General features: G+C 42.2%; 2 protein-coding genes across 3 annotated transcripts; both read right to left on the bottom strand.

Moving 5' to 3' along the window:
• Positions 1-11,461: 11,461 nt before the first annotated feature.
• cacng1b (calcium channel, voltage-dependent, gamma subunit 1b) lies at positions 11,462-30,026 on the bottom strand. The gene is made up of 4 exons (XM_074656842.1): positions 29,256-30,026; positions 18,518-18,592; positions 15,971-16,108; positions 11,462-14,330 (listed from the first exon to the last, which is right to left on the bottom strand). The coding sequence occupies exons 1-4, from the start codon at positions 29,494-29,496 to the stop codon at positions 14,098-14,100; spliced, it is 687 nt and encodes a 228-aa protein (XP_074512943.1). The 5' UTR covers positions 29,497-30,026; the 3' UTR covers positions 11,462-14,097.
• A 6,363-nt stretch (positions 30,027-36,389) lies between these two features.
• LOC141781238 (voltage-dependent calcium channel gamma-4 subunit-like) lies at positions 36,390-57,818 on the bottom strand. Of its 2 annotated transcripts, XR_012596805.1 has the most exons (5): positions 57,211-57,818; positions 40,253-40,336; positions 38,209-38,349; positions 36,514-37,834; positions 36,393-36,481 (listed from the first exon to the last, which is right to left on the bottom strand). XR_012596805.1 is itself a non-coding variant. In XM_074656835.1 (4 exons), the coding sequence occupies exons 1-4, from the start codon at positions 57,425-57,427 to the stop codon at positions 37,308-37,310; spliced, it is 969 nt and encodes a 322-aa protein (XP_074512936.1). In that variant the 5' UTR covers positions 57,428-57,818; the 3' UTR covers positions 36,390-37,307. The 2 variants fall into 2 exon arrangements, 1 of the variants encoding a protein (XP_074512936.1); XM_074656835.1 differs by having other exon boundaries at positions 36,390-37,834.
• Between the last annotated feature and the right edge of the window lie 3,130 nt (positions 57,819-60,948).

Here is a 60,948-nt window from a genome sequence, read left to right as displayed (position 1 = left end):
CTGAATGCTCTAGATCTCTAGTTTGTGGCTGTAAAGTTTCATGAGGCTGTGATTATCCTAGAGGTCACCACAGGTCATTTTATACAGAGAGGTCAACAACTTGAAAGGTAACTACAGCAGTGACATACTGTAAATGTAGTGGAGTAAAACATACAATATTTACCCCTGAAATGTAGTGGAGTAGAAGTAGCACACATTTACTTTCCATCACTGTATACCTTTGTTTAAATGTCAAAACTCTGTAAATAGAAAGAACATTTTATTACCACAGTTTTAAATAACTTTGACAGGCAACATTTTAAATCACAAAATGTCATCGCTGTATCTTTTCAAGGTTATTGAGCTGTAGAAGAATGAGAGTGCGTGGACAAAAAGCAGATCGACAACCTAAAAAAACACCTTAAAGAGGCAGACAGATGGAATTAAATACATGAAGCTGAACACATATATAGCTGTGACGCACAAACTTGATGCAAATCAGGACAAAGTAAAAATAAAAACCAGTGCCAGAACAGGACTGATCATACGTGGGTGGACAACCTCGCAGGATAGATAGTGAGCCGGCTTTTATCCCATTCACATTTCCTTTATTGGGTAGAACATGCATCTAACAACTCGTGTCAACCCTGAGACAACTACGCATGTCATGGACGGAAATGCCCTTTAGCCACGGTTGCCATGGCGGCCCAGTCACGGAACCAGAGGAGGCTGTGGGACGGCTGACGGACGTGCACGTCGAGCTGAATCAGTGCGGAGCGTCGAGAGACCGGCGGTGTCGGCTCCAGTAACACACGGCTCTGATCAGCTGGAGGCTCAGAGAAACTGCTGGCTTTGTGTTTGACCCTGAAGAGAGTTTAGTTCTGTGAGGTGAATATCTGTGTGTGGGGAAGCATCTCTCCTACTCTCTCCTTCTGTTCATTGGCACTGAAAAATGCAAAAGAATGATGATGCTCAATATTTTTACTTCCCACGGGCGATTAACAACTCTAACAAGTCAAACCTCTTGAGGGAAACTGAAGCCACCCAACACAACAGTGTGATCTCTCTCTCTCTCTTCTTCCTTATTTCTCTTTCTCTTTCCGTCATTCTGTCTTTCCCTTCTCGCACGGTCACCATGGTGACTACGAAGCTCATATTATAAAAAGCAAGTGTATACTGTGATAATGAGAAAAAGTCAAATTAAGATTGAGAAAACTTTTGGCTGTACTTACGTGCTCTCCTCCCACGTCGCCCATGAGTGAGTCACAGGCCGGCGTGATGGAGACGAGAGTGAGAGAAATGGTCTTTCTGCCAGCGTCATTCAAAGGTTCAGTTAACACATGAGCAGCGAGGCACTGCACTTTTTTTTCTTTTTTGCAATCTAACCTGAAAAGGATGAAATGAATGTAATGTGATTTCCTTTTTTGGAAATGTTGGATATGTCTCATTCTTGCCTTTGTGACAAAATCTAAGAGTACAAATGGCACAAGAGCTGAGCCCCCGTCGACAATCAAAACTAAATGAAACTTGGCAGCTGATGAAGCAGCTCAGGGATTCATTGCATGACACCTTAACCCTCATCCTACCAACCTATTCAACACACAAGGACGACCGACTGGGGTTCCTGGGGACACAACACTAAACTCCTGTGAGATACAACCAGAATGTTAACTAATAATGTTAAGTAATTAATGTCATCTGAAGAAAAAAATAACATTATTATTTTAGGAAAGTTACAGCTAATTTGCATATTGTGTAAAACGCAATGCAATTGAGTGCTTTTGACTGGGGTCCCCCAGGATATTGGTCTACATTGGTGTTTTTATGAAGCACTAATTAAAACTGAAACAGAAAACAATGATATGAAGTCATCAGGAACAAATTGATTGACAAAGTCATGAAAAATTTCAATAATAGAATAAAGCACTATCTAGTCACTCGCTCACTAGACCCAGACTGTCGCTATTCTTGACCCAGTTGGTCGCTATACTCGACCCAGTCGGTCGCTCGCTTTATCCAGTTGGTCTCTTACTCCACCCAGTCAGTCGCGGTACTCGACCCAGTTGGACGCTATTCTTGTCCCAGTTGGTTGCTATACTCGACCCAGTTGGACGCTATTGTTGTCCCAGTCGGTCGCTGTACTCGACCCAGTTGGACGCTATTCTTGTCCCAGTCGGTCGCTGTACTCGACCCAGTTGGACGCTATTCTTGTCCCAGTCGGTCGCTATACTCGACCCAGTTGGACGCTATTGTTGTCCCAGTCGGTCGCTATACTCAACCCAGTTGGACGCTATTCTTGTCCCAGTCGGTCGCTATACTCGAACCAGTCGCTCGCTATACTCTAACCAGTCGGTCGCTATACTCTAACCAGTCGCTCGCTATACTCGAACCAGTCGCTCGCTATACTCTAACCAGTCACTCGCTATACTCTAACCAGTTGGTCGTTATTCTCGACTCAGTCGGTTGCCCGCAATCAGGTCAGTCAGGTTAAGTTCCGATTTCTGTCTTTCTTTGTACAGGTGGACTTAATTCCCACATACTAATTCTGGCTTATTCGCATGAGTTTCGTCATGGAAATGCTCTTACAGTACTACATTTTTTCTCTTCCAGCATCATCTACTGAAACAGAAGTTAGATAACTTGAGTGAAGTAAATAGTAAACTCCAAATTCAAAAACAAAATGAGACAGGACAGTTTTTGTTTTTCTCTGATGATGTAATTCATCTAAACCCCGTGTTTGCTCAGTCACAACTTGTATCAGCAAACTAATATCAGGCTCCTGTTATTGTCAACTTTTTTTTAACTGATATTGCTTCAGAAGAAAGTAAATGACAACAGGTACAACAACAAAATTAAAGACAAAGAGACAAAGTCACACTATTGCTGTTTGCTCCCAACAAACACTTTTCCGAAATAGCTTGTCGTCTCCGTGATTACCCGTTGCCGGCTTTGTCAGTGTGAGTACTATTCATTTCTTCTCTTCCTGTCTCCGCTCTTCTCTTACATAATGGAAAAACATGCGGCGGGGCTCAAATCTATTATTCCACGAGGGCCGGGCTGAATAACGCCTCCATGCTCATCATTCTTAACAATTGTTTCCTGTGCGTGTGTGTGTCTCTGTGTGTTTTGGGCAATTATTGCCTGACCTTTTCTTCCACCTCCCTATTGATTATGAAAACAGACTTGGATTAATAATTCACAAAAAAAACACAGTGGGAGTTTTGACTACTCTTGTTGCCCATGGCAGCAGGACCAGAGCGTGTGTGTGTGTGTGTGTGTGTGCATATCCATCTGCTTGTGTGTGTTGTGGTGAGGGTTAGTGTGTACCTGCACACCTTCTTGTGTTTGAAATGGAAATTTGACACCAACTCAGACCCTCTGAACTCTAATAAGGCGACTGACATCACCACTTCCATCGCTGTTTGTGATGCTGTGAGAGGAGCGGTGTAATGTGGGTCAGTGTGAGTGTCGTCATCGCCACCTGTTGCCTAGATCTGTAGATCCTCTCTCCGTAATTATGTGCCATTAAAAGAATAGTTGGACATTTTGGGCTGCAGTATAGCTCATAAAGCCCGCCTCCTCCATGTTAGTGGATGGAACTAAAAAGTCAAAGTACACGTCAAATACATTTTTCCCAAAGATGGTTTCTGTCATTTTAGGTAGTTCTTATCACGCCGATGTATGTTCAAGTGTTCATTTTTCTTATAAGTTTGGTTTTAATTAGTTATTTGATGCTATAAAAAGGTGGTGAGACGCCATGATTGACAGCTGCTCTGAGTGAAGTAGTCGCCAACCCGTTCTCATTCCCAGGATGTTAAATATCGAGGCTTTGTCACGGCTGTCGGCGTGTGTTACTGCCGCACAAGGCACCCTTTAGCACCCGTATTTAATGCATCGGGCGTTCCGTTAACTACAATATAAACCCATCCGCAGCAACAGTAAATGCTCCGAGAAAGTGCGCCAGGAGCGTGGTGAGGGGAGGTGGAATGGTCCAACAAACACAAGGCTTTCATCCAGGAGACCGCTGTTCGTGTCCCGCGCATCACGTTGCAATCAGCTGTTCGTTTGTGTCCCGTGTTCACAACGTTCAGTGACAAGTAGTAGTTTTAAACACAACCATGTTGTTCTTTCCTAAACCTAACTATAGTGGTTTTGTTGCCTAAACCTAAAGTGACGCCAAGGGTAACTGTAGTGGTTTTGATGCCGAAAGTAAAGTGACACCAATTGGCGTGACAAAGCGGCGGTATATAACAAGAACAAGAACGTGTTGTAAGAGAGTAACTTTATCTTTCCATAACCGTCACGAGTCCGTGTAATAGAACAGAGAATAGAACATGTAGTTATAGAGATATAACGGTTAGTTGTTGTGTCTTTCTAGCCAAACAGCTACCGTGGTGCTAACGTAGCAGCTATAGGTGGTACACACTTGCAAGCTGCGACAGTGCTCGGCTCGTGATTGGCTCGGGCCGAATGCATGGGCGGGACCTCGATACCGCGGCTCCAGCCTCCTGATCACTACTGCGCAGATAGTTTGACTTCACTTTGGTGCAGTGGGAGGAAGTGGAGACGCGTCGTCCATCTATTTATATTCAGTCTATAATTCCCAGTAGGGTTCAGTTGATTTTAAATCTGACACACTTGCGTAATCCACCCTAAACCAGACTGGAGAAGTTCATTAATGAAATGTGTTGCTGCAAGATTTGGATAGAATTAAAACCTGCACATGGACCTTAAATCCATATAGCTGGAGACTACGGTCCAAGCTCACTAACATATTTTATATCCAATGAAACACTTCTTTATCTCCTTATGTTCCCCTCTTCAGAGTATTCATTTGTTGAAATACAATCCCCCCATTCCTTGCTAATATCACACCACTTGTCCTCCGCTTTTCTTCCCAGTAAACGGGTGTGATTTAGTCAAGCTCTCTCAACCCAGAAGACATTTCATCTCCATGCTCCGTCAGCTCCTCTGCCTCCGGGCCAAGGAGTGCAGTAGGCAGCGTACAGTATGTACAGATGAAGCACTGGTAGCGCGTTGCACTTCGGCGCTGGGTTGGATTGCCTTATTACAGGTCTATCTCCTCTCAACAGTCACTACCGATCCAAGTCATTAGACAGCAAAGTGGCTGCTTGAGAGAGCACTGGAGCAGAAAGATAGAGAGGGGGGGAGGGAGGGAGGGGAAATGGAAAGGGGTGAGAAAAAGCTGATAAAAAAGAAGGCGGAGAAGAAATCACTGTCGCTGCCGGCAGAGGAAAGCGTCAAAGAAGGGGGGAATACAAAACAGAGGAAAATGAGAGGAGGAGAAAAGAGGAGGTGATAGAAGCAGACTCAACAAAGAAACAGGGTGAATAATGAAGGAAAGAAGGAGGAGAAAAAGGGGGGAGCATCATCTGCTGCCAAGCAATAAAGAGATAAAAGATGAAGAACGTCGATAAAAAAGATCAGAAAACAAAAGATGTGACTAAGAAAGAAAAGGGCAGAAATGTGGTTGAAGAGAGAGAACTGGGGATGCAAAGTGAAGAGTGTGGGCAGCAGAGAGAGAGATACAGGAACAGACTGAGTGACATGATGACGAGGAAACTGGCAGAGTATCAGCGGGAAAGAGAAGCAGGTATGACTGAAGGAGAGAGAAATACAGTCATACAGACGCAGAGAGGAGAAACAAGTACTTCAGGTTAACGTAAAGCTGCAGGAGAGAAAACTAGACTTCTGCACCTCCTCATGGCTCTGTTTTCAGGCTTTAAAAAACAACCCTGTGACGGGATACTTTGACCAATCACAGGTCATTTCAGAGAGAGAGAGTTCCTATTGGCTGTGCTTCGGCTGGTGGGCGGTGCTTGGTGCTGGGTCACAATTGTTCTGATTGAATAAAAAAGTAAACTCTTTTTATTCAGATTTTCTGCAATATGGTTCTTCAGTTCTTCTAAAATTCGATTTTAAAAAATCGCAACATCGCCTTGCTTACAGTATCGCAATATATTGTATCGTAACCTCTGTGTCATGATACCATGGATGTATTAAGAGAACTGGATCCAGCGTTGGAGGCGGGGCCCCGTTCATTCTTATGAAAGTTGCTCAGTGGCGCATGAAGCCTAAATGAAGGCTCGACTTCCGCCTGGAAAAGTACCCAGATCTTGGGCACATGGAACATGCGCAGTAGCGTCTGCTCGGTCACATGACTCGGTCACAGGGTCCCAACGTCAACACCGTCGTCACGGCTTGGCGCTCCAGCCTCGGTCTGGGTCTCATTCACATGAACAGTGGACTGGAAATAACTCTGGATTCAGCTATTAGTGCGTTTTACAACTTTAAAAACGTAATGATTTAAATAAGGACTATTAGATTGTTCATACTGGGAAGTTGATTCCCAATGTAAGTCTATGGGAAAAGTCTTTTTGGGCCCAATGGCATCACGTGACGGACACAGAAGTTGCAGTACCGCCGTTTGGCCACTACGAAAGTTGGGATCAAAGACCGGCGCTCTTCCTGGGGGCTTGCATGATACATATCGCCACAATTCTTGCCAATACACAGCTCTACTTGCAAGTACTGCAAATGTGGGTATTGGGATGGACCCATAAAGGAAACAGTCGCATTCAGAGCAATCTTAGCTGTAATTTTGTGAAGTTTGTGCCTTAATTCATTAAAATATTGAGCACTTTGTCTGACAGTGTTGTTTAGTGTCTCAGTGCTTTCCTGTTCATTGTTTCCATCACCACAAGGGTTGAGTCCATCTGGGTCTCTCTGCTGCCGTCATCACACCAGGCCCTTCATTTCACTTTAATTTCATGTTCTTTTTCCTCTCCGTCCGTCAGACTCGCGAGAAATTGAACCCAGTGATTTGAAACCTCTTTGCGCCAGCTCGTGCTCTCTGTGAGGGACGCGGCTGAATGGAGAATGCTTGTGTGTCCTGCTGTGTGTAGAGAATAGTAACGGCTTTGACAGCTCTCAGTCAGAGGTCAGGAACAGGGACTGACGGCTTTCATAGCAGCATAGTGACTCAAAGGACTGGACGACTGTAAGTCAGCTTCAGCTTCTTCTTCTTCTTCTTCTTCTTCTTCTTCTTCTTCTTCTTCTTCTTCTTCTTCTTCTTCTTCTTCTTCTTCTTCTCTTCCCTTGACCTCTGACCTCAAGATATGTGAATGAAAATGGGTTCTATGGGTACCCACGAGTCTCCCCTTTACAGACATGCCCACTTTATGATAATCACATGCAGTTTTACAAAACAACATGCAGTTTTTTGCATGCAGTTAGATCTTTAAAAAATCACAATATATCGCAATTTATTACACGGCTTTCTTGAATACTTGATTCTGATTGGTCAATTACGGTGTTCTACAGTCTGTTATTTCTTTATAGCAGACCATTGCTATGTATAACAGACTGTTGCTATGTATAACAGACTGTTGCTATGTATAACAGACCATTGCTATGTATGACAGACCGTTACTATGTATAACAGACCGTTGCTATGTATGACAGACCGTTGCTATGTATGACAGACTGTTGCTATGTATAATAGACCGTTGCTATGTATAACAGACCGTTGCTATGTATGACAGACCGTTGCTATGTATGACAGACCGTTGCTATGTATAACAGGCCGTTGCTATGTTGCTATGTATAACAGACTGTTGCTATGTATAACAGATCGTTGCTATGTATAGCAGATCGTTGCTATGTATAGCAGACTGTTGCTATGTATAACAGACCGCTGCTATGCATAACCGTCCGTTGCTATAGACGCAGCTCTGAGGTCGGACTCTGGAGGACCGTTTTTGTGTCAAATTATTGATTTCTTCAGTAAGTAGCCGTGTAATAAGCGGGATAATGTACAGCTAGCGGGTCATTGTCATGAAATAAAACCAGTCAGGGCGATGCGGCACCCTGACTCAGAGCGGGTTTATGTCGGGGTTTATTTCATAACAATGACCGGCTAAATTGAACCGTAAGCCCTGTATCATGATATGCATCATTACACCAGATCATTGCCAACACACAGCCCTAATGCTTAGACTAGCTAATGAAAATAAGGGACATTATTATTCTACACAAAGCCTACTCATTATACTCACATAGTGTATTTCCCTGCAGAGATCATTACGTGATGTGTAATGCAATCTATTGTTATCTAATATGATATATTATACATCACACATATTTCATTCTGTTTTATTATTTTGTTGTGTGAATAAGAAATGAGTGTGAGGGTGTAACACACATGGCTGCGGGGTTGTGTTTTCTCCATAATCTCTCACCAATTCCATATTTTCCTTCACCTTTTTCCACAAGAAAAACAATTACAGATCTAACAGCATTAAGTTTGATTTACGGATTCACAAAGATTAAATCTGGGCTCTCCGGGTTAAGCGTGTTTACAGTCAACCGTCACTCAAAATCACCTGCAAGCTTCCAGCTTTAATAAATGCATCCACTGCAAGACTTCATATATTCTACCAACTAATTTGTGCTGCAACCTTCGACTTTGCACGCGTTATTAACAAATGTGTGCTCCATAAGCACAACATTTTTGTGTGCTATTTTAATTGGCATAATATTTCTTTTCTCACATGTATGGAAACAGGGATTGTGTCGGAGCAAACGCTATAAAACAAAACCACGAGGGAGTTCCAGGGATCAAAACCGATGTAGACGGCAGACAGTAAATAGTGTGTGTACGCTCTGCCCCCCCGCTGCTCTCATTACTCTATAAGGTAAAAAGTCTCATGAATCATTCAGGGAGCTTTGTGCATCAATTACAGATCCGGAAAAGAACCTGACCTGCAGTGTTTAAGGTCTCTGGAGCATTTCCAATGTCTCTCAGTTCAACCACATTTTCTGGTTGAGAGGTTCCTCCTAGACCAGGGGTCAGCTACCTGCGGCTCTTCAGCTCCACTCCAGTGGCTCCCTGTGGAGTTTTAAAAATGGAAATGAATAACTGTTTTTTGTTTACATTTTCATTTTTATTTTTCATTGTTGTAGGTCTATGGTACGACGGTACGATGAGGTATCAGGGCCACATTGAGGAAAAAAAAAAAATCTGAGATTTCAAGAATAAAGTCGTGATATTATAAAGTAGTAATTTTACGTATTATTTTCTTTTTTTCTTGTAAAGTTATGACTTTATTCTCATAATATTAAGATTTTTTTTCTCATTAAGTTATGACTTTATTCCCGTAATACTACGACTTTTTTTCTCGTAATATTATGACTTTATTCTGGAAATCTCAGATGTTTTTTCCCTCAATGTGGCCCTAATACTCTGTAGTACATTGTCTCTTTGACCCTCACTGCATTAGACTTATATACTATATACTTAGACTATAAACTGTGTTACCTTCATTACAATGATCACATGTTTTGCGGCTCAAGACAGATTTTTTTTTTGCCTAAAATGGCTCTTTTGATAGTGAAGGTTGCTGACCCCTGCTCTAGATGAAGAAGTGACTCTGTGAGGGCAACGACACAAGGATGGTTGAATCTCAGTAAAGAAAAACACATTTTTATTTCCTGAATAAATGTACATCCATTGATTCTCTATTTATAGGTACACATATAAAAAAACATAAGGAGGAAAGAATGCTTTATTCTATATATGTTAAAAAAGGAGAGGAACTAACATGATTATGCATCAATACACATCAAACAGCATTATTGACCTTTTTTATATTAGTTCATTAGAAGAAGAAAAAAAAGACAATCGTGGACATATCAGAACATTTATATTTTATAATAAATACAAATCAAGTGTATTGTTTGCAAGAAAAACTCCGACAGATTTGTTTTATATACTATACATCTGTCAACAGCTGCTTCCTGTTCGGGCTGCAACTAATGATTAGTTTCTGTATCTGTTGATTATTTTCTCGATTAATTGATGAGTTTTTTGGTCTATAAATTGTCAGAAAATTGTGAAAAATGACGTCCTCAAATGTCTTGTTTTGTCCACAACTCAAAGATATTCAGTTTACTTTCACAGAGGAGTAAAGAAACCAGAAAATATTCACATTTCTTAAAAAATTACTCAAACGGATTAATTTAATAGTTGACAATTAATCGATTGATTAATTGTTGCAGCTCTACACGTCCAGCTGAATGTGATGATTCATGTTATTTATGTGTAGAATATATAAAATAGTCAATAAAATGGAAAAAAAAACATAGATATATTTAGTTTTCTAAAAAAACAAACCTGCACAACGACCTCTAACGTTTGTGATTGCAGTAAGAAAAATGGAAATGTTCCTCATAGAAGGACCTCAGGGCTAAATGTAATCATTCCTTCTTGTGTTCCCCTGGTTGTGAAACAGCGTCGTTCAGGGAACTTTAATTTCACTGCACCTGCTCCGGCTGAATGACTTCGGGGGCGTATAGGTGGCTGTTTAGCTAACAATGTACGACCCTTTTCCAGCAGGAAATAGAGCCAAATAAAAATGACTGCTGTCAGGTGAAAATCTGATTTGTTTGTTTTTGTTGATTGTAGAATCACAAAAAGGTCATCTGTGATTTTGAACATATCAAAACGCTGTGCATCTGACAGCAATAAGAAAAATCTTCAAGCTTTAAGGTACCATTTTACAATCATAGGCTTAAATGGAAAAGCCATCTGTGTCACACTTATCCTAAATATTGTAGGCATATATTGCCCCCCCCCTAACCCCAACAAAAAAAAAACCATAATGTAATACCAATAGTAATATATATATAATAAATATAAGTGCCACAAACATCTATATTCTCTAAGGATGTTTATGATATATTTTTATGTAGTCTATGCTTCACAACCCACAGTTATGGCTAACCACTAAAAGTGGCACAGTTTCAATTGACGATGTGCTAAGCCACGCCCTCCTTAGTTACTGTTGCTATGCCTGTCAAGCTGTCCATACGGAGGTTTACAATTAAAAGAATTTTATTGGATTTACGTCAAAATTCGAGTAATTTTTGCAACAATGGTTGATTTCAGACAAAAGCCAATTGATGCTGATTTTAACATCTTGTATTTGGCTATTTAATTAAACTAACGTTAGCGTCGTCAGCTGACTTAAAGGGACCAGTGTTTTAGTGACATCTGGCGGTGAGGATGCAGATTGCACTATTTGCGTCACTTTTAAAGGGACTGTTTGTACCTTTACTTTTTAAGCGTATAAATGTACTGGTGTCTCCCCTGTTCACTCCGGCTGCGGGCGGAGACGACAATGTTACTCGCTGCGGAGCCCCGCTGCCTCAGCCTGCGCTGAAGCAGGAAAAGCCAACACTAGGATCAGCATTGATTCATGGAGAGACCTTCGTCTGGTCAGCTAACATTACTGCCAAGCAGCTGAACTATAGAGTGATATTGTGGTTTTAGCTGACGTGTGTCGCCTCACTGTTTTGAACGATGCTCGTTCATGTCTATTTAGAGCGAGCAAGCGCGAGCCTGACGCTGACTTTAGTTGACTTAACGGCCACAGGTGTTGCTGTTAACAAGCATTTCTGAAAGAAAAAAATAAACCTGTAACGCCACAAAATCATGACATGGCTGGCTTTGTTAGTAACACTGGGTTAGGTTAGTGTTACTGTATTTAACTGGACACATGCGCTATATTAGAGCGGATAAATACACTGTTAAATAAATTTCTCTTAGCCTACTTTTGTGCTTGTATTGGTTTTGGAGAGGAGACACCACTTGCAAGTTATGATTGGACAAAGGCTGTTCAGGGTAAGGGTTCAGCGAGCGGTCAATTATTACACTACACTAAAAGCAGAGTACATTTATCAAGCACAACTCCGACGTTCAGCAAATAAGGACTAATAATATGGATTGGAGGTCGTGGACTTAAGTCACCAGGGGTCTTGGACATCGACCTGAAATAAATGACTGATGTCAACGAGGGAGTATCAGGCATACGGCTTCTCTCCAGACAATCAATGTCATGGATTGACTGTAGAAAGTCCTCGGAGAAAAGAAGAGGCTGCTGCAGTGACAGTAGCCCATTATAACAGCTCACTACTTCACTTTAAACAAAGCGTTAAAGTGCAATGGGTCACCATCTTTATCTGGTTTAGTGGTACATTTTTAGTCCAGCTTTTTTTCTTTTATCTTGCCATCTAATGTGATTTATTTAGTCTCAAGGTTTGATCATGTCTGGTGCTTGTCTAGTCCAGTATAAAACAGCATCTGAAAATGACTTTCATTAGAGTGGCAGACATAGAAGGATTACCTGCAGATGTTGTCAGATTAGACACTGATGACCATAAACAATCTTACATTATATCTTTGAACATGATTGTCGAATACTATGGCATTCTTTGTATCGTAAAATGTGTCAAAACCCTTAAATGTGGCACTTTATAGTCAAATACCCTGATGAAGGTCTAAAGGTACGTGTTCACAGGGGCGTTTTTTATCGCAAGGGAACACGACGCTTCCCAGCATTGGCACTTGGTGTGCTGTCCCTAGAAACAAGGCACACGCCTCCTGATTGGATGAACGCTTTCCCGCCGTTGGCTGCTGCTCCCAGTTTTCAAACCGGAACCAGTCTGGAGGCTCGTTTGGAAACTTTCTTCTCTTATTTCACGTAAATAGTTCACTGAAATGTGTTTCTGAAAACATTTGAGGCGAGAAATAATCCATGCAGTTGATGAATCTGTCTTTATTTTGGATCGACAACGTTTATTTTAAAAGATCCTCGGGAGTTTCGAGACGCGGCGAGTCGCGTCGGACGCCCATGATTTGCATAAAGTACACAAGCCCTCAACTTTATGTAAATGAGGAGCGGGCGTCGTGACGCCTAGTCTCTCAAATCGCGAGCGCCACGCTACCAGAATGCATTGCGCGGCTGCTTACATAGACAATGAATGGGGGGCGTGGAAAGCACGGAGGCTGTGGACACGTAGCATAAGCCTTAAAGAGCGATACAGGTGCATGTTTTACCTCATTTACTGCAAACTCTTTCCAAAGTATACGTCTCTAGATCCTTTCTTCCATCCGACTGGTTGCAGCTGATTTTAGAACAGTATGAAAATCAATTAGCAAAAAATTTCGATACTGTTTGCTTCAAACAGTATCGACATTTAGTTGGCTTGTTTTTCATTCGTTTTTTTGTCACGAGGTGATGCAGTTACAAGCAGAGCCCACTTGATGTGTGGGTGTGTTTAGGAGCTTCAACATCCTAAAACCGCTGCTGAAGAGCATTGATTTTATGAGATATGTTATTCCTCAAAAACAATTAATGACCTTGTAAAAAAAAAAACATAACGTGAGTTTGGTAAATTCTTGCTTTAAAAAAAAGGTGCTGCTCGGCAGATGACTCTTAAGTCTCGGCTGTTACTTAATTATTCTTCAGCTCTTAAAAGGTACCAGTGTGTAGGATCTGATGGTATCTAGTGGTGTGGTTGCAGATTGCAACCAGCTGAGTACCCCTCCGCTCACTCCTCCCTTTCCAAGACTTCGGTAACGTGAGCCGCCGTGTGCAAAACCGTGGTAACGCCGTTCACCTCACTCAGAGGTCATCCTTACCAAGACCACTTTAGGAGCAACGGAAGTCAGACGGCTGCTGGCGATACCACGGTTTTGCACTCTGCAGCTCACGTTACGGTGGCCTTCAGGGAACGTAAAAACGTGAAACGCTCTCTAGAGTCATTGTTCGGTTTGTCCGGTAGAAACATGGTGGAGCAACATGGCGGATGTTGATAGATATAAACGGCTCATTCTAAGGTAACAAAAACACAACAATTCTTAGTTTCAGGTGATTATACACTAAAGAAAACACAGTTATGAATATTATATTCCATTTCTGCTAATAGATCCTCCAAAATGTTACTCACTGTTCCTTTTAACACACCAACAAGGAAGAGTTTTCAAAACATTCTTGCTTCAATTGCTTTACCCTGTGAAGATAACGTGAAATCCATTGTTTTTGCTGTGGCTGTTTAACTATCACAAGTTAATATTTTACCAACATTATCTGAAATCAATGGCCACGGAAAGTGGGAAACACTTTGGGAAATAGCTTGCAGTAATGATAAATATGTGGGATAAGATATGTCGTTAAAGGGCTAAAATATGCCAAACCACTTTTATTTTTTGTTTTGTTATTTTAAGCGGGCTTTCAGACGTTGCATCACCTGTGGCTACTCTAAGGTGTCGGGCTCAGCGTCCATGCAGGTCTCCCAGGGGTTACGAGGCATGTGGGGCATGGAGATGAGGAGCAGGGCGCCTCCGCTGAGGATAAGCAGGGTGAAGGCGGCACAGGCGCAGGTGAAGGACCAGGAGTAGTAGTATTCGATCCAGATGGTCTCATCGCTGTCGATCATACGCTTGACGGACTGGCGCATGACCTCGACGGAGATGATGATGCAGAGCCCTGTGCACCAAAACAGAAAGAATGGGCTGCTGTTAAAAGCAGATTGTGTTGTATGGCAAGCCGTTTTAACATTGAATAGCGAAGCTTGACGGTTCTTTCTAATTGTAGTAACAAGCTACAACCTCAATTTAATCACAACGAGCCTTTAGTCCTTCGAGCTGGACACATAACATCGGTCTCTTTGAGCAGCCGGCTGTGAGACGGGTGGTTCAGGGACCGCTGTGGATCAGATAGATAGAAAATTACATGAAATAGAAAGAGCTTTTATCGAGGGATCTGTGGAGAACAAGAGCTTTGTTCACTAGAGAGTTGTGGTAGAAATTGACAACGTGTTGTAGATTTATTGTCTCCAGACACACTTTATAAACCAATTCGCCTGCAGCAATGCGTCATAGTATGTTTGAATAGCTTCCGCCCATGGATGTATAAAGAGAACTGGATACAGCGTTGGCCTCGTTCAGTCCTATGAAACTTGCTCAGTGGCGCATGAAGACAAAAAGGCTCGACTTCCGCCTGGAAAAGTACCCGGATCTTGGGCACATGGAACATGCGCAGTAGCGTCTGCTCAGTCACATGACTCGGTCACGGGGTCCCAACGACACGCCGTCATCACGGCTTGGCGCTCCAGCCTCGGTCTGGGTCTCATTCACATGAACGGAGGAAGAGAAATAATTCTGGATTCAGCTATTAGTGCGTTTTACAACTTTAAGGACCTAATAATTTAAATAGTGCTATTAGAGTGTTCCTACTGGAAGTTACCTAAACAAATCATCAGCTGAGTTACAGACGTCTCTTTCTCAATGTAAGTCTATGGGAAAAAGTATTTTTGGGCCCAATGACATCACGTGACGGACACAGAAATTGCAGTACCGCCGTTTGGCCACTACAAAAGTTGGCATCAACAAGCGGTGCTCTTCCTGGGGGCTTGCTTCGGCCTCCCACTTGTCGTAGCTGCTGACGTTATTACAGATATCTGCAACGTCATTTCGCCTAGTCAAAACTCTAATTCAGGATATCCGTAATTACATTTTGACTATCCCTAACTCCAGTTAGAGATATCTACAACATCTTTCTGACTAGTCAAAGTTTTATTTTAGATATCTAAAAATGACAATGTAAATATCTACAATAGAGGAGAATTAAAGATATCTTGAACTGGAATTCTGACTAGTCAGAATTAAATTGTAGATATCAACAATTCCTTTGCGGATATTAGTAAATACTAGTCCAAACGGATATCTAAAATTCAAGTTTTGCCCAGTCAAAATTACGTTGCAGATATCTCTAATGAATATCCTGTCTAGCTTTTAAATGTTAAAACGGTTTGCCATATGTTTAATCCAAAAGATTGTCAGTTTTAGTTGAATTTTGAAACAATAAATTTGATGCTAGATGGGAGTTTGCACCCATCAAAGTTAATTCAACACTCAACTCACCACCTCCAAAAAAAATGTGATGAAAAAATGAGCCGTGTCAGTTCGGTTTAATGAGCTGCATAAGTAATATTCATCACCAAAAGAAAAAGGTGTGCACGACGATGACACCGACACACCTCGCTTCGAGTTGAGCTGCATAACACGAGAGAGACGAGACGAGAGTATACCAGACGAGAGCCTGATCTGTGATTCACATCATCTGACCTGCGAAGGCGAAGAACATCCCAGCGGGCCGGAGCAGGTAGTCCCGTCCCTTCCCGAAAGAGAAGATGACACAGAGGGTGCCCAGGGTCATGAAGAACAGGCTGAAGATGGCGATGGCTGCTGCTGAGATGTTGTACTCTGGGGAGAGATAGGAAAGAAGCGACAGTAAAAAAGAAAGAAAGAAGAGAGTGAGAGATGGAGGGAAGAGAGGCGGCAAAGTGGTAGCAATTAAACATTGAGAGAGTGCAGGAGCAGAAGGGGCGGCTGCAGTCTCGTTTCCATAATAATTATTTCAATATTGCACTCAGGCGAGTTATGACACAGATAATTAGCCTTTAAATTAGCCTCACTTTAAAAACAACGCTCATTTATCCTAACTGGCAATATTGCCATTTGCATGACAGATACGATGCTGCCGGCTTCTAACAAGATGATTACGACATGATTACTCTCTCTCTCTCTCTCTCTCTCTCTCTCTCTCTCCCTCTCTCTTCCCTCCCGTCTGTTGTCAGATAAAGATAATCTAGTCTTTCCTGCTCTCCAACACTCCAACTGTGATAGAAATGATCCTTGGAGCGTCCTATTCCATTTCAGCACCCCGACTGTGGAGAAACACCGAGTGTAAAATAACCCGACGCTACAGTCTGTTTGAGGACTGTTGGTCTGTGTGTAAAGATTTCTTCATGCATCTCACGTGTGCACGTTTTTGCTGTTGTCAGGTTATTAAATAGGCTTATAGCCCCATAGATGTGGGTCAGTAGGGGCCTACTACACCTACTAGTAGGTATATCATCTATTCACATGGTAGATCACTGAAAGAAGGTATAAAAGAACACGACAGCGACCTCTAGTGACCGTAGTCATTATGATAGACTGTGTGAAACTCCATATGGGGTGGAGGTCGGGGACGACGGGGTATGCATCCCGTGTGAAACCAACAATGTGTTAGTGGTTATTTACCACCTAGGAAAGCCATCCATCCTCTGAATGCTCTAGGTCTCTAGTTTGATCCATCCATCCTCTGAATGCTCTAGGTCTCTAGTTTGATCCATCCATCCTCTGAATGCTCTAGGTCTCTAGTTTGTGGCTGTAAAGTTTCATGAGGCTGTGATTATCCTAGAGGTCACCACAGGTCATTTTATACAGTGAGGTCAAATAAAAAAAAAAAATGGTCTTACTACAATGAAATGTCTCCTATGGGGACTAACATCATCACACATGAATACAGTTGGGCTCATTGGATCCACAAGAGTCTCAGCTTTACAGTGATATCCAATTTATGTAATTTCAAGACTGTTTAGGGACCCCAGTATGCAGAAATATTCAAACACACCATTTTAGAATAGGGGAAAATAACACATTTATACTGCATGATATATATCATAAAGTGGGCATGTCTGTAAAGGGGAGACCCGTGGGTACCCATAGAACCCATTTTCATTCACATATCTTGAGGTCAGAGGTCAAGGGACCCCTCCCCGACATGGTAGCATGACATGGTTGGTACCAATGGATTCCTTGGGTTTTTCTAGTTTCATATGATATCTGTGTCTTCACCTGCTAGAGCCTCTGAAAGACAGTAAAGTCAGTCGGGATTGTGAGTCTCAGGGGGTTAAAGCTTTTACTAAGTAGGCAAAGGTCAATACCAGGTAATCAGTCCAATCAGGCAAACAAATCCATGCTGGAAAGCTAGGTGGCAAGACACTAGACAATCTGGCAAGTGGGACTGGTGAACTAGGACTGGTATATATGGGCTGAGGAACTGGTTAGGGAACAAGCTGCAGGTGAGGAGGTGGCCAGGGAAACCCAGTTGAAGGGAATGAGGTGATCGCAGGCAGGAGGGAGGGGCAGGCTCTGAAAGGACACGAGAGGTTAATGATGAGGCATGAAAGTTTAACAGATGAATAAATAAACTAAGGGGGTCGCGACAGCGTTGCACTGATGTCAAGGAATATATTTCTTTGTCCATAATATTCTGTATCTGACGCTATCCTGACGACCACCACATATGAAACGCTGTATAAATTCATCATTTTCAATATGTGTCTTCGCTGATTTCACCAAGACGTAACCGTGTGCTGCAATTGATCTAATAGTTTGATAATGATCTTTAATTGTCTCCGTTATGAGTAACCAGCTGTTTGTTATTCTATGTGAAGCTGAACGGGTCCGCTGGCCAACGCAGAGCCAATGGAGGAGCTGCTGCTTCCTGGAAAAACATTTACTTTGAAAATAGCAAAGCGGGGATGATGAGAAGATGAGAATCAGAGAAACAGGTTTCCTTCTTATCTCATGTAAGGGACGGTGTGCATTTAACTGAGTTTGTGTTCAAATGTTTCCTCGTTATATTGAAAAGAAAAAGGCATATTGCACATTAGTTGTGTAAGAAAGGAAAGTGTAGGTTGTAGTGTCTGTGTATATTAGATTTCTTACATGTGACAGCATATCTGAGCATATATACATGTAGAAAAGGCTGTTTTTGCTGCTGTTGGGTGTTATAGGATGTGTTGTAAAATGTAGCCTGGGTGGCAGCGGGGAGGCACGCACCTTTCTGGGTCTTGACTTCAAAAACTTCAGCTTCTTCCCCCGAGGTAAAGTGTTTGAAGTAGGAACAGTTTTTTGCTGTAGAGTAAAACAGGGAGGAGAGAGAGAGAGAGAAGAAAGAGGGAGATGAAACAAAAGGGGAAGACAGCAGGTGGTTCAGGTTATATCTGTGTCTGCAATACCAATCACTGTAAATGGATCCCATCAGAAAGCTAATAAACACACCGACATTAATGAAACACACAGCTATGAAAGAAGGTAATGTTGTATGACCATAGACTGTTAATAAGATGTGGACGTAGAGCAGGTTTTGAAGCCTGGAGTTCGACATTTTGGCCGTCACCATCTTGTTTTTTTTGCAACCAGAAGTGATATGAGAGGGTTGAACTAATGGTGCCTTCAAATGGGGTGGTGTTTACCGTGTTCATCAGAAGAGTCCACATGAATGCCCCCCCGGTGCTCTCACGACTTTACCGCTTGAACGCCAAGCATATCGTGTACAAGACTTCTCATTCTTGTAAATACGAGCTCACGAGTTTCATTTGAAGGCACCATATGTTCAACCGAATGCTGAATAAGACATTTTTAGGCGACCAAGTAAGGGATAATGTACAGCGAGACGGTCATGGTTGTGACAGAAATCCCGACAGGGCAATGCTATAGGGGTTTCTTTCACAACAATGACCGGCTCGCTGTACATTATCCCGCTTATTACACGGCTACTTAATGAAGAAATCAATAATTTGACTCAAAAACGGTCATCAGAACTGCGCCCATAGCAACGATCTGTTATAAAGAAACTACAGACCGCAGAACGCCGTGATTGACCAATCAGAATCAAGTATTCAACACAGCCGTGTAATAAAAGGTTCGAATTTTAACTTTCATGAACTAAACACACTGTGAAACGGTTAAAGATGTAAGACGAAAACAACTCCCTTACCGGACAACGCCGTGGTAGCGACCTGTCAATCACCAAGATAGCCCCGCCCTAAAGCATCCCCTGCTTTATGGTCTATCTGACTCTAAATGGGACCATAATTTACTAAATGAACATCATGCTATATTGAAGAAGACTTGAAACTAGCGATTGAGACCATAAACTCATGTTTACAATGTTTACTGAGGTAATAAATCAAGTGAGAAGTAGGCTCATTTTCTCATAGACTTCTATACAAACAGACTTCTTTTAGCAGCCAGAGGAGTCGCCCCCTGCTGGCTATTAGAAAGAATGCACGTTTAAGACACTTCAGCATTGGCTTCACTTAGTTATCTGCCGTTATCCTAAAATAACAACTCAAATCCTTCACTGTCCACCTCGTTGTTTACTTCTCAGAAACCAGTTGGCACTTCTACACACAGGAATGATACATTTCTGCACTTTGCTTGTCCAAACTCATAGTCCAATCTTCAATAAAGCCTCATAAAGAAAAACGATTCCTGGGTGCAGTCATTGCCCACACATCCATCTATCTATTTGTTGTCTCTAAGGGCAGCTGGGCTGAGAGAGTGGGGGGGTGGCGAGGACCTCTTTCCTCCACTCATCATCAACTCTCACCGAGATTAAATCCATAAAGCAGACAGGTGCTCTCTCTGTCCACACAGACACGGACGATGTTTGTGGACTGGTGTCTGCATGGGTGTGCACATACATGTGTGTTTGTATGTGTGTACCAGGCAACGGAGGAGCTGTTTGTTACCCAGGATGAGAGAGAATCACTAAAGAGGTAACCTAGCAACAGGCTGCTGCAGGTCTTGGCTAGGCCTATCTATTTACAAAGGTATATCAAGAGGAGTGCGTGCATGCATATGTGTGTGTGTGTGAGAGAGATTGAGGGGATGGACAGGCTGACGGTGGGGAGAATCGGAGGCGGGGTCACAGAGCAGCTTGGATCCGCAAATATATTATTTTCATTAGTCTTCTCTCATTAGCTGTCTCTACCTCTGGGGCTAAACTAATCTAACCTAATGTGTGTTTGGGCGTAGCTATAAGATTTACTCCAGTTTCTATGAAGACTGTTATCTGCCCACCACACAAAGACAAGACAGAGAGACTTTTGGTTCATACAAAGGAAGCTTCAAAAGCCTGATCCTCTAGTTATATGAAGTTATCGATGAATTACAAAGGATAACATAGAGAGCAGGGAAAGAAACTGAGAGTTAAAGCTGCAGTAGGCAACACTTTTTGGCATCATTGGGCAAAAATTCCATAATAACCTTTCAGCATATGAGAGAAAACTAGACTTCTGCTCCTCCTCATGGCTCTGTTTTCAGGCTTTAAAAAAATCTAGCCCGTGACGGGAGACTTTGGCCAATCACAGGTCATTTCAGCGTTCCTATTGGCTGTGCTCCGGCTGGTGGGCGGTGCTTGATATTTCCTCAAGAGATCTCAACATGGCTGCCGGGTCACAATCGTTCTCATTTTAATAATAACGGCGGTTGGATTTACCTTGAATTTCTGAGTAATTATTGAGAAATCCAAAGCTTGACGGAGCCATTCCTAGTTACGGCTGCTAAGATACGATTGGACAATCGCAGTTCGGGGGCGGAGTTTAGCAAATAGGTTTATTTTTGTTTTGTCCAAGGTCTGAGAAGTGAAGCCAATGCTGAAGTGTCATAAAACTTGCATTCTTTCTAACAGCCAGCAGGGGGCGACTCCTCTGGTTGCTAAAAGAAGTCTGATAGTATAGAAGTCTATGAGAAAATTAGCCTACTTCTCTCTTGATTTATTACCTCAGTAAACATTGTAAACATGAGTTTATGGTCTCAATCACTAGTTTCAAGTCTTCTTCAATACAGCATGATGTTCATTTAGTAAATTATGGTCCTATTTAGAGTCAAATAGACCATAAAGCAGGGGATGCTTTAGGGCGGGGCTACCTTGGTGATTGACAGGTCGCTACCACAGCGTTGTTCGGCCTGGGAGTTGTCCGTGTTTTCATCTTACAACTTTAACCCTTTCACAGTGTGTTTTCAGTTCATGATAGTTGATTATAACATTTAAAAAATGTGTATTCAGTGTTCAGTTGTATCACTCTCTCATGTCACTTCTGGTTGCAAAAAAACAAAATGGCGACGGACAAAATGCCAAACTCGAGGCTTCAAAACGGCAGTCCACAAACCAATGGGTGACGTCAGAGGAAGACCTATCTCCACAGAGCTGTGTCTGCGCTAAGACAGGTCTGGCTCCACACGTAAGCATTCTGGTATTAAAGTATTTCTTTAAACCAATCACAATCATCTTTGAGCGGCGCTAAAACCATGATGCAGCGACGCAGCCCTTTCAAAACAGATAGTGCAGAAGAGGAGCTACGCAGCCAATGGCAGAATTATGCTCACAATCTACACCCGTTGAGTCAGACTCATTTTGTTGTGATGGTGACTTTGTTAATAGTCCATCCATTTCACATCATTGGTAGAATTAAATAGTTTGTTTTCAACATTTTGATTCATTCCAAAATGGAAAATAGCTGTTATAGTACTGACATCGGTGCCAATTCATGAGCCAAATCAACCCAAATGACAGGAATAGCGTCTCCGACATTGGTGCAGTCAGGAGAACAAATCTCTTCTGTCTTCAGTCCTTTACCTCGTTGCTACAACAGACAGAAGACAGGAAGAGCAGACGCACAGGAGTGATTCATCCAAATGATTTAATCACTTTGCTTTGTCACCGCCAAAAAGTTTTGTTGCCAAGTTCTGTTTTTATGACACATCATACTTTTGGAGTCTACTGTACTAAACTGCAACTACTCACATTTTGTAATGAAAATAAAACTGCCCACAAAAGGTTAAAAAAAGAATCTGGCTTCTAACTTTAGATGATGAACATTGGGTGAGGAGGAGAACATCTGGGTGCGTATCATTGACCTTGCAGTCAGGCTAATGGGGAGATTTGGTTCCAGCGAGGGGGAGTGATTAGAGCGAGGTATCGCCTGTCATCTTAGTTTTACCTCTTTCTATTAAACTCTGCTACCACCTCCCTCTTTCTGACATGCAGCTTCTCCTTTACCCTTCTTCCACCTGTCATCTCTCTTTCTTCCATCTCAACTTTACGTTTAGTATTCTCGTGTTTTTTTCCTTTTACAGTTTCTAGTATGGTATTTACATGCTTTTACCTATAACCACAATTTAGGTCCTCGGAAATAGCTTAGCTGTTACAGAAGATGGTGTTTTTTTAGGCTGTTCTTTTTCGAGCCACGCAGAATGACCGACTAATTCTGGGTCAATGTGAATAGGATGGGTGGTGCTGGTGGTATTTGAATGGCTATTCCACTAGGAGGTCTGATAACTGGGACACGGCAGCACAGGAGAGTCCTCACGGCCCTTGTGAGTATGTGCATGTACGCGTGCGTGTGTGGCCTGACCTTTTATTGTGAAATTCAAAAGTTTGTCTGGTGGTTTGTCACCACAAAAAAAAACACATCGGAGTATCTCCTTCTGTAAGTGATGTTATCTCTGAATATGTATTTCCTTTTATATATTTTTAAATTAACATAATGGGGAGATATTCATTCAAATATTGACCCTTACGCTTGTTTTCTCAGTGCGAAATCGGCGCCACGCCTCCACGTTTTTTGGCTCTGCACCCAAAGCTGGCAGAGAAGAAAATGACAGGGCGTCTGGAAAAGTGAAAGCGGTGGCTCAAGGTGACATCGGTGCTTTTGAGAGTATGAATTGGGGTCACCGGCATTGTGTCACTGAAAAGAAGCAGAGGAGGAGGAGGATGTTTTATTTGAAGGTTTAAGTGCTCTGGTAGTAACCTCTTCCCACTGTAAGACGAGACAACTTGGCCCCTGTTCACAACTGGCGTTAACATGCGTCCTGAGTGATCCGAACACAAGTGGACAGCTTTAAGTACGTCTGTTCACACCTGGCATTACAATGCGTCTCCACATGCGTCTCCAGTGACCACTTGTGATCCGATCTCACTTCCCCGCTCTATATGCAAATAAACACGTAGTAAGACATTGTGACGTACTATTACATGAATGTCAGTTGTAAGATCCGGGAATGAGAGCGAGCAAACGGTTGCGGGCGGGAGTCAGCTCCGTGCAAAGGAGCGGAACAAAAACACTGACACACCTCCGACAATATGATAATAATGCACATTGCGTGTCTGATAGTCTGTAGATTATGTAGTGTAGTGGCAGCTTGCTATAAACAATCCTCACCACTTCTAGCCGGATGTAAGTGTTTCTGACTCACATAAACTACCATGTCCTACTTCCAGTTGCCTTCAGCAGACACTCACTCCTTGGTCAGCCTCAAAGATGAGGCTCATATTGTGAGTGAAAAGTAGTTTATTCCACAAAAATTAAAATAAACAAAAATATATCCATATGACCAATCTTGGACCAGTTCCGCTGGAAATAACTGAAATACAGTCTACAATCTGTGGTCTGCAATAGAAAAATTGTTGCTCCCCATTCTGCTCCACTGAAGCCTAACTCGCACTAACCACACTTGAAGGAACACGCCCAAATTGTCCAATAGCAGGACGATTAGAGGAGCACATCTTAACAAGGCAAAACACACATCATAGAGTCTAAATGGATCAAAACCCATTCTAATTCTAATGTATGTCCAGAGACCTGCGGTCAGTTGAGTAGGCGGTCCGTAATGTGGCCCAGGACACATCAGCGTACACACTGCTAAAAGAATGTGGTCTGAAAGATCCGATCTCAATGCGTCCTCAATGCGTCTTGAGTGCGTTCACACCTGTACTTAGAGGTGATCCGATCACTGAGGACGCGTGTTAATACCGGGTCTGAACAGGCCCTTGGAAGCTCTAAAACGTCTGATAATAAACTCCTCTCCTTCTTCTTTGCGCACATACGTGTAAGAACAAACACATGCACCCAAAAGCCCCATTTACGCTCTTAATTTCCCATCCGAGCAGCATGAAGCCATCCATAAAGGGTTCGTTTGATTTTTTTTTACAGCACTCAAGCTGTCATTCTTCATTTGTTGGAAGCTCATTTCAAAAGTCATTTGGGTTCACCGCTTCGCTGCCGTTGTTATGCAAGCCCTTCACCAAAGCAGTGTAATTGTGCCTATATGAGAAAGTGTTTGTGTGTGTACGCGCCTCTCGACGACTGACTCCCGCCTCTGTTTGGGGAAAATGCAAATGTGTGTTATTAAGTCCAATCACCGCTGCTTGCTTGGGTATACTGTTCATCAAGGATGTAATCTGTTAGGGTGCACTCTCGATCAGCTCAGGGTTTCAACTCATTGTGCTTTGTTTAAACACTCGAGCTACGACGCACATTCAATTGACAAGCAGGTAAAGTAACGCTGGCGCCAGCCACTCCATTAGGCTCTAAACTCAGTGGCCGGTTATTATTAGAACCTCACAAGCGTATGCATCCTATAACACACTAGTAAGAGTACATGTTGAGTCTATTTTGCATCTGACTTGTTGCTAATTGAGCAAAAACAATCTAAGTATTTGTTCCGAACTGTCCAGTAGTACTGTAGGTTGAATACTGGGATAAAATCTATGGAAACAGTCAAAATGACTCCATGCTGCAGACCTCATCATGAGGTGTTGCAATATTGCCAGAGGCTGGCTGACTTGCTACGTGCAAACACTGACTCCCTTAAAAAGTACCTGTGAATTTATCACATTGCACTCAAAATGTGCAATCCAGTTCTCAAGCTGCCAGTCCTGATGGCACTCTATCGTGAAGGAGAAAGCAAAGGGCTGAAGCCAGAGAGTGGCTGTATTTTCTCTGTGGTCCTCTCTGATGTCAAACTACATTAACCAAACTGGGTGCCAGTAGAGAAAACACCTGTTAGAGAAGAAACCTGTAGACGTGAACCTGTTTTCTTGGCCACTGGAAACTGACCAATCACCATCTCACCAAAATACTGTGCATAAGTAGTGGACGTAGTCACCGTGATGTCACCCATTGGTTTGTGGACTGGCGTTTTGAAGCCATGAGTTCGGCCTTTTAGCCGTCGCCATCTTGTTTTTTTGCAACCAGAAGTGACACGAGAGGGTGGAGCTATCGAACGCTGAAAAATACGGACATTTTTAGGTGATCAAAAAGGTTATAATTAACTTTGATGAACAGAAAACACACTTTGAAAGGGTTAAAGTTGTAAGACGAAAACATGGACAACTCACGGACAACGCTGTAGTAGCGACCTGTCAGTCACAAGGTAGCCCCGCCCTAAAGCATCCCCTGCTTTATGGTCTGTCTGACTCTAAATGGAACCATAATTTACTAAATGAACATCATGCTGTATTGAAGAAGACTTGAAACTAGAGATTGAGACAATAAACTCATGTTTACAATGTTTACTGAGGTAATAAATCAAGTGAGAAGTAGACTCATTTTCTCATAGACTTCTATACAATCAGACTTCTTTTAGCAACCAGAGGAGTCGCCCCCTGCTGGCTGTTAGATAGAATGCAAGTTTAAGGCACTTCAGCATTGGCTTCACTTCTCAGACCCGTAGGTAGCCCCACTGCTCTCCCCCTCCGTGTCATCTTGACATTACATAAAAAGGCAGCACAGAGGACTAAAGGACGCACCACCACCACACTCATAGATCCACTCTTGTGCCTGGCGTGGGAGCAAATGGCAGAGCTGCGTATAGCCACGCGCCAAACCCCCAGACCTTTACAGGTAATATGAGAGAGTGACTCACTTTCTCTCATGAGCCAAGTTTAGAAACGCCGCTGTGTTTGTATGAATGTAACCAAGGGGGGTGTCTCTGTTAAAACAACTGGTATTAACTCTGACAGGTGGCAGCAGACAGAGGGCTGAACTCCCTCTGCTGCTGGAAGTGAGACAGGTGAGCCTCTGACGAGTTTAGTCCGTCAGACGGCTTCTCTCTCTCTCTCGTGTTGTTCCTGTCCACTCCGGATCGTGTCGACTGTCGCTGAAGCAGTTGTGATTCTGCACAGATATTCTGCCACCGCTGCTGTCAAGTTGTAACTGGATCGTTCATGTGTTGTCCATGGGGAAAGATGTCCAACTTCTGGTCTTAACAGATAGAAATTTCTGTCTCCATTTAGTGTTGTGGAGGCAGGCAGCTGTCACAACTCTGCCCTCTCTTTCAGGTACAGTACAGTATTAAAAGCTCCCCTCCTCCTCCTATGCATACTTCCCCCGTTAACAGAGGCATCCCTGCGTCTCTATCCACCCACACAGACTTCTGTCTTCTTCCCCAATCCCCTTCATCCCCTCCCGAGTCTCCCAGGTGTACTTTTAACTCACGAGCTGGAGCGGGAAGCCACACTTCATTAAGGCCTGTACTGATCCTGAGGTGCGGGAGCCGGAGGCTAAAGTCAATGATGGAGTCAGTGTGAGATCTCTCTGTTAGGCTGCGAGGCACGCACACACAGCCAGAGGCCAGCGAGACGCTGTTTATCCCGAGGCCGGCTTCTTTTCAAACAGGCTACATGGCTATTTTGGAGATGTTTGACTGCTAGACAGAGCGCTGTTGACTTGTTCTTTTTTTGGACTCAGTTACCGAATGTAATGTTATGCAAGGAAGGGAAATAACTTCCAAAATGGACCACCATTTTACCTTTTTGACACAGATTCTGCACCAATGAGCAGCCCACTTTTTAGTTTTATAGCTTGAATTTAAGCAAGAGTTTGCAAATTGGTGCATTTAAAGCAGCAGTGGGTAGAAATATGATTGTAGACCGGACACTATATCCTGACAGTAGTGCATGAGACAGGTAATCTGAGTCCTCCGGTGTTCCTAATGACATCTGCAGGATTTCATAGACTGGAAGAAAACCACCAATCAGAGCGGAGCTGGAGCCTTGCCGTCTCTGAGCAGCTGTCAGTCACTCACGAACTCCGATCAAACGGTCAAACTAGGCAGCGCTGATCAAATATGAATCAATATTCTGTTACTGTAATGCCTATTTCTCTCCTCAGATGTTCTCAGAAACATCTTGTAGTGTACTGTTTAGCTGTAAAATGAGAAAGTTAATGACCCGGCAGCCATGTGGAGATCAAGTTGAGGAAATACCAAGCACCGCCCACCAGCCGGAGCACAGCCAATAGGAACGCACTCTCTCTATGAAATGACCTGTGATTGGTCAGAGTCTTCCGTCACGGGCTAGATTTTTTTAAAGCCTGAAAACAGAACCATGAGGAGGTGCAGAAGTCGAGTTTTCTCTCGGAACACTTGAAGAATTTTTGCCCAATGATGCCAAAAAATTGTTGCCTACTGACGCTTTAAACATTGCCCAAAGCGAGGTTTATCAGTAGCATCAGAAAATACTCCTTGAATTATAGTATATTCCTTAAAAACTGCAAAGAAAGTCTCGCATCTGGTTTGATCAAAGCCAACCTGAGATCAGTCCAGTCGCTCAGCAGTTCGTGAAATAGTCACAAAATATAATGTATTGATTCGTGTACATTGACACAAATTTCCTATTTTTTCGTGATGGCCAGCACAAAATCAATTCTTATGTAATCCACGTAATTGTGAAGCGGGAAGTATAAACAGTTGCGTAGAGAGGAGGTCGGGGTGGATTGGTGGGTCTAAAAACACCAGACTTTTGCCCAGGAGACGGGTGTTTGTACCCCATGTGAAACCAGAAGTCAACTTTGATTTGTCACGTAACTTCTGTACTTAAGTTACGCCACTTCCGGTGTTATTAAATCAAACCACAATCTTTTCCTAAACATAACTAAGTAGTTTTAGTTTGAAAAGACTGGAGTGGAAATTGACACGTGCGTCACGTGTTGCTAAACATTCGTTGGAAAACGCACCAAAAATACGTTGTTGAAAGTCGTGCTGAGCGTCACGAAAAAAAAGGGAAATTCGTCCATGTACACGAATCAAATAGATTTCACAAACTGCCGGACACTGTGAGTCTGACAGAGCAAGAGCTGAATACGTTAAATAGCTTCTCTACATTTTTGTATATAGAGAGTTGAGTATGCTGACAAATTACGTAACACTTCCTGTGAGGTCAAATGGATTTCATTCCTCCTCTTCCATCGAGAGTCCATCAGCCCAGATTCATGTTTTTGTCATGTAAACTGTGAAGCACAGCGGTGGCGACGCTCTCCCATTACGCACTTGACTTCAGCTGGTTCGACTGTGCTTAATTGGCGCCCTGTTCAGAGACTTCCTCTGTGGAACATAATGACAGTTTCAGTGAGAAGCTGCGTCATAGATCTGTTACAAGGGGTGGAAGAAAAGGCTGACCAAATGTAGCTCCAACCCTCTCTGTTCCTTCTTTACTGCCACTGAGGCTGTCCTTAAAATGATTTTTAGATGTCAAAGCAATGTTTGATGTCCCAAGATTTATGGAAAAATGAATCAGAGATTATTGGAAATTGGGAAGAAAAACACCAGCTCTGCATAGCTGAAACTCAAATATACGTCAAGCTCAATTCTAACTCTGATAAGTGTGAACGCTAGCAGACAGACCGCCATATTCTGTTGTTTTTGTCTGCTTGACCTGCATGTTTACACAGATTCATGAAGCAGAACTGCAGGATAAATATTTCTTTCAACAGGTTTTTTTCTTTCTCTGTTTCTAAATCTGGCAAAAGAAAAACTCCTCACCGCGACTATACATCCAGGAGGTCAGCAACCACACAACAAATTCACCTTGATATCAAATATAAAAGTCAGAATGTCACCTTGACATGAACTTTAACCCCGGAGCAGAACAACAACAACAACAACAACACACAAAATCATCAAGCAGCAGGTTTTCTTTCCCCAGCAGTGACAACAGAAGGCTCCGTACCTCCAGGTAAGCTGATGGGGCCGCAGCCTTTGCCCTGAGGGTCTTCCTCCACGATGAAGATGGTCTTCTTGCAGAGCCTCCAGAGGCCAAAGTGGGCCGCCTCGCAGGTGGCGTTGAGCTTCTCCACCCGGGGGCTGAGCACGGCCCAGTGGTCGGTCACCACCGCCGCCAGCATCGCCGACATGCCCACCAAAATCACCACGGATGTGATCTTGACCTTGGTCGCCTGCTCCTCGAACATGTTGCCGCTTGACGTGTGTGTGTGTGTGTGTGTTCACGTGCCCGCGTTTGCACATGTGTGTGATCGTAAAAGGCTGCGTAGGACAGTCAAGGTTGTCTTCGGTTGACTCCAGAGGTTCCCCCCCTGTCTCGTCTACACTTGTGATGTCCTCTCGTCTCTCCGGCTCTAGTTTCCACAGCTCTTTCTGTCTCTTTCTCTGCCTCGCGCCTGGTGGTTGGTAAAAAAAGTCGGCCAGATAACAGTGCCCTAGTTTTCTACCTCTCTCCTCGCTTCCTCTCCCTCCCAAGTTGCCTTTTGGTGAGCTGAGGCCATTCAGCTATACGAGACGAAGACGCACTGGGGAAGTGCTCACACCTATTACGCCCATTACTGGACCATTCTGGTGTCGACAGGAGTCGGGTCAAGATCAGACACTTTGATTTAAAGTTCAGCTCTCGGTCTATTGACTGTGTGAGCGTTCCAGTTGTGCACTTCTAATGAGAACTTGAAGTTTTGACAGTGCTATTGAATATTTAATCGTCATGCCAATCATTTATCTGAAACATTCTCTGTCGCTCATTTTTCTTGTTGCCGTTTCCAGCTCAATTGTCTGAGGCGCTGAAGTGTGCCAGGGGAATCCTTTTGGGGGTGGGGGGCTTCCTTTATTAGTTGTCATCTGAATGAGCTGATCTACTTACTCAGCCAATCAGCAGTTAAGGCTCGAGACAAGGGTCCCACCTGATGCCAGCAGCTGATCCAGATTCAGAAAGACAGAGGCTTCAGCGTAGGACCTCTAGAATGTGAAGTATATTATATATGTTTAATGATTCCTGAATATGTGTTAACTTGAATTTGGAGCAAAATCCTACAAGTGGCTGTGTCATACTGTGTGCTGCACATGAATGTTTGATTCTATATTTTCCTTTTAATTTCATCTTTAACAATATATTCATCAAATGCTTTGCTAAAAAAATGACTTGAGGATGGTTAAAAACAACCCAGTAATGACCTGATACATCTCAAAGGCATAATCAACCTTTCCCTATGAAATACTTGAGTAAATGGGCGTGCTTTTTATAAACCAATGTGCCCCACTTTAGACAGGACTCTGGCCCATATTCAGCCCTGACAACGCTCACACAGCTCCGGGTTTTTAACACACTTAAATGACAAGACGTTTAAAGCGAGAGCGAGAGGCGTAAGGGGAAAGTCTTTGGAGAGTATTGTTTGTGTGTAAGAGATGTGTCTGGATTGTGCGCCAATTATACAAAAGAAATATGTGTCTGAGTCTGATGTCTCACACGTTTTAATGTAATGTGAGAGAGCCAAAGTGCTTTCTGTAAACACCATCAGTAGCTAACTGAACCAGGAAATTGATCATCAAAGATAAATCATCTCAGCTTTTAAAAAGAGAAAAAAAAACACCCAGCGTGTGGGTTGAGAGATGAGAGACAGTTGTGTTCATTATCATGTTCCACCTGGAAGCATTTGCAGCAAAACTGCCTTTTCTCCCAGAGGAGGAGGAGGAGGAGGCTGTGAGAGCGACCGCTTGTCTCTAAGTGTGTAATAATAGTGTCTTTTAGCGCAGCGTGACCCCCTGACCTGCTTCATTTCACTCGCGGTCCCCTGGTGACTGTGAGGAGACCCAACGCCTCACAGCTGCAGAGTCTCCAAGCAACAGACGGCAGTGTGGACGACCGCGGTGATGGCACATCACGGACGGTACAAGTGTCTCATGCTGGAGGGATCACCTCGTGTCAACAGAGCAGGAGATGAGAAACACTAAAAACTAGAGATGCACCGATCCGATACCGGTGTTTAATTAATAAGCTATATGCCTCACTGTGTGGAAGACACTGGGATCATTCTGTTATGTGGAAGGGAAAAAAAAGGTCTCAAGGTTGGCAAGTGTGAGTATCGGCCCAATATCCGATATCAGCGTCGGTATCGGTGCATCCCTACTAAAAACAGATGACAGCGTCTGGCAGGAATCTCTCAGAGCTTTACCAGAAATATCACCGGCAAAGCATTTCAGTACACCGGAACTGTTAGAGCAATGACAGAAACATACAAGATCACTTCTGCTGGAATCAGGAGTGACACATCTAAACTCAGCAGTGATTAACTTCAATTACAGCTGCCAGCTTCCCCGTCACATTTTTTCATCCCAGGATGAAAAACAACCTCAACTGGTGGCTAATTTTATCCATAATAACAGAATAGATTGCACAGCCTTCAGAGGGGAGCCGGCTGTATTCATTTGCTGATGACGGGCAACATTACTCAAGCTAAATTAGATTACCCATATGCCCCGAGGCCTCTTCTGTGAGGGTCATGTTAATATTCCTCTCTTAAAAAAAAAACAACGGGATCATTTATCGTACGTGTAGACGCCGTCCTTGCTCACTGGACCTGTTCTGGCAAAAAGCTCCGACCATCAAATCAACATGAAGCCGGTGATGTGGGACGGTGAATTGAGAGTTAATGAGCACAGATTGAAGAAAAATTAAATTAAGTGGAAATTACAAGAGGCTGATGTAGCGGCTGAAGTGCAACATCAGATACCACTATCAAGATAATTTCCCCAGCTAGATAAACAGATCCTTGTTTTACCAAATTGAAATCTCAGCAGCATAATTGCAGGTATCAGACAGGTTGATGTAGTTCTTATATGAGGCATACCTCACTTTAAATAGAGAGCGCTCTGTATCCAGGTATATGTTTCCTTACACGGCAGCATGTATGTGTTTTCTGTGCTGTCGTCCTTTTTCCCTCTCCAGTAGCTCTGCTCAGGTGTGATGCATTTGCTCAACGAGGTTGGGAGGGAAGTGCTTAGCAGCAGAAGGGAGAGAGGCCTCTGGTGTGAGGACTGCTGGTTTTTGCTGCCTCTAGGTTTATGATTTTTGTATTGTCTTGTTGTTAATAAATCTTACGGATATGAGTGTTTTAAAAGTGTCTTCTGTGGTTGATTTGGGTCATTTGTTGGAGTGTTGTTCGCCCCAATAGGGCTGCCCAAGGGTGGGGTGTAACAATCGCATAGCCGTCACACGAAAATCCATTTTATCAGGCTTCAAGTAATGCGTTTGTGTCCAGCCAGCCAGCCAGATCATGGACTACTGGATTAGATGTGTGTGATGACACGGAGAGGAGACCAAAAATAATTAAAAAATAATAATAAAAAATAAAAAATAATCAAAATGATAATGAAATTAAATAATAATTAAAAGAAATAATTTGAAAAATAATACAAATAAAAAAAAATTAAATAATACAAAAAAAGTGAATAAAATAATAAAATCCCCCCAAAAAATCTAAAAAGAATAATAAAAAATGAAAATAATGAAAAAAATAATAAAAATTCTAAAGAAATTAAATGATGATTTAAAAAATAATAAAAGTTAAAAAAAATAATAAAAAAAGTGAATTGAAGATGAAAAATAAACCAAAAAAAAAACAATAGCGGCTCCTGAAGAGGTTAGATGATGCCATAGCATCAGTTATTTCAGTTTTGAGAGTATTTCTTCATTGAAAGAAGAGCAAAGAACGGCACTGAAGGCTTTTCTTGATTTGAAATATATTTCTTTGCTCTTCTCCCGACTGCTTCAGCAAGAGTTTGATTGACAGATGGTTCATCCGATCACCTTCCAAGTATTTTTTTTTTAAGTACCTGCCCACTTTTCCTTGCAGGTTCATAGCTGCATATGGCCAAATCATAAATAAAACCATTACTGTGAAGAAGCCTTCATTCTGCCTTGAGGAGTAAAAACAATTTGACCTGTAATAAAGGACATAACCTCGGCTGAATAGCCCTATTCCTCTGCTCTTTTCTTCATTCGGTATATTTCTAGTATGTGCAGAAAAGGTTCATTCTGCTCACTGATTGAATCAGCTATGGACGATAAAAAAATGTCTTGGTTTGGTCATCTCTCTGAGCGACAGTGACGGCCTTTTAACGTTTTGATCTAAGAGCGCTGCCATCAGCTGCCGACGCCGACTGATTTATTTCTTTGCCAAACAATGCGGAGACTCTGAGGCTGAAGTGGCTGATAGCTCATTCTGAGATGACAGCGATTCAGTCTTTATGCAGCAGAGCTGAAGAGGCATTCAGGACCCAGAGAAGGTCAGTCGCAGGATTCTGAAGGAAACTCTGCAATCAAAGGGCTGCAATCGAAATCAAGCTCCGCCGAGGTGAACGCTTATGGCTGTAGTTATTTGGCTTAAATCCCAGATATGTGGAGTATTATCCATGTTAGCAGCCTCTAGGAATGCCAATGTCAGTTTGTTGGTCGCATGGATGTATAAAGAGAACTGGATACAGCCTTGGAGGCGCATGAAGCCAAAATGGCTCGACTTCCGAGTGGAAAAGTACCCGGATCTTCCGGCGATCTTCCGCATCCATTGGGCCCAAGGAGCAGGCGCAGTAGCGTCCGTTCGGCTGCATGGCTCGGTCACGGGGTCACAGCTGTCACGCTTTCGTCATGGCTCGCTAACTCCGCCTCCCAGCCCATTTGTCGAACCACCACTTCATGACGGAAACATCTAAACAACTATTGGATGAAATAAAATGAATGATTTTCTACAGACATTCATGTTCCCCAGAGGATGAATCATTCTGACTTTGGTGACTTTTCCTTCTAGCGCCACCATGTGGTTGACATTTTGTGGTTTTGAGTGAAATGTCTCAACAACTTCTGGGTGGATTGCCATGAAATAAAATGACCAAATCTATGGCCAAATACAGGCAAAACAAACAACACTCCCATCAGCCTCATTTTGGGCTACTTAGTGCTAATTAGCAAATGTTAGAATACTAACACGCTAAACGGAGATGGTGAGTAGGGCTGTCATGATCAGATTTTCCCGAGACGTGGCTAAAAGTACAATAAAGTATTATAGTTATCGATAGAAAAATTGGAGAAAAAAATTATAAAAATTCTATCAGTCAAATTCATCTTTAACGTTGTTTAATGTGTCTCTTTTTTGGCAAATAAATTACACTCAAAATACTAGTGTAGGGAGGCGGAGAGAGAGTCTGTAACCATAACTGTACAAAAAGGCACTTTAAGAGGCGCTGGATTATTTACACAATATTATATGTGTAATATTAACATGATATCAATATTTAATTTTTAAATATCCCGGTTATCGTTAATACCGGTATATGGTGAGCATTGTTATTGTGAATATGTTAGCATGTTGACGGAAGCGTTTAGCTCACAGCTTCACAGAGTTGCTAGAATGGCTGTAGTCTCAGTCTTGTTAAAAAAGAAATCACCACTAAAGCACAACAATATAACCCTGATTTAGTTTATTGGTCTATGTACAGTATGTTTTCAATCGTATGCATTATTATTATTGAGGCATTGTTCAGTAAAATAATGCTTTGAATCCTCTGTTGCACATTAAAAGTTATTTTTTTGTATTTTTTTATTGTACTTTTATATACAACTTTACAGCTTTACATTACAAACAGACACATTTGGATTTTTTCCCCCCAAAAACCGTGATATAAAAGTGTAAGATCTACACTCAGAAGGGATCATACCGATGGCTTTCTTTTACATGAGCTATAAGCCTGAAGTGGCATCTCTAATGGGATATCAAACACGCTAAATACAATCAAATACGACTCTGTGGTTGAGTGAGCTCGCTGCCAAACCAACTGAATAGCCCTAAAGACTGAAGAAAAAAACCCACCCGAGCTGGTTTCTTTGAGCAAGCTCAAGCAAACACACTCACAGCATTTTACTAAATACAGTTATGGCATTTTCTTTTTTTCACCAGGTTCATCTTTATCACTGGTCCGTCTCCCGGCACTGCCACGAAGTAGGGAGAGGACCTCAAAAGTGTCCGACCTGCCACAACAACACAGTATTTCCTGAGAGAACTAAAAAAAAAAGAAAAGGGCAGTGATGGACGTGCAGGATGACGGGAAAAACACACACACGTCTGGCTGTTAGAGCCGAATCCTTCAGGGACGCCGTCGCAGACAGCTCCCTCTGCTTCTGTCAGGGTCCTCTGTTCGACATGAGAGGGTGGGGGGGGCAGCCAGATGGACTCACAGGCGGTGTGACAGACAGACGAGCATCCTCCGCCTGGCTCTCTGATCCTTATCCATTAAACACTCTGGATGTTTTCATTCAGAGCGAGGAGGAAGTCCTGACCTGTGCCGCTTCCACAGTTCCGGGCATCCCCCTTTTGGTCTTCTCTTGTGACAGGCACATCCACAATGTCACATCCATCGGGGAGGAGGGTGTGATGGACGGACAGGCAGGCTGATATGGAAGTGAATAAAAAGGGGGCCATTGAAAAGAGGAGCTCCACTGACAAAACGGACATTTTGTTCCGACTGACAAATGTCAGAGAAGAATAGGATTCAGGAAGAAGACGGCGAGGGAGACAAAACAGTTCCTACTGCTTGGAGGATTGAATGGTCCACTTGTACAATCTGCTAAAATACTAAACATTCAATACAACTCCCAAACCTTACACGTTATAATATGAGTTTGTTTAAAAGGCCATATGTTATTCTTAAGGACAGTGCCAAGAGAGAGAGAGTCCCTGTTGTCTCCTTCAAACCTATGATTCAGCCCGTTCGCAGGAAAAGGCGTATGAATGCCACGATAATGCACAAGGCGTTTAGCGTGCAATACGAATTTCTTGCTTTTGGCGTTTCATGTGTAGGCCTACTCCATGATGTCTGTTCTGAGTTGGATATAAACACATCTGTGTAAATGTAAACGCTCAGAGCTAGTGGCGTAGAATAAACAGCGAGAAAGAATGCATATGGCGGGGGAGGGGGCCAACAAACACGCAACGTTTAACGTTTAACCAGGAGACCGCTGTTTAGTTTTTCAGTGACGTTTGTGACGTGCTTTTAGTGACATATCTGGCATGTTTTAGTGACGTTTGTGACGTTTGTGACGTGCTTTTAGTGACTTTTGTGACATGTTTTTAGTGACATATCTGGCATGTTTTTAGTGACGTTTGTGACGTTTGTGACGTGCTTTTAGTGACTTTTGTGACGTGTTTCCATACGTATGTTCCGTTGTTTATGCACGTATTTTACTTAGTTTACATATTTATTTTAAGCTCAACCATGACGTTTGTCCTGATCATAACTAAGTGGTTTTGTTGCCTAAACCTAACAGCGGACGTTACCGTAGTTTCGTTGCATGGCGTACAAATGATACGTGAAAAGTGACGTACAAACAACACAAAAAGGCTAAATTGGGTCCTCCTGACACACAGAATGTCCTTGTAATGTTGTGCTATTTAAACGCCTTTCCGTGATGATTAGAGTATAAGGCAAGACCAAACTGGTTATGAGGACACGGTATAAATGTTGGCGAAGGGTCCACACTTTATAGCAACTGCACACACAAATGGAACACTTTCACGTTAAAGAAGTACATTTCATTTATAGCACCTTGTTGAATAATTTACAGGTAAAATACTGCTCATTTCGACGCGTCACACACCCATGATGTTTAGTGACCATTACACAAACAAGGGTTGTGATCCAGCTCGTTGAAGCATTTCAACAGTTGAAAGATAACACCGATTTCGAATCAGCTGCAGGACAGACTATGTAACTCTACTCTGCTTTGATGATCTCTAAAAGCAGATAAATGGTTCTCAGGTTCTGTTCGTTGGCTCATCTTCCGTCCAGCTGACTGTCCTCTCCTTCTCCTCAGGTCCTTTCAAAAAAAGGACTGTCTCTCTGAAAACTGCGCCTCAGGTGATCACAAGCAGTCGGGCTCCAACAGATTAGCCCGTCATTTCCTGTTCATCCACTCCATAGGTGAACCTCGAGCCCAGCGACACGCCTCTCACACCGGCGTGGTCCTGCGATTCACCCCGTCCTTTAAATCGTTGGGGAAACAGTTATGGACCTGGAGGAACTCGGCAGCCCCCTCGTGCTCGGGGCTGTACGTGTTGTCCGTCACACTGTCCCTCGCCAGGGCGTACATGGACAGCTCGTCCAGGGGCCCGCTGGAAGATGGCACTCCCTTCAGGCCGGCATGGGGCGAGTTCTCCCGCGACCCCTCCGTCGAGTGAGAGCTGGCGCGCGACGTCCGCCGGCGGTAGCGAAAGCTAGGTATCCTCGAGTACGGCGAAGACGATGAAAGCGAGCGAATGAACTCGCGCCGCGCCTTCCAGCGGACTTCCTTGTTTCTCTCAATGTAGATGTTGATGGCGAGGACGGCCACAGTTTCGGCCACGATGAAGGAGAGGGCGCCGAAGTAGAACGACCAGCCGTAGGAGTAAGTGTACTTCCTGTCATCGTCGCGTTTGTCACTGGGGTCTCCTGCGTTGCTGGAGATGTAGACGATGATGCCAATTATGTTGCTCAGACCTGAGAAACAAGAGATAGAAGGAAAAAGGGATGACGGCATGTGATGAAATAGTGGAGACAAACAAGGTAAAGCTCAATCATCCGTGACTTCAGCAGTAACAATGATGGAACTCCCACTGAGTAAAGTTGTTCATCAGCCAGTGATTACACCGATAATAACATGTGTCCTCATCACATGTGTGTGATGAATGGAGATCCTGACCTCCTTCAGCGCTGAATGAACTTCATCTTTATGATTGCACCTTTTGACGAAGCACAATACGTGATCACAGGTGCCTTATCGAGCTGCCTTTCTTCATTATATAAACCCCACAGCCCTCACATGATTGCTCCTTGCTGGGAGCACGGCTGACAAGTGTAATCCTCCGGCTCACCTGCGGCTACAAAGAGAATGCCCGCGCTGAGGAGGACGTTGTTTGTCTTGTTGTAGACTCGGCCCACCCCGACGCACAGCCCGCCGAGCATCAACAGGATGGTGCTGAGGATGGGGAACACGCTGGAGGCACGAACTATGCCTGTGGAGACAGAGGAGGAAGGACATGATTAAAGAGGACCTGTTATGCTCATTTTCAGGTGCATACTTTTTTTTCTACTAGAACATGTTTACATGCAAAAAACACAATTTTTTCCTCATACTGGCATTACAGCTTTGTTGAGGGCGTGCCAAACTAGCCGCCAGGCAGGTATTATGCAAATGTGTTACTTGGTGACATCACCACGTTACGGAAGAAAAGGCAGGACTTCAAGCGAGGCGTTTCTGTGGGGGAGAGTAACTCCCTTTGGCGTGGACTTTGGGCGTTGTAACTTTGCAGACCTTTTACATGCACAAAACACTATATAACACACTAAAGCATAATAGTTCCTCTTTAATAATTGGGTAAGTGATGAAGTCACTGTAAATGGTTTTAACACAATTCATTAACTAATATTTGATTGGACAATAAAGATGATTACAAATTAACAAATCAATCAATCCATCACCCAATGGATCAAATTGTGAAGCAATTTATAGACACCAAAAATACAACAATAACTAGATTTATAAATTGTTGAAGCTGTGAATTCCTTTATACATTTTTTAAAGAAGAAAAGTCTCTTTTAAACCATTTTAATTTTAATTTTGTGGAGTCCTCATCTATCCAGTCCCACCTCCTCTGAGAACTCCTTCATCATTTATACTAAACTGCCTTTAAAGGTACAATGTGTAGGATTTAGCGGCATCTAGTGGTGTGGTTGCAGATTGCAACCAACTGAATACCCCTCCACTCACTCCTCTCTTTCCGAGACTCACATTACCGCAGTTTCACAAGCGTGTCGTAGAACTACGGTGGCCTTCAAGTAACGTATTTTTTTTTAGGCTACTGTAGGACTCCGTGAATACGAACGGCTCATTCTAAGCTAACGATAACACAACGATTCTTGGTTTCAGGTGATTATACACGAATGAAAACATAGTCATGAATATCATATTCCATTTCTGCTAATAGATCCCCCGAAATCCTACGCACTGTTCCTTTAACTTGGGGACGAAGCTTTGCTAATCAGCTGTCGGACGTAGCAAAGAGCTCTCACTGACTCACACCTCCACAGAAATAAATCACTGTGCCGTTTTATTCCAAGGATGGATGAGCTGTAAAGTCTTTTATTAAGAAGTCCTTTGAAGTTTGGCCTTTGTCTGATGAGTCTTCTTTGTTCTTCTGCAGATACTGAATTGAAGGTCCTTTGCTGATTGAATACGTCAACGTTGTATCAAACTAATCTATGTATGAGCCTTGTCATTGTCATTTTTACCCATCTTTCACAGAGAAATAACAACTTAATCTGGTTTTAACAAGGGTTTTACGTCCCTGTGTCACCACAGTTCAGGGTAAACACGTTTCTCAAGCGGCGAGCACAGCTCACAATATGCTTCTTCATGTAACAGAAAAAAAAGAAAAAAAATGAGGAGGAAATGCAAATAATCTGCTGAACCTGCAACAGCATCACTCAAATTAATTAAGAATTAAAAAAAATAATAAGCTATGGGTGCTTGCACTGCAAATGGTAAAATAATGTTTTCAATTCTTAATAAGAAAATAATAATGAGCTTCTTTTATGTCTGAACCCACATTGTGCGGTTGGAACGAACTGATTAGTTTTTATTATTGCTTTAAAAGTCAGACATCCAAACAGACAAAATAAATACAGGTTGTGGTCTGATACGGCAGCCCTGAACACATTTAAAGCCTGTCATACTGAACGCTGTCACATTTTTGAATGCATTTTATCAGTCTCTGTATGAAAGAGTGCTGCGTGTTTAGAGACTGCTCTGAGAACCAAATAATAAGATGCTGCTGAAGGTCAGAGGACTTCCTGCGTGCCTTTACAGATTAAGGAAAGATGAAGGCCAGACCGAGAGGACGAGTGGGAAACACTTACGCAGCAGGTATTCAGAGCTGTCTGTGTCGTAGTCGTTGTCGTCTGGGAAATGGTTGATTCGGAAACAGCTGCCTTGATTGATGCCTGCAGGACAAAGAGAGAAAGAGTCTCCACGTTAATGATGAGTTATAGTCCACCAGGTGCTATAACGGTCTGATTCTGACAGTATGGGATGTTTAGGAGAACTCTTCAACCAACAGAGAGGATCAAGGATATATGCATTAATCTTCTTTTTGAGGCCAGCTTAAGTTAAAGCGGATTTATTTGATGCTTGGGGGGTTAGACTTTTGATGTGAATCCATCAAACTCCAGTTGGTTTCGGCTGGTTAAAGGATGTGTGGGTGCCGGAGTCAGAGCCACTCAGCAACCTGTTCTTGTTAGCGTGTCACTGTTTCCACTGGAGTAAGACGCTCCCATGCTCTCGTCTCTGATAAATATCACCGCTCGGATGATAATAAACTTTATTTATAAATACAGAGTGATTCACAGAGAGAGAAATTTAATTGAAAATCCCAACATAAATGATAAAATACATAAAGGCAAAATAAAATGTTAAAGGTCCCATATTGTGCTCATTTTCAGGTTCATACTTGTGTTTTATGTTTCTACTAGAACATGTTTACATGCTGTGATGTTAAAAAAAAAAAAACTTTGTTTCTCATATAGTCTGCCTAAATATACCTGTATTCACCTCTCAGTCTGAAACGCTCCGTTTTAGTGCATTTCAACGGAATTGCATTGCCAGGCAACACCTTGGGTCCATGTTTACTTCCTGTCAGCTGATGTTATTCACATACACTGCAATGGAAAATAAACTGGGACACATTTAAAATGCTTATGTGTAAAACCGTGCAATGGTCTAAATATTGTATATTTGTGACATCACAAATGGATAGAAATCCTAACGACTTGTATCAAACGCACAATTTCTGCATATGGGCTGTGTGTGTTTCTCCGTATATTGAGCGTTTTGATATTTTATTTACTCTCTGCCTGAAACGCTCCGTTTTAGTGCATTTCAACGGAATTGCGTTGCTAGGCAACAGCTTGGGTCCATGTGACATAGGAAGGGGAGCCACATCTGATTGGCTCGTTGAATCACATGTTTCCTGATCTAAGCAGCCCACAAAAAAACTGACTGGGTGGTCTTATTTCACAGTTTGTGGGTTGGTAGGAACTCCAGATGCCCAGATGTAAAGTGTTTTTTTTTCTTCATGATACGTCCCCTTTAAAAGAAGACACTGATTCAGACAGCCTTATTTCTTTGGGCAGGTCGTTCCAGAGCCTCTGGGCTCTGGTCGCCAAAGCTTGTATCGCTCTTGTTATTTCTCATGTCTCAACTGTGCTGCTTCTTGAGAAAGAAGAGACAACAGGAGGTTCAGGCAATAGTCAGACATTGTTTACACTTTTCATGTTCTTTAATAAGCACTTCATTTTAAAACCACTGTTTTTACTTTGTGTACTTTATATAGACTCTTCCTTATAGCTTTTTTTGGATGGAATAAACTGGATCCTACATGTAGCACACAAAAGCAGCATATTCTCTCTTAACTCATTACCCTCTCCATGGTTTTCACCTCCAACATAGGCTGTATATAAGAAGTGGACGTAGTCACCGTGACGTCATCCAGTGGTTTGTGGACTGCCGATTTGAAGCCTCGAGTTTGGCATTTTGGCCGTTGCCATCTTGGTTATTTGCAACCAGAAGTGACACGTGGAGGTGAAGCTAAGTACAACCGAATAACAACTGAATAAACATTTTTAGGCAACCAAAAAGGTTATAATAAATTTTCTTGAGCTGAAAACACACTGTGAAAGGGTTAAAGTTATAAGACGAAAACACGGACAACTCCCAGACCGGACAACGCCGTGGTAGCGACCTGTCAATCACTAAGGTAGCCCCGCCCTAAAGCATCCCCTGCTTTATGGTCTATCTGACTCTAAATGGGGCCATAATTTACTAAATGAACATCATGCTGTATTGAAGAAGACTTGAAACTAGAGATTGAGACCATAAACTCATGATTACAATGTTTACTGAGGTAATAAATCAAGAGAGAAGTAGGCTAATTTTCTCATAGACTTCTATACAATCAGACTTCTTTTAGCAACCAGAGGAGTCGCCCCCTGCTGGCTGTTAGAAAGAATGCAAGTTTAAGACACTTCAGCATTGGCTTCACTTCTCAGACCCGGAGGTTACCCACTGACCTCCAACCATAAATGAGACTTTGACCTTTTTAAAAGTACACTGGGGGTCAGACAAGGATTGTTCATAGCTCCCTGAGTCTATCATGGATCCCGCAAACTAAAGACCACAGCTCAGTGAACACATGTTGGAGGAGGAAAGCCGACGTGTGGAGGTGTGTGCGTCTGTGTGTTTCAGGGATCAGTGCGTACGCTACACGGTGGCGGGATTACGATTGCGTTGCCCGGAGGGATTTGGCGGCTCTAGGAGCGTGTCCAAATCCAGCTCAGGTGAATGGTTGAGTGCCGGGAGGAACAAGAAGCCTATTTGAACAACAAAAGGCCGCGTGCTGGAAGCTTTTAATGCCGAGAACGGGAGGATGGAGTGGAGGGTGAGAGACGGAGAGAGAGAGAGAGAGAGAGAGAGAGAGAGAGAGAGAGAGGTTAAAGCTGAGAGAAGCCTGTAGCTGTAATTGTGCAGGATTATAAACAACACCTTGTCTAGAGAGAAAGGGTTGGGGGTGGGGTTAATGGATGCTCTCAGTGCCGTGGAGGTAATGCTGGAAGCTCTTTCACCATTTTGGGCCGTGAATAACCCTCACCACTTCAGTCATGCTGCTACACCCACAGAATCAAATGTGCTGGGCTGGGCTGTGGCTTCATTTGCATATTTTTACATGAGCATACGTTTTTGTATGCATTATGTGTTCACATCTTTGCATTTGTCTGCATCCCAGAGTACCGAGTCACTACGCCCAAACCAGCCTTAGTTACGGTTGCTACGCCTGTCAAGCATTCGGTTCTCATCACAGCACATAATGCACTTTACAATGATAACTCAGGCACATTTACCACATGAAATATTAGTCATTTTTGAAGCAATGAGACTTTGATTTCATACAAAGTTGGACAAAAGCAGGTTTCTCATTTCTAGCTGGTGACGGATGATTTAGCTAAAATGACACCTGTCGCTCTGACTCTATAACAAGGGTCTGTAATATTCACTATATATGATATTGTGCTAAAAGACTGAGGTTAGAGCTGCATTTACCAGGCACGTAAATACAGAAACAGTATTTCTCTTGTATTGCAATGTAGAGCTAGTCTTTCATAGTATTATAAGTTTATTATAAGTATGAGAAGGAAACATGTAAGATTATTTAATATTAACATAACCCTGTTTGGCTGCTTAACTTACTTGTTCATATTTTCAAAGTAGATGTGTTAGTTGCAATCCGGTATCACGCCAAAGCATGTAAAAGACCTGCTTGTCCACTAGAGGACAGCGTGTCGGTGTCACGTTTTGCCACGTCAAGGCGGGAATATTAAACACGTCTATGATGGTGCAGTACCAGCAGGGAGCAACAAAACCACTCACGTAGGTTTAGGCAACAAAACACTTAAGTTAAGTATTGGATAAACATGATGGTTAGCCTTAAAAGAAGCAGGTAAACTAAATACAATATGGAAAACGTCACTTACATCACTTACAAAACAAAGCACCGGTCTCCTGGTTGAAAGCCGCACTGAACTTTGTCTGCCGTTCAAGCAACTCACTTCATTTTAAGGCCTGTGTTTGTTGGACCCATCTACCTGCCTTCCCTCCCACCATAAGCGGTCTTTCTCACTTTTTATTCTACGTCACTAGCTCTGAGCGTAGCATATTTACGCAGATACATTTAGTACGGACATCGCGTACAAATGACACGCCAAAAGCAAGAACGGCATTCTTATCGTGCACTTTTGCTTTATTATGCATTATTGTGTCATTCATATGCCTTTTAGTGCGACTGAGCTGCTAGTTGTGAACAGGCCATTCATTTGTTAATGAGCTTGCAGACGGACATAATAACAAGTGTTACGTTAGAGCAGTTACAAACACACTTTAATAACTTTTGCTCTTGTGTTTTGGGATTTAGGAGGGATAAAAAACACCCTCTTTAAATGCAAAGCATCTCTCTTACTCAAGCCCCATGCACATGTCGCACATCGCCTTGTCGTGTGACGAAATCTACTATGATTGTTCAATCGCTGTTTGGGGGACGGGGTGAGGAGTTTAGCGAACAGTCAATTGGCTGAACCTCAAGTTAAGTTTTGCCTAAAGACTTTTACTAATCACACGTTCAAAATGCAAATACCTCTTTTCATCTGTAACAGGCAGCAGAGATTAGACCTGACCTACAGCACCGTATAAATGTCAACCTCCCAATCAACTGACTACACCGGCGACAGACACACACCTGTCAACTCCATTTCCCGGGTGCCGTAAGGGTCAACCGCCATCATCGTCTGTGCAACAGCTTTTTTTTTTTTTTTTTAAGGGCACGCTTGCTTCCATTAACTAGGTCTGCTGCTTAATAAGGGACATCAAATTAATTAGCGTCAAATCAGTCTGTGGAAATGGAGCACAATGTTTCTGTGTCTAGTCACTGATGGAAAAAAAAGCTTGTGGACTATTTTAAGCAGCAGCAGCAGCAGCAATGTGAGACTTTGTGCCCTGTGAAAAAAAACACATGGTAAGATCAAGAACCGTGAAGATAACAAAAATACAGACACCTTTGCTGTCCTGTTAATTGCTGTGTAAACACTAAATCAGCTGCAGCACCTGCTGCAGGGCTCCTAGCTGATTTTATACGTGCACGCACCAAAAAATACACCTTTTACTGTGTGAACCCAGAATGCCACTATTAATCTAGACCTTCCTCTCTGCTCTGAATCCAGCTACTCCAGCCAGTCTGACGCCTCTGTCTCATCTCCAGTGTGTGGGTGTGTGTGTGTGTGTGAGTGATGGATGGATGGAGAATGGAAGAAATAGAAGACAATACTGAGACTGATTGGGAATCTGATTATCAGCAGAGGCCTCGAGGTTCGTGATTTATGAGTGACAGTTATCAGCTCAACGTCTACGTTTAGATTGTTTGTGTGTGTGTGTGTGTGTGTGTGTGTGTGTGTGTGTGTGTGTGCGTGTGTACATGCTTCATGAAATGAAATAAAGTCTGAATACTGACTAGCTGGGAGGGAAGGAGGAGGAGGAGGGAGGAAACGGAGATTAAACGAGGGGAGAAGGTAAAAGGAAATGAAACAACAGAGCGCAGGGAGCAGAGGAATGATGGGGATGAAAAAGAGAAGATATGAGGTCACATTAAAGAAGGACTCAGTCAGAGGAGGAGAGTCAGCGAGAGAGAGACGGTAGAGGGAACGATAAAAGGGCAACATGTAGTGATGTTACGTGCTGTGCCGAGGCTTCGGAGCGTGCGTTGAGTAATCCAGGAAGTTTTCTGTGAAGCGCGTATCGAGGCTTGTATCGTCTAAGACAGGGGTGCACACACTTTTTCAGCATGCGAGCTACTTATAAAATGACCAAGTCAAAATGATCTACCTACTATAAAAATGCAAAACATATATTTATTTATAAATATATTGAGTAATCTTTATATGTACAATATATGTTGGTGTACCTTGCATAACTGCATGAACCCATATTGTACAATATAACTCTGTACATTTTTTGTCATTACCTTACTCTGATGACTTGCACTGAATGGAATCAGCCAGGGATGCATAGTCCGGACAGTAGCTGCTGATAGCCAGCCTCAAGCACACTTCCAAATGATCATCAGTCAAGGTGGAACGGTATTTGGACTTAATAATCTTCATGTGGGAAAAGGCTGACTCGCATAAATAAGTGGAGCAGTCAAGTCAGTCTTAATGCAGTCAAGGAGGTAGCACATTTCCTCATGTTGAGGTACTTTTCCTCTGTGAGTAAGTTCCAGAACTGTCCATGAGCCCTGGACTTAAGCTGAATGTCAGCTTGTAGTGTCAAAATCTCATCCTCCACTCCAGATGAGTTCAGGTGAAACAGTGTTGCAATTTGTTGGCTGATGTCTATTTTAAAAAAAAAAAAAAATCTTTTTTTTTTTTTTTTTTTAATGCCATGCGATCTACCCACACTACCTTTGCGATCGACCGGTAGATCGCGATCGACGTATTGGGCACCCCTGGTCTAAGAATACAGACGTCATTGAAGATGCCCGAAATACAGTTGAGAACTTATTATCCCTGAATAAAAACAAATATTGTTTCCTATCCATCATTCTCTCCGCCAAGGCCAAGGTTATGTTTTCACTGGCGTTGGTTTGTTTGTTTGTTTGTTTGTTTGTTTGTCTGTTAGCAGAATTACTCATAAAAGTTTGCGATGGATTTGAATTACATTTTCGCATACAGAAACTCTTTTAAAGAATTCCTATCAGCCTGAGCATTAAGACCACAGGGTATAACACATACGCAGCGTAACTGACGACGCATTGATGACGCATGACCCCGCCTTCTTCTGAGAGCAGAAAGATACGTGTGTGGATGTGTGGCGAGACATCGAGCTGCTGGCCGTCCGCAGTGAAAAAGAACAACGCAGTAGATGACAGGATGAGAGACAACGTAGTGTAACGTTATACAGACATAACAAGGCTGCTGAATGAGAGAGGCATCCGCCGATACGAAACACACCGTGTTAATAATAAGCCGACCACCTCACGGTACTGCCAGCTGTGAGCTGTGATCTGTTTTTAAAGTCAGGTACCTTGGCGGAGGTCTGCGCTCTCTGAGTGCCATTCTAGTTTTCCTACAGCTACACAAGCACATTCACTGGCAAAATGTGTTCAAAAATGTGGTGCAATAAAGGTCGGAGGGCAGTTGTGCCGTGTAAAAAGCTGTGAAACTGAAAGTAGACACCTGAGTTATACAAAAAAGTGCTTGTCCACAGATTTGGGAGATGCTACGAGGTGATTATGTTGTGACAAATTGAGAATTAATCCAACACAGTCGACACATTACATGGGCAATAATGGGCTCCCTGGGCCCGACTGGAGTTGAAAAGCCCCATGCTGAGCATCTCCTCCTCCTCTCCGTGGCAACCCCCGTTAGCCTCTAATAAGCTCATTTACATAAACAATCTCCGAGGACACTTCTGACGTCTTCATTGTATTTTTGATTCCCATCAAATAAGGGAAGACACTTCTTCTGGCAAAACACACACACACACACACACACACACACACACACACATCACAGTGACTGCCAACACAAACACACACAAACACACACAAACAATCGTACTGGGAGCAGCTGTGGTGCCGCTGGCAACAGGATGATGCACGTTGTCATTAGTTTGAATTAACGCTGCTCGGCCAATAAGGGGGCGGCCTCGGTGGAATACACCAATAGCACTGTCTCCTCGAGTCCAACGATTGACTCTGGTGTCTCCAGTGTATCATAACAACGAGCTCCACGCCCCCCACCACTTCCTAGTTTTCACACTTCCATAGCTCTGCAAATAAACTGGAAAAACAAAGTTTGGAAACTTGTGTTTGGAGGATTATTTCTCTGTTGTTACAATGCTAATGGTCATTGTATTTTACATCGTTGGAAAGCCTGTTTATTTACCTTCGCAATGATGTCCAACTTGTAAGGATCATGCATTTGTGGGATGAGCAGCATAGATGATTATGTGGGTAGCGCCCAAGAAAAATTTGCCAAAATACTCTAAACAGTGTATTCTCATAAGGCTACCAGGAAGCCTGCAATGACTGCCCTTCACCGTCAGGCCCATTTGCGCTGGTGTCAACAACACAGACAATGGAACCTGAACATGTGGGGGAATGTCATGTTCAGTGATGAGTCCAGGTTCTGTCTGCCAAAGTCGGATGGCAGGGTCAAAGTATGGAGACGACGCGGAGAACGCTATGCTGATTGTTGCACCGATGGAGTAACAGCTTTTGGTGGGGGCAGTGTCATGGTGTGGGGCGGCATCTCCCTCTCTGGCAAAACAAGACTTGTCATCATTGAAGGCCATCTCAATGCAGGGAGATATCGGGATGAGATTCTGCAGCCAGTGGCGATCCCATATCTCCACAATCTGGCCCCTAACTTCATCCTCCAAGATGACAACGCTCGCCCCCACAGAGCCAGGGTTATCACAGACTACCTCCACAATGTGGGAGTAGAGAGAATGGAACGGCCTGCCAAGAGTCCACACCTCAACCCAATTCAACATGTGGGATCAGGTTGGGCGTGCTGTACGTGTTAGAGTGACCAACACAACTTTGTTGGCTGACCTGCAACGAATCCTGGTTGAGGAATGGAACGCCATCCCACAGCAACGTGTGACCAGGTTGGTGACCAGCATGAGGAGGAGGTGCCAGGCTGTTGTGGCTGCGTATGGATCTTCCACCGCTACTGAGGCTCCTGACGGTGTATTAAATGAATAAAGTGTAAAATTGCCAATATGTCATGTTTGTTCCTTGTTACTGATAGAGAGTTCAATCATCCAATCCACCAAACAACTCAAAACAAGAGTCAACACCAACAGGGGAATACACTGTTTACCATTGATGGAGCATTTTGGCACATTTTTCTTGGGCTCTACCCACATAATCAGCTGTGCTGCTCATCCCACAAATGCATGATCCTTACAAGTGGGACATCATTGCGAAGGTAAATAAACAGGCTTTCCAACGATGTAAAATACAATGACCATTAGCATTGTAACAACAGAGAAATAATCCACCAAACACAAGTTTCTGAACTTTGTTTTTCCAGTATAGATTGAAGAACAAGCCAATCAAAAGGGACTTTAATATTGCATTTCACTAGAACTGCGTGGCCTCCAGTGGGTGATACTCTTTCAGTAACAGATCTACGGCAAAAAGAGCAGCATGTTCTGCTCTATGACAAGCCGTTTTAACATTTAATAGCTAGACAGGATATTCATTAGAGATATCTGCAACGTCAGTTAAAACTCTAATTCAATATATCTCTAATTCTATTTTGACTAGACAAAACTCTAATTTTAGATATTCAAAAGGGGTCGTGTTTATGCTCATGAGTTTCATTTGAAGGCACCACTAGCAGCAAAAGCACAGGTGATATTGATCACATTAACGATTGGCTCAGTTCTGTTAATTGTCCCAGTGAGCCGGTGAACCAGCACGTACAATACCAGGACCTGTGGGATGCAGCCATCATTAATGTGATTAAATACACCTGTGCTTTTCCTGACACGTCAAAAAGTCTGCTGTGAAAAAGGTCTACAGCACGACTCGACACACACAGAGTTTAAAAGTAAAAGCAGCTCCGGCTCGCTTGAGTGGAGGAGTTGTAGTTTCGTAGCATTTATTCACCGACAAATAAAGTGTACACACACTGTCTGCTAGGTTCACAGCTAGAACGCCACCAACAACCTCACACTCACCGCCAACACACACACGGTCTGTTGGAAACTCGCTAAAGTTACGCAGACTACGTGTGCAACGGCGGCGACCACGAAGCCTCCGGCAATGCTAGAGCTGCTAACGCAGCATAAATACACACACTGTTTGTTGGACACTCGCTAAAGTTACGCCGAGCAGACACACAGCTGACGACCTGCTTAACTAAACTAAATGTGCGGTGGAGACTTTTACTGGGAAAGTGGCTGCATGTCTGCGACACTACACGCAGCATCGTAGCTGCTAAGTTAACGCTCCTGAACTGGGGACTCCCGTCAACCAATATCTGTTGTGCTCCTGCAGCTGGAGCACCGCTGCATGCGACAAATCTTGTCGGTTAACGGTTAATAATCGGTTAACGAGGGTCGGTTATTGGTTAAGAACATTTTTCAAAATGAGCATCCCTAGTTTCTAGGCAAGGTTTGAGTCCAAGAAAGTGAAGAATGATCTAATAAACACTATAACTCAAGGAACGACTGGACCGCTCACTTAAACAGAGAAGACAAACTGGCACACAGACTGATGAGAGGAGGGTGATGATGAAGGACAGGTGTCAGCAGGGCTAACGAGGGACAGGTGAAATCAATCAGGGCGGAGCAGACAATAACACAGGCGGGAAACACACAAACACACACACACAAAGGCAGAATCTGAAAAGAGAGATAAAGGTGAGTCTACACCAAAATAAAACAGGAACTAATAACTGAAAACCGGAAACAAGGAAAACATAACAATAGAGGAGAGCGGGACATGACAGCCTGGAGTAGACGTGCATGTGTATCCACGTTGTTGGAAGATCTATCGACCCATGAAGTGTGTTGTAGGCCTACATATAGAACTTCTCTGATTTTATTGTTTGAGTGCGGATTAAGACAGAAGATCTAAAGCGCTGCAGCCCATAGGTTCTCTCTCACATATTTTATATTGTACTGTATATTTCCCATGTGATTGAAACCTAATATTGTCTCAAAACAATGAGGACAGTGTCACTAAGGAATACAGTATATGATGGATAAAATAGATTCTTGTAGTTTCTTATTTCCAATCTCATTCTAGTATAGTACAAGGGAAAAAATGCTGTCACATATAAATGTAATAAATGATTAAAAGGGGATTCTTTCCTTTATTCCCTCAGACTCTATGTCAACCGGACTGAGCTGTTTTCTGTGTTTTGGGTTTTCTGTACTGGCTTTCCCTCATCTACCTGCTCTGAATCAGCCTCGTTAGTTCTTCCCAACCGATCAGCTCCCTGCCCGTTCCTTGGACCTAATCACCTCATTCCCCTCACCTGAGCTTCTCAGCTCATCTCTCCACCTGCACTTCATCCTCTCGTCAGATCAGTTTGTATTTAAGTTCAGTCTTTTTTGGCTCCTTGATTTCGTTATGAGAGTTTCAGTTTTGCCTCGTCTGCATTTGATATTGAATTAAAATTATTTCACCATGTTCCTGTTGCCTGTAATCTCCTGCCTTTGGGTCCACCTCGTCCACTCTCCCTGATACATTTGCAATTCAACATGGCACTTTTTTTGCAGCATAAAGTCACTTGTTTGCCATTTCAAAACATTCAAAATGCCACACCCATGGACCAACTGGCTGATACACACACACCACCTGGCCGAACACCTAATTGCTTGATTGTCGGCTCATCAGTCAGGATGTAAGCACTATAAAAAGACCACAGGCGAGTCCCCGTTTACAAAAGCAATGGAAGCCAACATCGCAGCGAGAGGCCTGTTTTCAAAAATGTGTATTAGCAATTGAAAAAAAAACTAATTCATGTTTTCTTTTTTTGTCTGCACAGATGTTTTTGAGGCACTATATTCTGTTTAGAATATGTTCTGGTCTGGTTTTCAGTGCAAAATGCAACATTTGGAAATGCATGGATGTATTGACAGATTTTTACAATGTGGAGAGAAAGAGCTATTTTCATCAGTGTGCAGTATTGTTTGGTCAATAGATTCATGTAACAATATTTCTGTAACGAATCAAACCCAGACTATATGATTAGAAAAGAAGAAATGTTTAAAGTGGCAGCAACAGTGTGTAACTAGTTCAAACAGAATCAGATCATATTGGTGCCTTCAAATGAAACTCGTGAGCTCGTGTTTACAACATGGGAAGTCGTGTACACGATATACTACTACACCACTGATAAGCAATATTAACGTTACTGTCGGCGTCTAGAGGCAAGCTAGCAAGCGGGTAACATTATACAGGAAATGCAAAGACATAATGACAGAGGAGAAAGATGAGGCCGTTGGGAAGATCAACATTTTCGTCAGACATATTATACAATTACGAAGAATTATGATATACGACTAAAATTACAATATATTTACTTATTATGCACCGAAAAATGAACTTCCATGTCCTCCGCCATTTCTGACAACGTCAACAAACACATCACAACTCTTGAACTCTGAGCTTTCAGAAACTTTCCACTTACGAGGTTGTGAATACGACAAGAGGGGGGCGTTCATATGGACTCTTCTCGTGAACACGATCCCATTTGAAGGCAACATGTGACCCATGTTTGTGCCATTTGGTGACAAAATGTATGAATTACTGTATAGTTTTGAATGATGTTTCATTTTGCAAACCATCTGAGGTGTTCTGCTACTTGTGTGTGTAGTGTTATAACAAAATAAGCCCTGTTTTCAAAATCATGCTTAAGCAATCATAAGGTTGCCTATTTGCACACATCTATCAACATAGTAGCTTGCATATCACACAAAGGAACTTAAATGCATCCAAAATTAAAATGGGAAGGGGATTTGTGGTTATGAAGGAGGTGAGAGAGGTTTCATTAAAAAAGTAGGATGAAGCCGATAAAAGAATGATGAGGATGGAGGAGTTCAACCTCTAAAGAGATGAGAAGAAAGAGTGCACAGCCAGCAGAGAGGAGGACGGGGACGGAGGGACGAGGTGGACGTCGTCGGGGCCTGCTGGCTAATTAGTGCCCCCGCATGGCTTCTCAGTTGTCGCGCTTTAATTACAGACTTGTGGAGCATGTTGGGAATGACAAAGTGATCCTCCTCCTCCTCTCCCCCAACCCAACTAAACAAAACCCTCCTCTCAAACACACACTTCCACTGTCCCCCCCCCCCACCCCAATGCTTCGCCACTCACACCAACCCACCGCAAGCTGTTTACTGTACCTGCTAATTGGATTATTTCTCATTCTCAGAGTTGGTTTTATTCACTCGGGTCACAATGCTACCCCGGCCTCGCAACATTCATGTGGGAAAACAAACACAGCAGGAAACAAACAGCTGTTGAGAAGTGCATAAATGAGAGACCTCACTGTAAAGTCATGAGATATTATATTCCTGCCTGCTCCTTAAAATGTCAGGAGAGGTGACGCCTGTTGAGCAGGGCGACTAAGAAACACTCCAACACATTCATTATTACAGAAGAAAAGCTGCTATGTGTTACAGCAATGTGATGTCGAGAACGACGTGTTGTCGCTGCAGTCTGTTCAACCAAACGTGGTGATGTTTTTCCCCCCAGTGGCTGTGATACACACACAGAGGCCCCGTCAATAACCCTTTGTCATTATGACCGGAGGGGTGTGTGTGTGTGTGTGTGTGTGTGTGTGTGTGTGTCGATGGAGGGGGGGTTTGACTCTTCCTTCCTTGTCTTCTCCTCTATACTTATGAGTCTCCATGACAACAGAGCCACCGTCCAGCAGCTTGTAGTTTTAAGCAGAGGCACAGAGGTGAAGCTATTAGCTCTGGAGAGAATGATATGATACGCTGCTGGCCTTTTTTGTTTGTGCAAATTACGCATTGAAAAAGAAAAGTCTCATCACACAGAGCCTCAACCTCATCAACCTCAATCTATTCAGCCTCTCTAATCCACTTTCACTATTTACTTCAAAGAACTGATGGGAAATTATGCTTGACATAATAATCGCCGGCTGGCATTTGAAAATGTATTTTTTCATTTTCTTGGGGGTCTTAGTCAGAGGATAATATTGCACACTGTGAGTCTGTCCACATCACAGACAGGCGCCCAGCTAAGCATGACTCTCAGCAAATTGCAAGTGTCATAACGCACCGGGATGTGCTTCACATGTGTCCAAAGCGCCCGTCTTCACCACGGGATAAAAGCCCAGAAATGGTTTAATCATTGATGACTACTCTCTGTATATGTGGGCTCTGATGACGAGGCAATCCATAGAATAAACTGCAAATATTGAAACGCATCTGATCAGACGACAAAACTGAATTTACAAAGTGTAAAATGTTTTGGTTTTCTTTATGTAGGATAAAGTGTCAAATAAAACACATTCAGATACCCTTTTTTTAAATGAATAAATATCCTTTTATCAATAAAAACTCTCACTATATCCACACAAAAGACAATAAAGTCAAAAGAAAATGCATAAAAGACAAACATTTCTGTTTTCCTTCTGTTGTGAGGTGTTAACTGCAATAATGCTCCAGAAATGACAATCAGACTGTGTGCCACGCTTCAGAGCAGCTTCACATAGTACACAATGTGCTGTGTTTAGGGTGGATATATACATTTCTCTGTTCTCTGCCTATAGCTATGGCCAAAGTCCTTCTTAATTCTGTAAATTACTAAAGATGAAATCATGTTTTTAGAGAGAGAGAGTATCAAATTAAAGGCCTTTATTGGCACACTCTGTATTACGACAAAGCAACATTCTGTTTTGGTCTGTACTTTACACTATACATCCTATATACCACTTTATAGACTGCACATATGTACATACTACATTTATTTATTGACTGCACACACTATGTTCACCCATTCACTCTGTATCTTTTATATCTCTATTATTGTTTTTATAATTTTTGTATACCTGTGCCTCTCCTGTGTTTCACTCTGTTTGCTGATGCTGCTGCTTTGACACCTGAATTTCCCTCCGGGGATTAATAAAGGTTCATCTTATCTTATCTTATCTTATCTTATTGTATATACATGATTCCAGCAGTGCATTTGAATATCAGTTTTGGTGTATTTTCCAAAACGTCTCTTCTGAAGATAATGTGAGTTTTATTTATTTTTCGCTCTCATTTATTTGCAAAATCTGTCTCCATCAATCTCTGCGTCATGACATGAACAAATCCATCCAGTCACTTGGACTCACTCATTGATAGCTGAGGGGAGAAAGTGAAGGGGTGGCCGGAAGGAGGATCTGTCAATGAACGAGAGTCTGTGTGCCTCTGAAGTTAAGACGTCACTGTACCAGTAAATGCGTAAACACACTTCCCAAAAGGATGAGAAGATAACATGTGGGGCTGTTTACTTCAAGTTCTATAACAACAAAGTTGTTTTTAATATTTTGCTTGGACATGACGTGAACTCTGAGTCATCTATTTTTAAATCACCGGGCATGTTTCCATAGCAATTTCAGGGATGTTGTTGCCAAGCAACAGCATCCGATACAATGAAGACATGAATGAAAGTAGACTAACTGTGGCTGCACATCTCCTGGCAACCACCTTTAAAGTGAATGGGCTTAGTCAGACGAGCCGGTTTGGCATCGCATTGTGTTAGCAGAGTTATAACAAAGCCATCTTTATTTATTTATTGTGTGGGCCAATGCGTGAACAGCTCGATGGAATAGTTGGCACTCGTTAATCTGCTACTTCAGCTGCTGTTAAAATCTGTTAAGTGCGTTTATCTACGCTTTTTTTCATCTGACCTATAACCTCTAAAAGTTGCTCCACCATTATGATAATTTTCTTGTTGTGTCCCTGTAATGGAAAATTACATTGTATGTAATGATGTCTCTTTATGCATCAGTGGGAAGTTACTGTCTGTGTGCTCTTTGTCTCATGTAGTGGGAAAGTACTGAGTATTTACTTTTACTGTCTGAGTAAAACAACTCCTTATCTGTGTTAAACAACTCCTTTTCTCACAGTCCCTGTTGTAGATTTCCATATAATCACATTGTAATAATCTCCTGCAGCGGACTCTTCTGCAGACTTTGAGTGCCTCTTCTTGCAAGAATAAAATACAACAAAGACATTTCATCTGTTTGAGATCTTCATTTCAACGTTCATTAGGACTCATCTTGGAATATTGACAGCATTTCCATTACAGTCCCCATCTCCAGATTGAGACATTTGGCGTGCGTAAAGGGAGTGCGTCCTTTTGCGCGCACTGATAAATAAAAGACTCCTCGGAAATAAGAGAAAAGTCAAACTGTTTGTTGTAGGTAAAGAACAGGAGACCGTGTAGTCTGTGTTAAATCATGCAGAGCGTCCATATCCTCCTGAGACCCAGCACATTGACATGTGTCCTCTGTAGTGGACATTTTGTCCACATGCATATCCTCTTACTCTTTTGACTTACTCTATCAACCCCTGGTGTTTTGTAAAGAGGACATCATGGGCTTTCCAGTGATATGGCATGTGTTTTTTTAATCAAGTTGAATGTATTCTTGGTTTAATATCACTCTACAGCCATAATCTGTTCATTTGTTTAGTCTTTTCACACTGAAATGGTCCTGTGGTCCACTACTACAGTGGACATGCTGTAAAATAAAAAATAAAGTTCAAAAAGCTTAAATTTTAAGATTTTCTTTTAACCCTAAATAGGAAGGAAATCACACAAAAAAAGTAATTGGAAGACTCTTTTTTTTTACTCGGTTCCCAGGAGGATATGTTAACGGTGTCCGTGCGTAAAGTGGGAATAAACTTGGAGCAGGTTTTACCTTCAATACAGCAGATAGTGCATGTTTAAAGGCAGATAGTGCATGTTTAAAGGCAGATAGTGCATGTTTAAAGGCAGATAGTGCGTGTTTAAAGGCAGATAGTGCATTTTTAAAGGCAGATAGTGCATGTTTAAAGGCAGATAGTGCATTTTTAAAGGCAGATAGTGCATGTTAAAAGGTAGATAGTGCATGTTTGAAGGTAGAAAGTGCATGTTTGAAGGTAGAAAGTGCATGTTTAAAGGCAGATAGTGCATGTTTAACGGTAGATAGTGCATGTTTAAAGGCAGATAGTGCATGTTTAAAAGAAGATAGTGCATGTTTAAAGGCAGATAGTGCGTGTTTAAAGGCAGATAGTGCATGTTTAAAGGCAGATAGTGCATGTTTAACGGTAGATAGTGCATGTTTAAATGTAGATAGTGCATGTTTAAAGGCAGATAGTGCATGTTTAAAAGCAGATAGTGCATGTTTTAAGGCAGATAGTGCATGTTTAAAGGCAGATAGTGCATGTTTAAAGGCAGATAGTGCATGTTTTAAGGCAGATAGTTAATTTTTTAAGGCAGATAGTGCATGTTTACAGGCTGATAGTGCATGTTTAAAGGCAGATAGTGCATGTTTAAAGGCAGATAGTACATGTTTAAAGGTAGATAGTGCATGTTTAAAGTTCTTAACAAATGCATTTTTAAATAAGAGAAAAGTCAAACTAATTATTGTACATAAAGACCAGGAGACCTGTAATCTAGATGTTAAATCGCCATGCAGAGCCCTCCAGATGTTAACAGCGTCCGTGCGTAAAGTGAGAATAAACTTGGAGCAGGTTTTACCTTCAATACAGCAGATTCTCCACAACCCGGAGTGAGTGAGATCTCCCTTCTTGGTTCTAGGCTGGGTGTCGTCCGTCGATGCATTGGTGATGTTGCAGATGTACGCCCGAGAATAGAGCCAGTAGTCCGTGCCGATGGCGATGGTCATGAGGCTGAAGGCTGCAAAAGCCCCCACAGTGGCCAGCAGCGTCTGAACTCCACGGTCACACCAACCCATGATGGAGCTTCATACTAGTCCAACAGGTTCACCGGTCCAACATGCGCTCAGAGGAGCGCGTCAGGGCGCGGATGATCTGCTCATAAGGTTTAGGTGCGTCTCTCTGCTCCTAGGCTAAAAAAAAGTGTAGTCCAGGGAAAAAAAGAAGAAGAAGAAGTAATATTGTCTGAAAGGCTCACCTGATGCTCAAAAGCAACTGGTTGCAGCTGTGAATATGAGAGGACACCACTTGTGTCCACTCCAGAGGCTCCACACAGGTGTGATGCGCGCACATCGTGTACCAATTTCCAACACTTCCAACCTCCTCACCACTCCTGTCTTTATCTTTGTCTCAAAACTCTTTTCTCTGTTCCTACACAGACTGCGCCTCTGTTGAAACCCATTGCCAAAGAAGACTATACGTCAATGGCTCTAAAGTGAGACCCCACCCTCACCAAATCTAACCAATGGAGGTGCTGTTGATTAAAGAAAGAAAAAAACTCTCTCCGTGAAATTACAATTTACAATTGGATCACTCATGCATTTTAAAGATCCCATATTGTGCTCATTTTCAGGTTCATACTTGTATTTTGTGTTTCTACTACACTGTAAAAAAAAAAAAAAGTGTAAAATAACGAAAAATTTCAAGAAAATGTCTGTTAAAAAACGGAAAAATACTGTCCATTAATTAACATAAATAAACTGTTAAAAAACAGTAATTATCTTTATATAATTATCCTTTATTACTGTAATTTTACAAGAAATATTTTACTTTTAACATATATTTATTGTTAGAATAGTCATACACCATAAATCTAAGACATTTACATATAAATCACAAATGAAACATGTAATTTTACGTTGCAAAAGCCCAAATTTACATTAACTCTCAGAAGTTTTGCAGAAAAAATCTCTATGTTTACAAGAAATATTTTAGAATTCCATGAAATCCTTTTTTTCTAACATAAATTAATTGTTAAAATAGAGTCATAAACATCTAATAATAAGCTGAATAATTATGTTAAAAAATGATCAAGAAAAGCTTAAATACAGATAATTACGATTGTGATTACAAAAAATACTGTAAATCTAAGACCATTTACATATAAATCACAAATGAAACATGTAATTTAAAAAAAAACAAATTCTGTCATTTTGAAATACAGACAAAAAAATTAAAATTTCTTGAAAAAACTGTTTAAAAAATGTTTTTTTACAGTGTAGAACATGTTTACATGCTTTAATGTTAAAAAAACTGCTGTATTTTCCTCATACTGTCTGCCTGAATATACCTGTATTCACCCTCTGTCTGAAACGCTCCGTTTTAGTGCATTTCAACAGAATTGTGTTGCTAGGCAACAGCTTGGGTCCATGTTTACTTCCTGTCAGCTGAAGTTATTCACATACACTGCAATGGGAAATAAACTGGGACACATTTAGAATGTTTATGTTTAAAACAGTTTAACAGTATTTATAAAGCACTTAAACCTGCTTTATGATATAAAAGACATGAAAATCTCACTTTTTACAATATGGGACCTTTAATGCATTTGGAATCTTTAGGGCAAATATTAATTAACCAAACAAATAAAACATTTGGACACTCTCCACTGAATCCAGAAGCTATGAATATTACCAAACTCTCAGTCAGCTGTCACAAGGATGAGGATGAGAATGGGGGTGGGGGAGAGAAATAATGAGGTTTTTGACACAACAGTTCTCCTCTGTGGTGCACTAACGCCAAACAACCAATCCCCCATGGAACAGAGCATTAAAAAAGCAATTAGATGCTTGGTGAGCGTGTTACCACACAGCAGTGCACAGCAGATATCCAGATAGATGATAGATAGATAGATAGACCCACTTGTTTCTCAGCAGTAAAGGAACGACCACATGGTTAGTGAGGAATATATATTGTAAAATCTCCATCTCTCAGATCAGACATACTCATACAAACTCCCCCTGCTTCTGACTTTGATCATGCAGCTGACAAATTGGTTTATTAAACATGCAAAAAACCTGCCATTCATGCCCAATGTTCACACCAGATTAAAGACATGCTTAAATCTGAGCCAGATGGAAGGTTTTCAAAACGAGCCGGGAAACACTTTAGCTCCAACTGGCAAGGTGCCTCTGGCTAGATAGAAAACATCTCTTGGTGGTACTGCCAGCCTGGTTTCTGCAGAAATACAGCCAGCAGGCTGGTTAATTCCAACCTGCAGTTCATGTTAGAATGATAATTGGCTATTGTTTTTGTTTGTCAAATATAAGTATACCTGAGAGACCCTAATGCTAATACAATCATACGACATAAAACTGATACAACAATGCATGCATAGTCTGAGCAGGAATAAAGAGAGGTATGAGGTTAGGACAATGTCTGGTTGTGTGTGGAGCTGTTTCTGCTATTTCTCAGTAGATCTGTCACTCTGGCTTTAATTGCTATGAGTAAGTTAGAGCCTTTTTAGAGCCAAGATCCCACATGCTGTCAGATGAATGAAAGAGCCCCACAAGTATGTCAACTGTTATCTTTAAAGACCACCTCCGGACATATTTTAAAAAATACTCTGAATAATAGTTTGTGTCTGACATGCTTTTTACACTTAAAAGTTGAATTACCTTGTTAAAGGGACAGTGTGTAGGATTGGGCGGCATCTAGTGGTGTGGTTGCAGATTGCAACCAACTGAGTACCCCTCCACTCACTCCTCCCTTTCCAAGACTGCGGTAACTTGAGCTGCGAGTGCAAAACCAGGCCTCAAGTTTCCACATCACACTTGTGTAAGTTACATACTGGAGTACAATTGGCCCCCAAACTAGCTGTGATGTCAAAAAAATCATGTTCATATGTCCACATGTTAAACTCAGATTTAAGGTGAGCTCAGAGAAACTTTCCCCCTTCAGCAGATGAATGTGAAAACAGCATTATAGTGTTAAACTCTGCACATACACCATTATGCATAGTGAATATCAAGCATCCAAGTGAAGCTGCAATCAGAGTAACACAGATTTGAGTGGAGGGGGACTTTAAATGCAAATATTTTGACAGTTTGACAAGATGCACTGCGATGTTTTCGATTGGTGAAAGAATAAGCCTATAAAACCAGCCCAAAACAATGTTCAGTTTTTAGCTTGTTTATGCATTTAAAATATACATGTGTGATATATTATGAAACGTAATGGTAATTTGATACTTCTTTCTTTGTTTCTGTCTAATAATATTTTCCTTGTATGGCTATTTTGCACTGTTTTTTATATCTGTGAAACACTTTGATCTTATTTATTTTTATTTTATTTTATCTTATTTATCTTAATTATTTCTTTTATTACGTTTTTTTTATTTTTTTTTTTTATTTATTTTTTCATGTTTTTATCTTTATTTATTTATTTTTTAATTTGTTTTCTTATTTCTTATTTAGACTGTGACGTTATTTTTTTATATTTTATTTTAAAAAAAAATATGTTTAAAAAAAAAAAGTATTATTATTTATTTTTATTATTATTTCTTATTTTATTAATTTTTTATATTATTTATTTCATTTTA

Source organism: Sebastes fasciatus, chromosome 13 (genome assembly GCF_043250625.1).
Source record: "Sebastes fasciatus isolate fSebFas1 chromosome 13, fSebFas1.pri, whole genome shotgun sequence".
Classification (NCBI taxonomy): domain Eukaryota; kingdom Metazoa; phylum Chordata; class Actinopteri; order Perciformes; family Sebastidae; genus Sebastes; species Sebastes fasciatus.
The sequence above is the reverse complement of the archived record's forward strand: the minus strand, read 5'-3'. Positions and strand labels throughout refer to the sequence as shown.

What these genes read in the sequence shown, in the direction of transcription:
- LOC141781238 (XM_074656835.1), bottom strand. Translation starts at nt 57,427, where the DNA reads ATGGGTTGGTGTGACCGTGGAGTTCAGACGCTGCTGGCCACTGTGGGG. An exon ending in GAGAATCTGCTGTATTGAAG is followed by an intron (nt 40,337 to 57,210) that starts GTAAAACCTGCT and finishes TTTGTCCTGCAG; the next exon opens with GCATCAATCAAGGCAGCTGT. An exon ending in CAGCTCTGAATACCTGCTGC is followed by an intron (nt 38,350 to 40,252) that starts GTAAGTGTTTCC and finishes CTGTCTCCACAG; the next exon opens with GCATAGTTCGTGCCTCCAGC.
- cacng1b (XM_074656842.1), bottom strand. Translation starts at nt 29,496, where the DNA reads ATGTTCGAGGAGCAGGCGACCAAGGTCAAGATCACATCCGTGGTGATT. An exon ending in TGAAGTCAAGACCCAGAAAG is followed by an intron (nt 16,109 to 18,517) that starts GTGCGTGCCTCC and finishes ATCTCTCCCCAG; the next exon opens with AGTACAACATCTCAGCAGCA. An exon ending in GATGTTCTTCGCCTTCGCAG is followed by an intron (nt 14,331 to 15,970) that starts GTCAGATGATGT and finishes TTTGGTGCACAG; the next exon opens with GGCTCTGCATCATCATCTCC.